Raw genomic sequence first — 72,089 nt, forward strand, 5'->3', positions numbered from 1 at the left:
GCTGAGGTCGTGTTTTGGGAGCTGGAACGGATTAATGGCATTTCGATTACTTTCAATGCGGAAAATTGCTTTGAGATACGAAAAGGTTACGAAACATATTAAACTCGTATGTCGAGGTACCACTGTACTTAATTATATAATCGTTAGCAAGCAGATAGTAATAAATAATTTTAAAACTGTGCTGCTATCAATACAAATTATGTTGACTAGTATAATTGATTTAGAATTATGCGAATACATATAATATAAGATGATGTATGTTACTACAGATACGTGTTAATATAATACATATACAAGTCTGTGCATATATATGAAATCATAATTCTTTTTATACCAGTTAACAGTTAGAATTACTGAACAACCATGAAAGGTTCCTCAAGAATGAAATATGGTGTAACAATGAACACTTAGTTTAGAAATTCGATTCTATTATATATTGTTGTAAAAGTCATTGTAAGAGTGAAAATTCTTCATTCTGCCTTAATGCGATTTTTTGCGTTTAATGCGTTGTTTGGTGATTTTATGATCCCGAATTATATTGATGTGATATATTAATACTGCATTTCTAGATATACGTTTTTTGAGAAACGAGTCAAAGCGATTGATGTTTTGTAAAAATTTGGATTTATCCTTATTTTATTGACGTGCACCAGCACTGAATTGAGAATGGCTTGTGCTATGCTTCGATGGATGAAGAAGCGTTTGTAAGTAATGAATATTATGAACGTTTGAACATATTTAAATGAATAGTATTAAAAGTATATATTTACTTATATCATATACTAATAGTTTATGGTAAATTTTTCATTATAAATCTCATCACAGTTTCGTTTCTCATTCTATTGCATTTCTATAGCGGTACATAAATTTTGTGGTTTACATATTGTAGATTGCATCAGTTTTGCAGCGCAATTTATTCCTCGGTATGTTACTTGTAGTGTTATTAGAAATTCCATTATTTTTGTATTTTTTCTGCAATTGGTAGTATCTGATTAGGAAATTTATGTTTTATTTCAAGATATATATGAAGTTGGTTATATCAAGTGTTAAATAAACGTTGTTATTCGGGCAATAGCGTTAGCTTTATCGAGATACATAAATGCAATTCTTATTTCTTAAATACTCAAGATATAAAGACACACTCGAATAGGAGATTCACTCACTTTACGTTTTTTAAGGGTTATATATATATACATTAAGGGCGTGTTCAAAACAACCATTGACGAGTAGTCTTGGCGTAATTCGTATTCATACCAAGATTATCCATTTCTCAAGGCAATAATTTTTGTTATTTTTCCTAAACCGTTTACGAAAATATAATTTTCCGAATCCTGAACTCTTATGCATGGAAAGGCAGATTTTAAGATATTTGTTTTGCAATTTGATGCAAAATTCGTATTTTTAAAACACTGATGTATATGTTCTTTTTTTAAAATTCTGCCAGTATATAACATTATATAACATTTTTGTGTTATCACCATTTATAGTTGTCGCTTGCTGTACAGCCTGCTGAATACATTTTACTTTCTAGGTATCTAGAATTACATCGTGTTGTTTCGGTACGAACAGGGGCGAAGTATTCATCACTTAGATACATTTTAAGATAATTAATTAATTTTTTCTGATTTTGATATCTATAATATATAGACAGGATTACTGATAAGAAATGTAAGAAAATAGTAAATGAAGAAGTAAATAGAAAAATTTCTTTCAGGTATTGTGAGATGTCAATATAAACTTCATACATTTTACTAGGGGGCTGTTGACAAAGCAAAATCTTTACTATATATGTCTACGAGCTCTACGTATACAGTGTGTTGCTCAAAGTAAACTTCCTGCATTGTGAAGAGTACTACGTGTATGTCGTGATGCGTTCATGCGAAGCTTGTTCCCTCGTATGAGCTCTGCCTCTTCGAACCGAAATTGACCGTAATCTGCAGCGTCTTGAGTTGTTTATGCAGCTTCTTGAGCTGTTCTGGTATTTCCTGTCGAATCTGACGATGACGCGGACAGTCTTGCATCCTTCGTTTACTTGCGACTTCTTCCCGTCATCGCGCATATTCTTTTGACGTTCCGCTTGCCTAATGGGCCTCCGTTTCGCTTCTGCTTACCTTTCCGGAGCACGCAGTGATTCTTGGTTTTCTGAATGTCTTTTGCGTCTGCTACTAGTTTCTGATACAGTTTGAGCAAGCGAAGTTTCTTGAGTTGTTGCTTGTCTGCTGGAACTCCTATTCGTTTCTTCTTCAGTTTCTTGAATGCGTAACCTTTCTTGTCACTATGCTTGCCTGCTGAGTTTCTAGTTGTATCTTCATTCATTTTTGAAGCATGCAAGTTTTCTTGTACTTGCCTGCTGAGTCTCCTAGTGCTTTTTACTTCATTTTTTCTGTAGCTCGCTGTAACATTTGTGCTGTCTTCTTGCGTTCAGACATTTTCGTAAATTGAAAAAAAAATTATGTAACTGTAGTAAAGTAACATTGCATCTAAAACGTTAAATACTTACAGAAGTTTAAACTTCTACTCAGAAAGGAACTGTACAATAAAAGAAATTAAATTTTTATAAATAAATTTAGAATAGCATAATATGCATAAAACATTTCATTATGAAGAAAATGTATTCATTCTTTCCAAGCAAAAAGTGATTCTTAAATAAATGTTTCTTGCCAAGTCAGGAAACAAAGACCTTTGACACTTCAGGTAATACATTTGAGGTCATGATTTAAATTTATTTTAATATAACAAATTTTCAAAATCTCAATAAAAGAATTAACGTAGCGATAGCATATCGTATCACGTATCTAAAGGTGAAACATAAAAGTTGCCAAAAGCAGCTATTCATTTAAAATGCTTACATTAACGAAAGATTTTCGACGTACAATGACGTTATATGGAATCACGTGCTTTCTTCAACTCAGAATATAACCGTAAATAATAATAACCATAAGTTTCACGTTTGTCAATGCTATTTATTTCATATTTTTTTAACTTAAAAATTTCTCTTAAACAAACTCTACGATATGAAAGTGAGAAGGGCCAACATTTTTCCAAATAAAGCATTTTGATTTCCAGCGCGCTAGACATCGGCCACTTGGAAAAATGAATGCGAAAAATTAGCGTTTTAAGAAATTTTATATAATATCTCGAGTGATAGTCGTAGGAAGATAACAATAGTCGAAACGTTTTACCATGGATTTTTGAAATTTGAGGGTACCTCCTTCCAAACTCAAATTCCCCCACCGGTTCCGAAGGATATGATGTTACGAAAAAAAAAAAAAACAAAGAGGCAAAAACCCGCATATATTTATATTGTTGATTACTCTTTACAATATTCAATTTCCTTTAAAAACATTAAGCTTCATTTAAATAAAAAGAAATTAAATTCAGACATTTTCCCTAGCTTTCAAGCTTTTATTGTATTTTTAAATATTCTTTTTGTCAGTGTTGCGCAAGTTTTCCGCGGCGTCATTAGGAGCCGTAGGTCGAAGACATTTAAGAATCATTGCTGTAAATAATGATCATATGATAAATTGCAATACATATTCGATTCTTTTGATTAGAATTTGAGTGCAATTCTTTATACATCAGCTACTATGCCCCTTTATGTAATGACAAAGATTATTTTCAATGATTATCCGATGAGAATGATTCTTTACAATGATTATTCGATGACAATGATTATTTGCAACGAATATTAAAAGCTGATGACTATGATTACTTAAATAGAATATGCGATGACAACGATTTTTTCCAAAAACGCTTCGATCACGTCACTATTGTAGTATATCGCTATACTCCTGGGGTTGGGAATTGTACTACGGCCCTGTAATTAAGCGTTTTAAATGACGTCAAAAAAGCCACTGAGCCAGATATTTTATTAGTAACTGCTGCGTATTGGGATCGAAACCGTTATTTAAATCTTCTGAATAAAATTTGGGATAATTCCTTCTACGTCAGAAAATAAAGCAATTTGTAACACGAATTTCAACAAAATTACATGCATCGAATAACAGGATTACTTAAACGGAAAGAACAGTACAACAAATCGCTCTTTGCAGCTCGGCTTTTGTCCGACACTTGTTTTTCAGCTATCGTATCTACCCATTTGAAGATACCATGTGAAGAATCCTTTTTTAGTGTGCAAATTAATTAAATGTATGTTATGTATATATATGGAGATATTTTTTCGAATTAGGAAAGCACCAACGTCTTTTAACGGAAACAACCGAGACATTAAATTCAGTCCAATTTAATTTTTCATCTAAATCATTTCTTAATTGCAAAAGTTCATATTAATTTTCGTTGCAAAGGAGACTAGGTGTTGCTGCAAACAAATGAAATACCAAACATCATAAATTTATTGAAGTCAACAGCAGAAAAGTGTTAAACAATTAATAGATTACTTCAGTGAAACGTAATTGCATTTAAACGTATTAAATTGTTTTCAGCAGATGTAATAATCAGGAAGATCCGAAGAGATATTGTGCGTTTAATATTTCTTTTTTTTTCGCTAAATTTTTATACATTTCAGTTAACGTGTAAATCTATGTTTTGAACACATGGCCCGTTAAGTGAAGAAGTCTGTGGCAAGGCAATTTTTAATCCTGTGCGGAAATTGTCCAAACGATTGATCATTCATCGGCTCAGCATACGCAGCCATAAGGTTGAGAGCGCAATCATTGCTTAGTTGCGCTCGACTGGAAATTTGATCAGCCTGGTCAACGGAAGCCACGGTTTAAAAAATTTACATGTTCTTAAATACTTGCTTATTAACTCTTGTAATATGATTAGATACTTATAGTCACAGTTCTATCACTTTCAATAATATATTTCATAAATTGTTCAAGTGCAGACACACACTTCATATTGTAGAAAAAAAATTCTCTGGAATTTTTGATGCAAATCCTAGTTTTCTTTTTCTAAGAATGGAAAGTAATGGAGAGTGCCATTTATAAAGCTTAGGTTTTGCTAGATTTGCAGGTTTTTCGCGCTCGCATTTTACGTGCCTTCTTAAGAATCTCTGGAAATAAAATGGAAACTTTCCATGATTTGTTGCCAATCTAATTGGAGAAAAAAATGTATTCTTTATAGGGATACTTGCGGAAAGTAACTGTGGAGCAATCTTCTTGTATCTGCCTCGTCCCATCCTGTTTGTTATTTTATCAAAACGTGTTTGGAAATTTTTTTCCTGATTGCAATGTTTGATCTGAGATGATAGATGTCAATCAGACCTTCTAATATGGCATCCTGAGCTGCTGATGCCAGCAGCTTCATTTCCTATTATACCTGTATATCCTCATAATGGAATTTAGGCTAATAAGACGAATATTCATTTCCATATTTACTGTTTTTTGAAGATTTTGAATAAGTAAAGCTATTTTCTTCGTGGAACATAGCGCCTTTAAAAATCTTTGACAAAAATGTAAAAATGTAATGTAAAAATGCTCGCAAAATGTGACTTACTACTTTTGACAAAAAACGTATAAATAATCATTTATTAAATTAATGAATTCAAACATATGAACATATATATTTAATAAAATAAAAATATTTCAGCACAAATAATTATCGACGTATATTTGAAGAAGAAGAAGAAGAAGAAGCAAAAATATACTTCAGCGAACAATTACTAGAAGAATTGGATCCGCAATGTTTAAGATTGCAATACGTGTCGGAGACGTAAGTCATTTCGGAAAAAATAATAAAACAAAACATAATGTTTCAGGTCCAGTTTAATTATACGTTTAATAATTTTTTGACAAAAACGCTGGTCTGGAAAATAATACGTTTTCAGATTTATAATGCGTAATGTTTTTTCATTCCTTCATTACAAAAATAGATTATAAATGTTTAAGTTGGAAAATCACATTGTGAAGAATTCAAATTTATTGTAATACCTTTTGATTATGAGGAAACTTTATTGCATTATCTAATGAAATATCTAAACAGAAAGCTAATATACAAAATACACGTGTTTAAACGGCCAGTTTTCAAAATTTGTGAATGAGAAGTATGTGTCAAATAGTTGATATAATTAGAGTAACAAAGACAAAAAGGACTTTATGTTTATAAATAATATGCATATATATATATGTATGTAAAACAAATTAAGTAAACACTGAAATCCATCCCATACTCTATTCGGAACAAAACTGATATAAATTGTTCTCTTCACCTGTTTCTGTTAGAATATATATTTCTAGATTTACAGAGATTAATGATATTATTTAGCTCGAGTTTTGAGAATGTACTCATCCAACATAGTAAAAATTTCGAGATACTAACTTTTTATTGCAATTTTTTTTTAATATGTAATATTAAATAATTTTGAGTTAATAACAAATTAAAAAATAAAAATTAATTAATTAAAATATATGCTTATGTATATATATATATATATATATATATATATATATATATATTCGCATCACATGATTTCAGTTAAAGCTGATGACTTAACTACGTGGGAATATAAAATTTCCTGAATCAAATATTCCTCTAACTAAACCACAATATTGTAGAACTATGCACATCTTTTCTATCTCTGTCACCGCTGACACGGCGTCGTGCTACTTTCTTCCTATTCCAACAATATGAGAAATATAAATATTCTAGAAATAGGTAAATTTAGAATTTCAAATGAATTGGGGCCGCAAATGTGAATTGAAATAAATCCGAATATTTTATCTTATTCACCTGCCAAATTTGCTCTGTATTATAGATTAATATGTGCGATCAGAATTCCTAACATTCATTCACACACACAAATATACATATATCTATATATATATATATACGTTTATCGTATATATGTTACGGTGAAACACCGAAATCTGGAGAATGTCGGCCTTCACAGGTGAATGTCAACATTCACATAGTCGCTTGTTGTATGTCCGAAATATTTTCCAAATACACTTATTTCTGACTTACACCGGTAAATGTCGACATTCAACATCTACTAATGGTGAATGTTGAACACATAAGAATATTATATTTTCTTCTCCGTAATTTGGTCTCAAAAAAACGCACTTGAGACTTAAAATAAGAACTTAAAAATATAAGAACTTGAAACACACTGCACATTCAAAATGAGAAAGGAAAATAATAGAAGTTAAAAACTTACTAAATTACGTGATTCAAGTCTTATTTATTGCAACAACTTAAACTATTAGGACACTTTCAATTGCACAAGAGGGCCTTGCTTTTACAACTGCATTTATTTGTGGAACACTTCCTTTTGCAATGAGAGCGTGTACATATACTCCTCTCTTTTCGACCTACACCTGAGGATATTTGTGATTGTCGACATACACCGGTGAGGGTCCGAATGTACAAGAATGTAATGCAATATTCGATCTTTCACCGACGTATTTGGTGAATGTTGACATTCTCCGGTGAAAGTCGACATTCTCTTCAATTTCGGTCTTTCACGGTAAGATATATATATACGATTATATGTATACATATATATATAATCGTTTATTGCAATGCATGGTGGGAAACGCTTTCCTGGCGCCATTGTGACGAGACACAACACAAGAAAAATAGGGTACGAACAGTGTAAATTTATTTCTTTATTATTCTTAGCGCAGCGGAAACTAAGAAATAAGAACAAAAACAGGGGATCGTCATCAAAGAAAGTATTCGAAAGTTCCTTCGGAAAGTATCCTAAACATGGGTTTGGCAGGGGTAGTCCAGTGCATTGTTCAGCAAGATCACGAGACCTCACTTGCATTATCAGTTCCTCTCGAGGTACGTCAGCACAATAGTGCCCGAAACCCCTGTTAGAAGTCCAACAGGAACTTGTGGCACATATCGAGGCAGCTGCTGGGAAAGTCCTGGGGATGCACGGTATTTTCCAGAACATCTTATGTTCGATGTGCGAGAGATGTGATACCTGCATCAGGGTAATAAGGTCATAATTTCGAACAGGGTCGTAATTTCAGGGTCGTAATTTCGAACACCTTCTTTGAGGTCCATAAGTGTCTAATTTTGTTCCTATTTTTTTTATTTCTCTTGTGCTAAGCATAACTGGTGTCCGTTCTTTCTTGAGTTTTGTGTTGTTTGTATCGGCCAGGAAAGTGTTTTCGGCCATGTTTTGCCATTTCATTTTTCGTCGTCGTCGTCTCTCTCATATATTTGCATAATTACTTATGACTCAAGTGTTGCTACTATATGATGAAATTTACAAACACGGTGTTTAAAATGCTACATATTCCCATCCGAAAATATCTTCTTTTTTATCCTCTTGCCCTTCAAATAAGAAATATGTTTCCTTCATTGTAAAATCTCCTGGAACTTTAATTCTCCTTTTTCCGAAGACAATGGAGAAAATATTTCAGTATAGGCAGCTGTCAATATTCAAACATCAAATTGTAAAAGCCATTAAAGTGTAGCCGAAACGCTCAGAAAGGTTTAATTCGCATAAGGATTTAGGAAATACATTTTGAAAGACTTTGCAAATTTTCCTTCAATAAATTTAATGGAACAGGCAAAAGAAATTACAGGGAACAATATATATAGGAGAAAACAGGTATTTCTTTTCCTAATTTGTTTTGCTTTGTTTGATTTCTTTCTTTCTTCCTGTATAAATAATTAAAACTTTAAGAATGCAACTGAAGAATGAGAATAAAATTTTCAATTTTAAACAAATGGTGGCAAAAATCCTAGTGCTGCTCTGCTGGAAGACGAAAAAGACCAGCAATATGTTCCGAATTTGGAATAACGAGAGAAAATTTGAAACCTGTGCAGCCAGCGATGCAAAGAGATTGATCGGAGAGAAAAATGATTTAAATAAGGAAACTCGGAGCTAATTTAATAATGTGTAAGGTTACCTCTACTGGGATAATAATAAGAAAAGGTTAAAATACAAAATACGTAAGTAAATTATACAAAAATTGGAGAAATTTAAAATATCTGGCATGCGTAAGAAAAAGTAATTGATTCAAAAAATAAATGAATCTAAAGTTCTCAAACTTATACTCGTTTAAATACAGGTTTTGCTGATTCAGAAAGAACGTTACGTGTATATCTTCTAAAATGATTTTTCCATCCTTTCTTTGTAGTTGTTTCATTTTTCATTTCAGTTTCATTTTTCCTCCTATTTTACAATTTTCGCCATTGTTTCCCTCTGTTTTAAGCCACCTGTTTATTATTAGTATTATTATTATTTCAACTTATGTAAAAATTAAGTAAGGAAAAGTAAGGCACTGAAACTTTGCAAATTATTACGCTCTACGTGAGATTCACAGTGGTCGCTTATTGCATACAAATCACGCCAAATGCTTTAACTTCTCTGCTTGGCTTTAGGTCAGAAGAACAAAAGCAACAAATTCGCCTTTTGTAGAAAAACATTCTGTCAGGCAATAAATCTACGGGGAGATATTTCCCTATGAAACTGAGCCAAAAGTGTTATATAGTATCTAAATATGGAAGTGTTGTACATGTTAAACGTGATCGTCGTTGCATTACTTTCACTTTTTTACTACTGAAAAAAAGTTATACTGATTATTTTGTAGATTGGAAAACCCTCCTTGTGATCATGAAAAGGAGCAGAAACTGGAAAACGAGAAAGAACTAGAAAAGAAGCGAGAACCGGAAAAGATGCAAGAGCTGGTTAAGAATCAAGAACTGAATAAAAAGGAAGAACAGGAAAAGAAGGAGGAACTGGAAAAGAAGCAAGTACTGAAAAAGAAGAAAAATCTGGAATTGACACAAAAACTAGAAAAGAAGCAAGAACTGAAAAAGAAGCAAAAGCTGGAAAAGCTACAAAAACTAGAAAAGAAGCAAGAACCAGAAAAGATACAAGAATTGGAAAAGAAGCAAGAAATGAAAAAGAAGCAAGAGCAGGAAAAAAAGCAAAAACTGGAAAAGAAGCAAGAAATGAAAATGAAACAAGAGCAGAAAAAGAAGCAAGAACTGGAAAAGAAGGATGAACTGAAAAACAAACAAAAACTGGAAAAGCAACAGAAACTAGAAAAGAAGCAAGAACCTAAAAAGAAGCAAACACTGGAATGGATTCAAAAACTGGAAAAGAAAGAAGAACTGAAAAAGAAGAAAAAACGGGAAGAGATACAGAAACAAGAAAAGAAAGAAGAACTGAAAATGGAGAAACAACTGAAAGAGACACAAAAACTAGTAAACAAAGAAGAACTGAAAAGGCAGAAGAAACTGGAAAAAATGCAAAAACTAGAAAACAAAGAAGAACTGAAAAAGAAGAAGAAACTGGAAAAAATGCAAAAACTGGAAAAGAAGCAAGACCTGGAAAAGATGCCAGAACTGGAAAATATAGACGAGTCAGAAAAGACGCAATACCTGGAAAAGAAGCAAAAAACGGAAAAGAATCCTAATCTGAAAAACAAGCTGGAACCGGAAAAGAACTGAAAAGAACTGTCAAACCCGAAAAGGAAACCGGATGAACTGCGAAAAGAGCAAGAACTCGATAACGACTGTAGAACGATTGATTTAATGACCAAACGAAGCAAGACCCGGAAAAGAAAAATAGAACAAATAAATCATATACCTGATTCATTTTACCAAAATTTATTATCAAGAACATTTTTATTATCAAGAACTTTATGGTATTCTTAGTATATGGACAGCATTTGATAATATTTTGCTCGGTAAGTGTAACTACTGATATATTATTACCTAGTAATTAGTCATGCTAACTTTAAGATACCAGTATTATTTTAGCAACAACTAAGTACACTCTTTCGTAGTTCAGATCTATGTTTTCAGTGTCTTTCATGGCTGCGAGGTCTTCCGGTTTTACCTGGAAAGTCCCAGTTTATTGACTTTTTTAACACATAGCTTTACACATGACAGTATTTTTCAACAATAAATTTAGGTTGTGCTACTGGCTTTAAATTGTGCAAATAAATATTACACGCCTTATATTTCATAATTGGACTCATGAAATTAATTTATACAAATTTCATTCATACACCCACTAGTGATATTCTAAATAATCATTCTTTTTAAAATTTGTTTGACCCTGAGCTTGCCTCCACTCTGTTTTCCGGCGTAACTACGTCCCTTCCTTTAACCGTCCTTGGCCCCTCGCGGATAAAATGCTCTGGAAACGTCTTTCGCTAAGGGAAGGAACATCACAATACCTAGCTGAGTGTCCTGAATCGAGCCATTTAATCATTTTTAAATTTTAGAGTATTTTACAGAATATTTTGTTACGCATAGTAAAATTTAGCACTGATTATAATAAAAAGCTCATTTCGACAAATATTTGGAAACGTAGTAAATAAGGTATAAAAATTTCAGATACCTGTGAGCAGTAGTTCTTGAGAACAGGTACTACATCGAGTATAAATAAATCACGTTCGGAGAAAAACGCGTGTTTATGTAAAAATTCTCAATTATCAAAGCATTCAATGACAAATTAAAGCTAGATTTTGTACAGTTCTAATTTTCATAGAGATTAAGAATGGTGTTTCAACAACCCTTCAACTATTCTATTCTTTAAAGTCTTTTCTCTTTTTTTCTATTCTGGTAAAACTTGATATATAAATTTAATTCTTTGTATTTTAATTTTTAATTTTATATCTCTTGTCGCATTTTTCTTTAATGATTAACATTTTGCATTTTGCTTAATATTATTATATTGAAATTATGCAAAATGAACAAACATTAAATAATGAGATGCTCAATTAAAAACAAATACAGATTTAATGATAAAAGGGAAATTTTTAATGTCATTACAAACAAGATTTCAAGAGGTTCAAGAGGCCGTTGCCTAAAAAAAAGAAAACAATTCGTCGTTTCCGGAAGAAATGAAACTTTAAAAAATATATTCGTTGTCACAAAAACAAAACTTTTTGAAACATTATGTTATTCAAACTCTTACGTCACTTCCGAGTGTCACGTTATCTAAGATGGCATAGGTTTTGGCTACGTACCCAAGCCTCTGGAATCTCCTGAGGGCTGTTGGTTACTACACCTGTACCAACGATAGTGAACTTCCGGTGATATCCTTCTGTCTGTGCCTGAATGAAACTGGCTCTTTTTGACGGCACACTAGCGAAACACTAAAAAATCATGATTTAAACGACGATGATTTAAATAATTTAACTGGTTTTTTAAGGACGACGATTTAGATTAACTGCTGATGATTTTTTATTTAGGTGATCGTGAGTGTATGGTTTAGTGATAAAGAGTATGAATAGTTGAGTAGCATGATAATAAAACTTTAGGTGATTGGGCTTTGTATCTAGGTGAAGTTCTTTTATTTTGACGACGACTTCAATGATGATGTTGAAGATGATACATAGGATGGTTTAGAATGACTGATGTGATTTGGGTGATGATGGTTTATCTTATTCTGACGATGATCATGGTGACGCGATATACATGATGGTTAAAATGACGATGTGTATTAAGTGATAATAAATATTTAGAGGAATTTGATGGTGACAAAGTTTTGATTGATGACGATTTTATACATGATGTGAGAGTGATTTATATAATAATTTAGAGGAGTTAGGCACTCAAGACGATGATTAAATGAGGATGAAGAAGATGATGATTTGGTTGATATTGCTTTCTATTTAGATGATCTGGAGGATTATGATTTATCTATCTCGACGATGATAATGGTGATGATGACATATACGACGGTTTAAACTGAAGGTATGATTTCGATGATGATGATTATTTAAATAATGATTTTGAATTATCTGGTGATAATTTTATAATTTCTTTCTTGGTTATTCAGTAACAATTTTGATGGTGATTTAGACGGTTGAGGTGATGAAGACGATGATCAAATGAGAATCATATTTTGATTGTGGTGATTTAGATGATACTGCTTTTTATTTAGTTGATTTGAGCTATGATGATTTATCTTAATTTGGCGATATTTTCAATGACGATGGTGATGATAATATATATATGATGGTTTAACATGAAGATGTGTTTTGGGTAGTTATGCTTAGTTAGATGTCTTAGATTAACAGATGAAGTTGATTGGATTTAGAAGGAAATTTATATAGATGATGATTTCAATGAGTTAGATATTGATTTAGATGAAGGTTAATTCATTTGATAATGATTATTTAAACAATAAGAGGGTCGTCCGAAAAATTACTTTGCCGCAAACCATAAAAAACAAAGCCTTATTACCTGGAAAGACCTATTGCAAAAGTTACAGCTATATTTCTGCTACTTCTCAGCATAAGAAACATCGGAACTATACCAATTGTCATAGCGTCGGTTACCTATTTCCATTAGAGTGTCATAGAAGTCTGTCGCCTGGGAAGAAAGGCAGCCCGTCACATTTGTCTGCAACATTTCACCTGTAGGAAAGTGTGCCCAGACAAGAACGTCTTCAGGTGCAATAACAGGTGGAAGTACTTAACAGCAAGATCGGAGCCATAGAATGGATGGTCAGACATCTCCCAGCGAAACGTCTGCAACATATATTTTGTGGAATTCCCCGTATGCGTCCGATGTTGTCGTAGGACACCACAACACCAGCACTGAGCATCCCAAACCATTTGTTCGGAATGGCTCTTCAGATGTTCTCTAGTAAAGCGCAATAAAGATCAGCTTTCACCGGAGCACCACTCGCCAATACGTCAATGAGCAGAATGCCTTTACTATCACAGAATACCGTGGACATCAATTTCCGTGCATAGACTGAGGATCGTCCGGCGCGTGGATCCCTGTGACGCCAATCAATCGTGAGTTGCTGGTTTCTGTGGTGAAGTGAGGTACCCACATCTCATCACCTGTAACGATTCTGTTAAATTGCGTTCAATAAACTGATTTATGTATCTGCTGCCTCTAGTTCTTTGTGTTTAAGTTTTGAGTATTCGAAATGGAACTGAAATGCAAAATATGAATTAGAGTAATATATGTACTATTTTACGCAAAATTGCGTGTACTTTTAATGATAAATTATAGATTAGTTGGCAGCTTTCACTAAAATGAAAAGTACGTAATAATGTATTCATTATTAAAGCGATGTTTGCATGTTTTGTACATGATAGTATTTAAAAAACGTTCAGTTTCCATGAACTAACAAGATGTAAGCAACAGGATTTCGCAATGGTATCCTTTAACAGGAAACAACATAACGTATCGGATACATACGTAGAACAGAAATCGACATACACATATATTCCCAAGTAACCTGGAAATCAAAGAGTTATTATCTGTAACAAACAGATATTCCATATCAATAATTTTTGCAAAACTGTAGCAAATAATTCAGTAAATTTTGCAAGCCATGATAATAAGAAAAATATCTCTCATTAAAAATCAAGATTGCTGTATTATTAGTTTCGGAAAATGGTATGGCAACGAATTCAATAAAAATGAATACTTTTGCATGGGATACTCTCTCCAAGCTGATACACACAGAACTGTTAAACAGTTTATAGCAGCCAACAAAAGCGTCTTTTCGTCACTAGAGATTGAATCTATCTATTGCATTTGATGCGAAACAATCAATAAAGCACGTGTCGTATACACTGTCTTAGTGTGCAGAAATCAATGGTGCGCAAGTAATTAATTGCAATTTTTTGATAATAAACAGTAAACATAATTTTGAAAATCCATAGCGTCATCGAATCGAACATTGTTTTCATGACAGATGCATTTCATATAGAAATTTCCCGAAGTAATTGGCAGTGCAATCGTTATACTCTGTATTCATTTCTGTAAAAGTTGGTAAAGTGTTAGAGGTATACTCTTATAGTTAGTCATCAGTGATAAATGCTGTTGTCTGTTTGACTCATAGTCACCCATTTTTTCCCATTTTAGATCTCGCTTGCGACCGGTCTGGACATTATTATGTTATGCGCCCTTGTGACAAATATATCATTGGGCAGGATACACCGCAAGATTAGAGAGATTTCCCGGCAATTACATGTATGAAAGGACGCATAGCAATGGACGAGAATATCGTGCATTTGTTCAGAAATAGAGCCGAAGTATTTGCGAGATTTTCTGCATGACTAAGTCCCAGTGTATTACTTTTATATGATTCTCTACAAGACTGACATAATAATTGACTCGGACTGTTAAAAGATTTTTGCTTTATGGTTTTGTTTTTAAACTTAATTTTTTAAACAACAAATATTTAATCTATGTGTACATTTACTTAATGACGGAGGTTCTCACAGACCTCAATCATCTTCCCACAAACTCTTGTAAAAGTAAAATATTATTATGAAAATTAAATATTCTAACAACTATTGCAGTGCCAAGTCATATAAATAACTAATTCTATTTATGCTAGTATTTGTATGTTAGTATATTTACTATTTAATATTAAATTTCAAAGTATTAAATTACTTTCATTAATTTACATTTACTAAAAACATTCTGAAAAAGAACTTCTCCAAGACTAGCGGCCGTCAAAGGCTGATTCAGAAACGAGCGCGATCATGGGCGCCTTTATCGCATTTTCCCGAACGGTTAGGTGACTAATGTTCTTTACATTATGAAAGTTCCTGCAGGCAAGACTGGCTTTTTCTGGAGGAAGTACGTGAGTGGGATGACTTATAAAAGAAAGAACCCAAATTAAGTTGCAGACAATGACATATTTTCGGTTTCGGTTACTTAAATTTGAATATGTATGTATGACGATTTGACTACGCAACAAACCGGATATTCGGAGATATAACGGAATGATGTTTCGCGAATGAGATCGCTTATGAAAGCTAGCGCCTCATCTTCAATTCAGATAACTTGATTTTCTAAGTATAATGTGATGTTCCTCTCTTTTAGCTAACAGCTAAATGCGTAGGAACCTCGTGAACAGCTAAGCGAATAATCTCTTTAGTTCATGAAAAGAGACGTAAACTCAAGAAGGGTTAATTACCCTTTATTATTCAAAATATGGGTGTACAGTCAGCTCTTTTCTCAGAGTGTACAACAAAGCCTCTACTTGGGCTCAAACTCAAAGTAATCAGAAATAAAACTTAACTAAAAACACATAGCCGAAACTATTAAAATTCTGATTAATTGGCCCCGAAATGCTTAATAAGCTGGCGAAGTACTAAAGAGCCTGCAATACGGCCAAGCTTAGTAACAGCTTAGAGAGAGACGTAGCCAAAGAGCGAACGCTTGCAAGTCAAACTCTGGGGCTTTGTAACGAAGTGAGTGGAATTTTGACTTAAATAACTCTCTTACTCATTTGCATTAAACGCGATTCTAAAAACACATTCTGGCAGGAAATTGTAAGCTAAAATTAGAAAGGACAGGAAAGTATCTTTAACTAAAATTAACTGTTATAAACTTAGGATAAACCTTACGATAACAATTAGGAAGAGTGACAAGATAAAAGGCTTCTATAGCATACAAAAACTGGATTTTCAATTAAATGTCACATAAAACCCTTATATTAGTGCAGTGATTCTCACATTGCGCTATGAAGACAGAGTTATTTGGAAAATTAATATTTCCCTCCAGCTTCGCTTAGGTCTCTATCATACTTGCTTTGGTCCTACAATTTCACGCCCTTGTTTTGATTCTTCGCTGCTAACGCTGCTTTTGCATCAGGAATCTATGCAGCTCTGATTGGACCATGTCCATATCGGGTTGATGTGGCTTTATTTTAAATTCTATCTGCATCTACTTTTAATATAAATCTTTAAAATATGTTGAACTAGAGGATAATGTAAGAAAAAAAATAACAGTTGTTATTGGGGAAAAAAATTCCAAATTCTCTGCAAAGCAATTGGAGATATCAGTAGAATTCCTGAGGTTTCGCGAATTTAACTTCTTAGCGGTTAGCGAGTGAATTAACAAATTTCAGATAAACTGATTTTTTAATTTCCGTTACACATGGTGCGTAATGATTCATTTTTTAATATATTTATAAGTTATATTAATTAAATGTGCGGGGATAATATATTTCAAAGTCTTTCTACTCCAGTCTGAGCCTTAAATGTGACCAAACATTACCTTAACAATGAATCAGAGCTATTAAATATTATTTAACTTTGATCAACCTATGCTTTAATTTTGGATAACAAAAACTGTGTTGAATAATTAAACGAATTCCATACTTTTATACATACTTAGACATTAGTCTATGTCCATTTTGCGCGACCCATTTCTGTTTCAAAGAACTGGATGCTAAGTAGAACGTTTACTTTGATTGCCTGCACGTGAAATCCGTTAGAAAACGGATCTGCTCGTTTGTTGACGAATAAAAGCTAAGCATTGTTTTAACAAATTAAAGATGTAAATCTTGCCGCGTACATAAAAACCTCTTCGAAGCATAACGTGACCGATTTAAGTCCTTGAGCTTTTTTAATAACAAAAAACACTGGTTTACTTCCAGCTCAAACCTTGAATTGGAAACTTTAAAATAATTTTGAGTTTCGGAAGCGGATAAAAGAATTTCACATTTAAGGAAGTTAGTTTGCGACAACTATTTATAAGTTTCACTAACACTTACATTTTGATGTAGGCAAGTCATATAAAATTAAACTCAATGTGGCGTAAATCAAAAGTACTAATTTAGCTGAGTTAGTGAAGTGTCCGCCACGCGTAATAGCAGACCGCACATTGAGTTGAACAGTGTTAAGCGAATTTCGCTTACTGCGCATGCTTGATAGTATACCTTTGGCAATATATTGGCGACAATATTATAGAAATATTGGCGACTAAAAGCAACCCTCCGCTAGCTTATTCGTGATCTCCATGGCTGTCGAGTGTGGTCGAGTGATGTTGTGGAACTTTGTTTATTAGTTATTTTAACGTTCATACCGATTGCACTGGCTTATTTTTCTAATATGTGTATCATTTTAATTTGTCTAACGGTGCATTTAATAATTGTTAACATATATTGTGCTTAATAATTCGTTACTTAGATGTAATTTGTTTACATGTTATAATTCAGTAACGTAAACTGGATTTTCCCGCTTAGTTTGTTAACGTATTTTCGCGGTTTTATTTTCTTATTTTTAAGAATTAAATAAACAGCATTAAGGAATTGTAAAATTTCTTCAATGTTATTTACAAACACTTGCTATATTCTTTACGTATGTACGTGTTTCTTTACGTATGTACGAATGGAACGTATGGTAAATTCTGAATTGTTTTTATTCCTTAAAAGTATAATGAATAAATTTTCAACGAATATATCCTAAATTTCAGTCTTTTTCCGAGCGAAAATTCGTACAGTTCCAAAGGAATGTGCAGAATTTCATAAATACAACATCTTACATTTTTAATGCAAACACTGCTTCACATTATTTCGTAATAATTATTTACATCTCCCCCATCTATGCCTGTATCAATTTTTTCATCGGGTTAATTATAAATAATTCCTGGTAGAATTAGAAATATATTATTAGAAAAGGTTTTCCCTGTATCATCTGCAAGGAACAGAAATTTAAAGCGATGAATTATTGAAATGAATTTTAGTCAGTATTTGAAGTTATTTAGAATTCCACTGCAGTGGAATGTTATTTAGATTTCTGCTGCATTAAAAATTATTTAAAAGCTGCGTAGAAATATTATTTTGAAATGTAAAAATTTTAAGTAGCAAAATTAAAAGTATTTTAAGGTAGATATTGTCATTAATGATAGATTAATTAACTTGTCAAGAGAAATAAGCCAAGACTTCAGTACATAAACAATATATTTTTTATTCTGGGGGTGAACATTGTTATTAATGGTGATATAATCAAATAAATAACAAAGAATTTGCAAGTGAAACGTATTTTACCATTTCTTTGAATTTAGATATTTTTCCGAATATTCCAAGCGTTTAAAAAAATATATTTTACATATTTTGTAACTGTGAATGTATTCGTACTTTTTGAAGTTCTGAACATCTGCAGAAACACATATTTTGGTCTATGATTTAGCTGGCTTAGTAAGTTAAGAAATAAATTTTTCTTTAATATTAACAAATGGTTTTATAATAATAAGAAATTGGTACATTTGTCATTCCCCCCTCCCAAAATTCTTTAAGACTGGGAAATACGTACATAAATTTGATTCCCTCCCCAGTATATGTGACGAGTATGTTCCATTAGACTTTGTGATTATTTTGTAACAGCTCTACTTATTGCCAAAATTGGGTCTTTATGCATATATATATAATGCATACAACAATGCATGCAAAGTTATGATAGCTGTTAATATATCATAATTGACTAAACATTGCGAATACTGTTTCTCTTTCAAGATTTGTACTTTCAAATGTTTTCATAACAACTTCTGTATTTATTCAGAAAAATATCTACTGATGAAATACTACACACAGAAATATTTTTAAAATAGTGTTTAAGAATGCTGTTGATTTTTCAGAGACACAGTAACAATTTAACTGGTTATAACCTTAACAGAGCAGAGATGTCAAACAGAAAAAGAAATGTTATAATGCCAAATAAAATATTTGATCATAAAACAAATGTATAAAACAAACATATTTAACTGATTTTCGAACTTGAAGATTGATTATCAAGTATGAGTTAATGTTTAATAAAGGAATCTCATGAAAATAACCTAAATTTGAAGTACAATGAACATAGTAGATTTTATTTTACCAAAATAGCTTAGTACATTACTTTTGTCAATGTATTCTTTATGTTTATTTATGGGAAATTAACAGAATGTAACCTATGTTATGAATATAAAGGTAATTTTTATTTCTATCTCTCGCTAATTAAATATAAAACGTTTACAAAATTTTGAATATTTGGTGCAAAATTCGATTTTTCATTATTAAGATTAAATGCCCTTTCCACCGATTACTTTTCTTGATTTAATAAATCTCCTTTTGATCTTTCTTACACCTTATACGAGTTTCATCCACTTTGGCAATATATACTGTGTGAGAACTCTGGAAAACTTAAGCGACTTCTCGTTATGTTTTGGAAATTACAACAGAGGTTCAGAATAGGTGTTGAAAACCCTTTTATAGACTCAGACAAATTAACAGAGGGCACAGCTTGTTCATACAGAATCAGCCAGATTTCTGGCGTAGATCAAAATTAACGAAATGAATTTAACTAAGTATATTTTAGTTAATCCGAAGGCTACACAGAAAGAAACTGCACAAATTGTCTCAGACCTAATATTGTAGTATGATATTCAAGTAGATTCTACCACCTAAACCCTCTTCCTTTCAATACTACTGCTTTCTACCTCATTCAAAAACACTCAAAATTAACATTCTGGCAGGAAAATTGATAGGAAGAAAGAAAAGCTAATCATCATAAAATAGCTGGTTAATAAAAATAAATGAAAACTCTACAACCTCAATTCACTATTTTAATTTAGCCATTTTCATTTTTATGCAGCCTTTATATCGAAGTATACATTTGTTTTGGTACCAATAAACTTAATTCTTTCATTTTTTTACCCGATTACATAACATCACATGCAACAGCTGTAAATATGAAAAATACATGCATATATCCAGCACCATGTTAATTTCTTTTGAATATATGGTGTCTGTCATCTACAAAAGAAAACTGTAAATTCAAAATATAAGATGTGAACATAGGTCTTCTGTTGGATAAGAATAGTTGGATAGAGCAAGAATGAAAACATATACATGAATTTACAATAACATAAGCTTCAAAATAAACAGAATACAAGAATACTCACAAAAATTTACAATAATATGAAACAATTAAGTGTTATGAGTAATAATATTACTCAGATTTTTTTTATGGTTAAATCTTCATTTTCATTGCTCTTTTAATATCTTGTGTTGGTGGTAGGACTGCACGCATTTTTTAAGCGATAATATCTGTGGCACTTCATCAAACCCTAAATTGTTGAAACAAACATTACCAAATGCTAACTTGTAATGACATTAATACATGCATCATAACAAATACACAATGAATATTAAGAAAATGTTAATGTACCAATATTTCTTGTTTCAGTAGTATCAGTTCTTGAAATATCATAAAAGTGGAATTAGACATTTTTGATTAAACATTCAATTATACATCCATCAATTTCAGTGTTATAATGTGGCACCAGGGTAACTATGCGAGACACACTAATCCCCTCGAAGATTTCGGATTTACAAAATAATTTTGGCAGTAACTTGTAAAGGCTAAAAAAATATTATCAAAAAGATACAATTCTTAAGTAATTACGTATATTTTGCAGAAATACTTCGGAGCTGTTTGAGCTGGTATTCGTGAGAATCCTTGAGTAAATTTTTGAATGCAGAATAGTTTAACTGAGAAAAAACAGAATGCAGCCAAATTATATCCCTAAGTATTCTTTCATTTCACTTTCTAATGCATACATAATAACATTAATTAAGAATTTAATAAAAACATTAAAAATAATTACATGAAGCAAGATCTCTAAAATTTCAAAATCGCATATAATTAAAATCTAGTTTAATATCTGCAATACATTTTTAACTCATCATATTTTCATAAATTTAACTTTACAATCTAAGACTAATTACAATAAAGCATACTCTATGACAAAAGAATATGAACTTCCAGATAATGTGTATCTTTTAGTCTGAGATTAAAAACTATGCTAGGAAACATTCTGGAAAACCCCGTTTGATACGTTTTAAACTATTTTACTTTCCTAGATAGTCTCATCAAAATTATTAAATATTCATCAATCTTTTGTTCGTCAGTTTCTGTTACCTACCAGTGAGGTAGAATGTATTCCCCAAGACACAAAGAATATGTGTTACATACATGTAAAATATAGAAAATACAGTGGCTTTGCTCTGGGCGAGCATGCAACCTATAATTAACTTACTGCAGTTTCGGGATCTTACCTAGACCAGTACATTCGAGAAGATTCTGGCACGTTATATAACTGCTAGTACACATACTGAATACGTGCCATTTTTCGTCAGACTGCTTTCTTCTACCGCTGCTACAAGACCTTGCAGCTGCTCCTCCCATTTTGTTCTTTCCTTTGTTAAATCAGATATGACGTAAAGTCTAAATTTAATCTTACTTAGTTTAAATCAATATTGAATATATAATTTTGAGAATTTCATCTAAAGGCAAAATGATCTGCTGGGAGAATTGAATAAAGATGTGAGATCTTAAAAGCTAAATCCTTCTTTCAATAGTAAACCAGGCAGAAAAATTGTCCGAAACAAGTTGTTCATGTGAAACAAATGCTGTGTGATAAGAGTCTCAGACATCATTACTTACATCTAACAAACATTTCGCTTCCAGAAACAAGGGTCAAAATTTTTCAGCTGCCATTTACTGTGCCAATGCCTGAAATTAAAATCATTTTATAAAAAATTTTTAAAGGATGATTCAAGTATTTGTTTACAATCAGATGGCGGTACATCTACCACATACCGTATTTATCTTCTTTTCAAATCGCGCCAACATAATAATTACGCCAAATTTGTTTCTGGGCATGCGCAGTATGCGACATTCGTTTAACACTGTTCAATTCAATGTGCGGTCTGCCATTACGCGCCCGGGGCACTGACTCGGATCAAGCGACAGTACGTTAGTACGTTGCAGTCAGGTACCCGCGCGTGAAGCGCTACCCTATAATATCTGACTAAACGATTTTCGATCATATACAGTTCCTAATTTGGAGCAGGTATGAACATGCGTGAAGATGGCATAAACTGGTGAGATCCCAAGAGACTGGCGCGGTGGCTAACACGCCCTACCGGGCGAGGGCAAGTGCGGAGTAAGAAAAAGAGAGCCTTTTGCAACCAAGTCCAGAGAGTACAGTGTGACACACATAGTTTACAACACACAAAAATATAAGCATAGTGAGAAATTGAGTACATACAGGCAGAAATGAAAAAAATAGTATAATGTATTAAACATGGTGGTAATTTGTGAATTTAAATATTTACAATTACAAATCAGAAATATTGTACATAAAGAAAGCATTAGTTGGAAACAACAGGTTATATAAGATGTCTCAGAACGGCCCGAAGCCGGATCTAGAGGGGGCACAGACTCCGGCTTGCTCCCCTCTAGATCCGGGACTGCTTCTGAGAACCGTTTGCAAAGACTTCGTGACAATAAAATTTGCAAAGACCAATGAAATTTGTTGTCAGCATTTCTTCTCCCTCTTTCTTTCTGTGAGTTCTTCAAATCCAGGAAAGGGTAATGCGTGCATTTGGTGCATGTGAGAAAAAATTCAAATGTGAAATGTTCTAGAAATTCCTTGCCAAACATAAACATTTACAGTGGTGTTTTGGCTTGATAAGCAGTACATTTGGGTTTCAATTCACTCTTTTCGGTAGATCTTTATCTACCCACTCCACAATTTTCTCAAACTGACACTTAAAATAAAATGTCTAAAATTACTAATTATGAATAAAAAAAGGCAGTATAAGAAAATATAAGCAATATTATATAATGTTTACTATGAGAAACTGTACTAACTTCGAAAAACGAAATGGCTAACGAAATGGTTGCTACTTCCATTTTTCAAATAGCAATGCTTTACTTAGTGATGCTATACAGCCATCTATGATCGACAGTTGAAAGTTCTAATAATATATAATGAATAAACACAGGAATGGAATCTGTTAAGGCATTTACAGAAGAATAAAGAAATATAAATTTTTTTCTACTAGAGTGGACATGATGCAAAAAAGGGTTAAGTGAATTAAATTCTTTTTGCGCTCTTATTACATTTTTCTAAATTTTTCGATTCCTAAATTTTTCTATTCCTCTTTTCTTATAACACACAAGCAATTTTTTAAATACGAGTGAGCCCTGAGCGCTAATTTCGGTAAGGTCACAATAGACGGTAATTTGAATGTGTTCAAATCCAGGCAAATGAGGTAATTGCAGGGGAGCTTTCGTGGTTTCCCCTCATGTGAACGAAATACGAATTCTTTTCCTGTAAATGTCCTTTACGAGACGCGACTTTTTTAGTCATATAATCTTCAAGTGCTGTGAACAATTCTAATCTAAATTTTTATGATATAAAATTTCATACAAATTTATTCTACCTGCCGCTTTTGTGTACGTTATATGTATGAATACAAACCTGCGATAATTATTGAGAATACTATTGATGCAATTGATGTTATAATTAATACTGAAAATAATGTTTAAGCTAAAAATCAGTTTGAACCCTTTTTTATAATAAGGTAACATGCGCCAAAGATTTTGGATTATGGTAAAGCACACAGGGGTTACTTACCTGAAAAAAGAGTTTTTTTAGGGAAACAGGCTGGTAATTCACCATACACTTATGGAAAACCTCGAAACCTCCCATGCAGCCGCAAGGATTTAACATGCTCAACTATCTTACCTCTCGACCGTTACTGAGCTTTCTCAGCTTACGAAATATGTATTTTAAGTTGATTATTTACATAACAGAAGAACAAAATAAAATGACAGATTATAAATAGTGCATTTTACTAGTGCATGTTGATTTTTCCACTAAATCTTATGTGATATATCCAACTTCGAATCTAAAATTTTCTGAAGTACACAAAAACCTTGTCTAAAACTAAAAGGTTTATTTAACTGGAACTTCAACACTGATGAAAACTTAACATCATAAACGAAAACTTAACATCTTGGGCGGAAAACATTCAAAGTGCTTTTAAGTAACAGCTATGCCGGCACGGTGAAGAACACTTTCCCTTAAAAGACAGAATCCATCTAGCCCTTTCGGCATATATCTCCATTCGCTGGATTCAGACATCCGCTCCTACGTGTTTTGGACTTAAACGGCCAGACTGGAACTGGAATAGGACTGGAACAAGACGGGAACCGGAATAGGACTGGATCCGCAACAAGACAGGCACCGGAACAGGACGGGAGCCGGAATCTCTCATCCCCTGGCTTCTACCCCGGGCAGGTCTAATCTGGCTCGAATTAAAATGAACTGCCGTGCCACTAAGGAAAGCACCTCCTTTTATTGCCGGCGGTTGCCGTTACTACAGGCGATTATGCAAATATTTAACATCCTTCCACCTAAGGGGAAAAAAAAAAAAAAAAGTGAACTTTCACATCAAAGTAAAACAATGCCAAAGAGCCTTAATATGCCAGTCTGTCCGTACAGTTCTACCAGATCGTGTTACAGGCCTGACAGATTTATCATCTATGTTGAGTTTAAGTTCAGACAACGAATCTTGTTTTTCATTCTGCAGCTTCACGGTTACATCATTTTGCGCTACCTCTAAAGGATACAGAGTTCGAACTGCTCTAAGCAAAATTCCATTTCGGGTCTTTACTCTTGCAAGCCGATTTATTCCATTAGGTCCTGGAAGTAGTTCTATGACACGACCAAGTTGCCAAAAAAGTCTTTTGTCACTACTACCGATCAAAACAATATCATCTAATTTAATAGTAACTTTCCTTTCAGCTCTTTTATGCGAAACCTTGAGAATTCCCAAATATTCTTTACGAAATCTATTTTTAAATGCTTCTCTTACAGTTTGAATATACTGAAATCTTCTTTGTAAATTACTTGATTTAATACCGTATTTTATATCCCGCAAACTACTAGTTCTAATTTCTTTTAAAAAGTCAGCAGGAGTTAAAACTTTAAATTCAGGATCGGAAGGAATTACTGTCAACGGTCGGTCATTAAGAATCGCTTCACAGTCACACAGTATCGTGTACATTTCTTCATAATTTAAACAAGCATGTTTAAGAACTTTTTTAAGGACTTGCTTCATCATTCCGATCAGACGTTCCCACCAACCACCCCACCATGGAGCACCAGGGGGAATAAATTTCCATGTTATCCGCTCATTGGCTGCCTGCCTATTAATTTGTTCAAAATCTATTAATTTGAATGCATTTGAAGCTCCTACAAAATTAGTTCCATTATCACTGTACACAGTTGTGGGTTTACCTCTTCGCGACACGAACCGATGAAAAGCCTGAAGAAACACTTCTGTAGATAGAGAAGTCAGCAACTCCAAATGGACCGCTCTATAAACGGCGCATGTAAAAACACAAATCCATGCCTTTTCTTTGTTTCTCAACAATAAAGGACCAGAAAGGTCTATACCCGTGATTTGAAATACTGCTGAATCATTTACTCGCTCTATTGGCGGTGGGGCTGATATGTGGTCAACAGGTACAGCAGAATATCTCTTGCAAGTAATGCATTTACTCAAAACAGAACGCACAGTTCTTCTGCTAGATAAGAACCAAAACCTTTCCCTTAAGGTATTCAGTATATACTGTACACCTGCATGTCCTTTCTTTTTATGTTCTTCCATAATTAAATTCCTAACTAATGGATGTTCTCCTGGTAATATTATAGGTGTTCTAAACTCTAACGTGTCATCTCTTCGAGACGCACCAGTTTTAATTCTTACGATTCCCGCATCATAAAATGGACTAAGAGTTCGTAAGCGTGCGTCTTCTATATCCTGAAACGATTCCGATTGAATCAAGCGAATAACAACCTTTTCTGCAAAATCAATTTCATCAACAGTGAGTTCACCTTTCCTTTTTTTCTTATTTCTGCAATTAAAGAAAAATCGTTGAATCCAACCAACAACTCTAACTGTTTTTCGATAGCTAGAAAATCGCTCACTCAAACTAAACCTTTCAGTAGACACTAGAGATGAAACCACTGCCTTTTTTTTCTCGCTGGCTATTTCCGCTTCATCAGTTATAAATTCGGCACTCGGCCAATTTTCTTGGGATTTTAAAAGCCAGTTCGGACCCTCCCACCATTTTGACCGGGAGAGTTGGCGAACTGAACACCCTCTACTTGGAAGATCTGCAGGGTAAGGTGACCAGGTATATGCCTCCAATCCTCCACACATGTCAAAAGACTTATTTCCTGTACTCTATTTTCTACAAATGTCCCCCATGGTTCTTCCCTTTTTACCCATACGAGGTCCCATACGCATTCCTTACAACACTTCTCCCAAACCGAGAAAATAAAATTAAATCTGACACCTGAAGTTCAGGTTTTCACCAATACAAGTAAGTCTGTCCTTTATTTAAATTTGTATTTACTTGTGTAGAAATAATTTCTGTAAAATATAATTCTTTATCTGAATTTGTGAATATTTATTGTTTTTATTTTACTGAAGAAAATGTATAAAAAATAAATCTTAACAATGCATACTGTTTCATTTGAAAATCTCTTAAAATTATGTGTAAAATACACCGTTAATTTGGGTTAGTAGAATTTTCTATGAAATTAAAGTTTAATTACAGATAATAAAGTAAACTACATACATACATAGGTATGTATACAAGATGAATCTGAACAAGGGAGTGAAACTTTATGGGGTGATAGAATGCAGCTATATGAGCAATATTTGTCATAGGATGTATGGTCGGAATGCAAACGGTGAGAAGTTAAAAGGTATTTTTCATTGAAACATTTAAAGAATCAACAACAAGAATGAGAGGAAGTACTTCAGAAAACATTTTATTAGCAGGAATGTAGTTAATGCACATGTTCAAAAAAATTGCTCAAAAGTCTTTTCGCGAGTTGCAATGTAGGTATAATATGAAACTGACGCACATTTGTGAAGACATCAGGCATTTTCCAAGTATCGCTGGCAACAACTGCAAATTCGATGACTAGATCCAAATTCGTTTTCAACAGAGCATTCACAGATTAGGCTTTTCATGTGGTCCCACAGGAAAACATCCAAACACGAGAGATCCGGTGATCTTGGTGGCCAAGCTATGGGACCACCTCGACCAATCCCTTGTCCTGGAAATTTCATGGTTTGTATAACCAGCCATCATTTTGGCAATCTATGGTAGAAAATGCCGTTGGGTGTGGGGACCGACTCTTTTCATACCAATTACAATGCCACCTAGCAGCTCGCCATTTGCGTTCTGCCCAGACATTGCTTGCATAGCTGCATTCTGTCACAGTGCAAAATTTTGCTCCCTTGTCCAGATTCACCTTGTATATACACATGTATATGCAGTACAAAGTTTCAAATCCAGACATCCAGTGTTAATATTACCAACACTTCTTTTTTAATGCTGTATGCTTGCACATTTAATACTTTTTCGTAACAAAATATGAAGAATCCTAACTCTTAATTTCACTTAATGACTGATGCCAACCTGGTGAATCATTTTTGCTTTCATCCCTCCATGACTTTTAACACACTGCAGCTTAAAAAATGACTCAGGATGTCTAAGCATTTTTTTTTAATGTTAGTCATTGAATACAGAGTATTGGAACCATTTATATATGTTGACATGCTTGGCAATGATTACAGACATTTAGCTAACTCTGCTTCAAAGTATTGAGTGTATTGACAGGGGGAAATTCAACAGATATTTCTTTCCACATGCAAAAAATAGATTTTGTAAATACTGACACGTATAGGCCAAAAATTACATTTAGTACTTTTTGAATTCAGAATAACTGATTTATTATTCAGATTAGTCCAGGGCCATTGCCTAGAGCTGTTAATTCATCAGGTGATAGATACAAGACAAAATTTAGTGGAACAACATGTCTTTAGTCGTCAATCTCATGATACGTCTTCAATAGTGTGTAGTGAACTCTAGCTAAACTTTCTGATGATAGCCAAGAATTTGAAGGTGTTCAGATATTGCAAACAAAAAGTGAAATTTTCCAATTAAGGGAATTTTTCAAGAATTGGGGAGGCATGGTAATATATAAAGATGATTATAAGCAGAAGGTTTATATTGTGATAATTATGTCCCAATCATCAATCAACTAACAGATGGCAAAATCTGTAGTATGGTTCTAAATCCAGAAAGTATTCCTATCATTTGTGAAGAAAGTGACAGAGAGGTTGTTGAGGGTGAAAAAATTCCAAGTGACAATTTAGTGGGAATTCTCAACATGGCAATTACAGAACTCGAAGAAAAGCAAACTAATAAATATTGAGTTTTTTTTTAAATACTCGAAAGATCTGCTTTATCTCATAAATAAATGTTTTTAATTTTGAAATTTCTATATGTCATCGTACTAGTGTTAAATTTATGAACTAATATCTTTAAAAATTCCAAATCCAGAATCGACTAAATCCTGACGATTTCGGATCTGGGACTTTGTGCCATTTGTGTGAGATAACAAAATAGTAGATTTAATTGCAATAGTCCTATATTATTAATTTAATTATTTCCCCTTTTTGTCCTAAAAATAGTAACTGCTTATAATAAACTTTCTTAAACTGCATCACACTAAAGTAATCCATGTCATAAGATTTTACATATCACTGCTGATGCAAATTCTGATATAAATGCTTTAGCCAATCAACATGAAAGAAAACAAAACCATTTTGGGAATCGTAACTTTTTTTGCTTCTCAAAACTTTCTTTTTGAATGCATTACATTCCTGCTCTTTCTTGATTCCAGCTAAGACATCACCTCTCACCTTTCTATTTCAGCCATCAAATTTGTCGTAAGATACAGAAAAGTTACAAATGTGATTAAGAATGGGCACATATATTGCACCTAAATAACTTTTTTTTTTTTTTTTAGTTATGGTAAAAGCTTTGAAGAACAAGTTATTTAAAAGAGGAATGAAAGTAGAAGTGAAACATATATGCAAGTAAGTTTAAATTATATAATATAAAATAAATTATTTTTTAAATTTATTTTCTGAATTCATATATGGAGTAAGAGTTATTTATCTACCACTTAGTGTTTTTATTTATATTTTTAGAAAGGATCTGCACATGTATATTTCTGGAGAAAGATTAAGTAAAAAACGTAAAAGGAAATAAAGAGTTGTAAGTATTTCTTCTTCTTCTTTTTTTTTTTTTTTTTTTTTCCAAAATATAATATGCACATTCTATAAAAAATCTGATATATTTTTATGTAAATATGTTGCGGAGTTCATAAAAATTTCGATAGTACTTAAGTGAAGCTTTAGCATTTAAATACAAGTTTTGTGTGAGCTTAATAAATTTTAATTTAATACTTTTGCAAAGTTAAATTTTTTCTAAATATTGGGCAAAAATTTGATGGTGGTATCATATGCCATCTTGAACTTGATAAACATTACTTGATAGCATTGAGGTAACAGAGAAACTTGTTAAATGTTATGAAGCTCTAAGCATCAAAATATGTAACACATTTATTTTAATACTGTTTTGTATTGATAAGTGTGAAAATATTTTGTACTATTTTTCTTCTAAATTAAAGTGTTTTTAGTATTTAGTCCTATATAACTAAAATTCATATATATATCTGTGTAAAGTTAGATTATAGTTTACACACTTTTTGTCAGTCCTAACCAGCACATTCATTACTTTCGGGTATTACTGTTATAAGAAACTTCAATGCAAACATTAATATTCATAATAATGATCTAATAATTATAAATAATGCTAAATAATAGATAATACTTACCTAATAATAGTAGTAATTTTTTACAGACACAACTTGTGCAGTGTTTGGAATGAGTGATACTGTAAGAAAAATAATAAGACTGCAATTTTATTTAGTAGAATAAAAATACCTAATCCTTTATGCAATGACATGAAATAGAAAACTTATTCCGTAAACTTTTGTACGATTGTTTAAGCAAATATTCGCAAATATGTTCAGTAGTTTCATGACAGTATGCATAGAAGTTTTCACCAGTATAACAACATCAGCTCTCTATGTGTATTAAAACTTACTCTTCATTTATTGATATATTTTTATTACTTTGAATATCTTACTAAGTTGTTAAATTTGTTTTACATATTAACTTATCAAGCAGCATTTAATTGGGAATTTTACTTACCATCTGTGAACTCATTTCTGCTTAGAAGTTTTTGTTTCACTCTCTAAAATGTTGTATATAGTCAGATTTCATAGATTCAATTTATTTCACATTACAAGTTCTCTTTTGCGTCATCTTTTGGAAACTGGCAAGCAATAACATAGAGTTTACTAACATAACTGGTTTTACAAATTGGCACAGAGCAATGATTAATCATTTATTTGTAACATAATATATTGATAAAATTAACATATAACAAGAAAGTACTTACATCTCATAATTAATTATAAAAATGGTTAAATCAAAACAATGAGTAGAAAAGATGACTCATTCTCGGGTCATATGAGAGTAGGCATAGCCTTCACGTCAAGAAGCTAATGATCCTGTCCATAAACATGTGACTCTTCACCAACTTTTATAGTATTTCGAAAGTCAGGGTTGCACATGGCATCATGATTTGTACAAGTTTTTGCTTCTACTGTAACATTAGCAGACATGAAATCTACTCATGTTCATCACTTCTGGCTTTTCTCACTTAAGATATTCAAGCCTTTAAATTATCTGTTGCCACTTACTACCATTTAGTGTTTCTCAGTTTCACAAATGAAAATTATATTTTGGAACTATGAATGATTCACTGATTTCTGTGGGGGGAAATAAATTAAGTGCCTTACTTAAGTTGTATTTTATGTTTCTTATAATGTTAGAAACTTACTGAATTAATTTATATGTTTTTTAGTTGGATGATTCTTCTTATTCTCCCTTCATGGTTCAACAACAGTGAGCAGCTAGTCTAAAGAATATGAACTTCATTGTGAATAATAATGAGCATACTGTGGATGCTTATTTAAAAAAAAAATAGTTTTCACAAGATTAACAGCGAATTTAAAATTCCATATTATAAATTTGTATAATTGTTTCATACTGTAATTTTTAGCAGAGTATTAAAGTATTTTAGAACTTCAGTTTATCTGTTTCAAATATTTTAATTTTTTTAACGTAGATTACTTTATGTTATGAGAGGTATTCATATAGGAAGAGTATATTTTTTTATTGTAGGCTGACTGCAAATAACTTTAAAAGAAATTTTATTTTAAATTAGGAAAGCTGTACATATTTTTTATAACATCATGATATGCAAGCATCTTATTTGCATATTTTCTGTGGCACTTTGTAGTAAACAGCATGGTGAAACAGCAGCTTTGTAGCATGATTTAATATTTGTCACTTTGAGTCAGTGTTCAAAAACCTTTTGCAGTTTGTCCCAATCAGTACGTTGTGGCCCTAGTCAAATGCTTTGTGGTTATGAGTGTAGTCTTATCAGATGTGAACTTAAATTATTTTCTTCTTCATATTGTACAAAAGTACTATAATACAAGTTCTTCATGTCATATGCAAAGTGTATCCTCTCATATTCGTGTCCTATATATTCCAGGAAAAGTTCCCCTCTGAGGGAAAATTTCACAGAGAATGAAATCAAACTTTTATTTATCTGTTAAGTGCTTAGTTTTATTTTTTTAATATAAAAAGGTACATTTATTCAAGTTTTGGTATTTATCAACATTTTCTATACTTTTTTTGTTTAATTTATAAAATACATTAAAAAATAATCCAAATGTAGATAAGTGACTATGTATTTTCGAGTTTGAGAAAGGGGAAATTTAATTTAGTAGTAGTAAAAGGGGTGCATGGAGCAAAAAGGCTGAGAACCACCCCTGAATACCAACCACATTTACTTAAAAATAAGACCTCTTTGAATGTAAGAACTTTCTAACATTTTATAATGGATGTCAAGAAATAAAAAAGTGAATGAATAATTATTTTCTCTTGCAGTAATTTCAAGAAAAATAACCTTAAATGATCGTCCTTCAATCAGAATTTCCTTAAAATAACTGTACTTTTAGGCTGTGGGCGAAGTTAAGCAATAGTTGTGACACATTGCTATCTAATATTTAGTTTCAGGTACAATGGGATGGTGGATGCAAGGCTAAAATGAAATTATTTAAAATAATGAACAAATTAAATTATGAGACACAAATTATGCCAGCAGTCGCACATTATTTTCATGTTTTTTCACATTAGCTCATCTTCTAGGAGCTTTCAAAGAAGTAGGCGCTCAATCCCGGAATGAATTCTATTGTTTGCTGGAAGAGTCCAAGATTTATATGTATGGTACGTGAAAGTAGGGATTAGCTAAGAGAAAGGAAAAGGGATTTTGAGTATAGAGAATTTCAGTCGTTCTGGGATTGAGCGCCTACTATGAACGGGCTCCTTTGTGAGGGTAGCTAACATTTCGTTAGTAAGTGTATTATTTATTATTCTTATTGATTGTCTGCCCCCCCCCTTTTTTTAAACGGTTACAATTTTCTACAATACCTTAAATAAGTAAAATCTTTACAGTTACATATTGTAACTTCATGTATTACTCTGTTACTTTACCGTAATAAGAGTTCTAATAAATATTAAATTTCGTTGGAATAAACAAAATTATGTAATTTCGCCAAAACGTTATGCCTTTAAGCAAATTTTAAATAAGCATACAATTTTACATTGCAAACACGTATTTCTCTACGAAATAATTTTTTTTGTTTCATAAATTGATAAAAATTAATCTGTCCATAAACAAAATGTTCAATAAAACATGGAGCATAAAAATAAGCAGTGAAATTCCTTCCACGGTTTGGGAATAAGTCAGCGAGCGTATCCCTTTTTTCCCTAGTATCCACTGAAAGCCATTCCACAATCTAATTATTATTTCCATTCGAAACCATTCCGGAACCTTTGCTTTCTATTCCTCTCACCTGCGTATATTGAAATTGCCCAGCTAACAATAGCAGGCGTTCCGAGATTGACGGTGTAGTCTTTTAAGAAGTCAATTTTCCATAGATACAACTTTTACTTGTTTGACAGCTGCACTACCATGTTGTGGAGATTCATGCTGTGCAAGGAAGCAGCAGCACAGGTTGGAATACAAATGAAGCAATTCAAGGAGATAATAAATTTTTAATTTTGTAATAGTTAAAAATTTTGGATGTTCATAAATTTCTAGAGTTATATACGGAAAACGATGTTAATTATACTTTTGAAGAAGTCATCTTTTATGAAAAAGGAGATTTAAGATCTATGATGAAAAATTAGGTACTGAAGTTCCCCAAAATTACATTCCTTTTTAAAATTCAGACAGCAAGCTATGTATTAAAGGAAAAGAAGATGAAATTAATTCTTAATGCTTAAGCCAAAATTCAGAGTTTTAAAGTAAATTGTGCGTATAATCCTCTATGTGGTTCATATTGTTAATATTTAAACTCTCTGCTTTTTTCACATGGAACCCTCACTTTGTTTAGGTATTGGTTTTGAAAAATAAGACTCGTAAATTAATTTCATTAATTTTTCCATTCTAAATCAGCATATTTAATTTTTCTGTATAATATTTATCATTCATCCTATTTGTTATTATTTATCTATGTTAATCCTATTTTAATATTTATCATTTAATCTTAATTTTCTAAATATTTCTTTTCTCCCATTTGATATAATATGCTGGCTTAAATTATTGTTAACATCAATATTAATAGTAAAAAATTAAAAACTATAAATATAATAACAACAGATTAGCATTATAATATTAAATTAATTTGTAGTAATTATTTAAATCCTTTTTTTAAAATTTCTTTTTATATCAAATATCTTACTAAATATTTACTGCGTATGAAAACAACACATTTTGAAACTGTCATATTTATTCAAGGTTTTGCAGTTTCTAAATATGCATTAACATAACGATTTCAAAATGAGTAACAGAGTAATGTTTTTAGCTGAGTTTGTTCTGGATAAGTCAGTAAGTATCAAGCAGTTCATTCTTAATTTTTTTCTCAGTTAATTTGAGGATTAAAACCAATACCAAATTTTATAACCAATTATCAAAATTATTGTAGATAAATTGACTGACTAAATGCAAAATTACATTAAAATTATTAAAAAATTAGGCATAAATCATTAAAATGTCCAATTTCATTCTTTTGGTTTCATAATATATACTTTTAATATCTAAAGCAAAATAAAAAAACACTTATCTTGAGAATCAAATTGATATCTAGGTGTGATTGGGTGTCAAATTTATGCGGGATGCTGAGACATAACCAATTCAAATGTTGCCCCCTATGCGAAAATAATTCCCACTAAAGATCCCATAAAGGGGCAGAATTAATGTGAAAGGGTTACATCATGAATTTTGAAAAGATTCGATATTTTCTTGATCAATGATCATGTGGTGTGACAACACCAGAAAGGAACCACTCGCGAAAGGTCATTCACATCGCATTCTGGGGAGGGAAGGGAGCGGGGAACTCGTTAGGGGAGTTAGATTTATAGAGCCAGAGCCAGAACTACCTTTGAGGAGAAACATGAGATAAATAAATTAATAGCTTTAATTTTTATGATATAATAGTAATAAATTAAAGAAATTCTCTTAAAGTGATTGAGTTCAAATAAAATATCTGTGCACAAGAACCCTTTTAGCAGGGAAGAAAGAGGTGCTTACTCTTAAGTTATAACCACGTATGGTTGAAAGAAATAATAATTGCTCGATTACAGGACAAAGAGAGTGACCCTGAGCGAAGCTGAAAGAACAGCAAATTCGCACAGGTGGGGAGTTCATTGAAAAAGTTGCGTTATAGCTTCGAAGTGCCTCGTCTTCATAGCAACGCCTCTTAGGAAATGGTAAAGCGTTATGTCCTTTCCAGAGTGGCTCTGAATCTTTTTCTAGATGATGCAACTCCTGGATGATAAATAGGCAATGAATGGAATTATAGATCGAAGGAATTTTTTGAAAAAAATAACTGAAAGTCACTATATATAGCGATTTAAAGGAAGAATTTTGGCTGCATTTATAATATCTTTCGTAACAAATCAAGAAGCTTTGTAGATTTGCCGAAGCATAATATTTTGAAAAATTTTTGGTGTCAAGATGTACTAAATGTTCATTCCAATTATTTGAATAAACAGCTATGTCATCGACGTAGGCTCGAGCAAAATCTTTGTATTTAGCAAGGGCCTGGTTCATGACTCTCTGAAATGTTGCAGCGGCGTTGCGTAGCCCGAAAGGCGTGACTTTAAATTGATACTGAGCTCGATGTGTCTTGAAACATGCTAATTCTTGACTCTCTCTTTCTAATGGTATGGCCCAATAGCCTTTGAGTAAATCAATGCTGGATATCACTTTGGCTTTTCCAATGTAGAATAAGAGCTCTTTAGGATTTTCCATAGGGAAGTCATCTGGTTTCGTTACTGCATTAAGGGATCTAAAGTCAACGCAAAGGCGAATATTACTGTCTTTCTTCATAACGCATACAATAGGGTACGAAATTTCAGCGTTGGTTTCTTCAATCAATCCCATTGATAACATTTCTTCGATTTGTTTATCTACTTGAGGCTTCAATGCTTCTGGAATTTGATAAACATATGGCTTCTTCCTTTCATTGTCACTTAATCTTATTTTATGTTCTCCTACTTTGGCAATTTGTACCTTATTTATAAATAAGTTTTCATATTTTCTTAACAAGTTCATCATTTCATTCCTTTTATCATCATCTAAATGGCTTAAATCTACTTCGCTAAGATGAAAATGATCGGACTTGTCACTCACACTGGGTGTGGGATGGACTTCTCCTAGTTCTTCTTCGTTCTCAAATATTACACCTACTGCCTGTACTTTTGGATTAAATTTTCGAATTTTATTTACATGTACTCTTCTTATTGTACCATCTGTCAGTCTGACTCTGTAAGAATCTGGATTACAACGAGATACTATTTCTGCAGGTCCTATCCATCTGGCATATAATTTATTACTGGAATCTGGAATCAGCAGGTACACTTGATCTCCAGGGTGGAATTCTTTATATATAGCCCTTCGATTAGCATATCTTACATATGCACCTTGTTTCAATTCTGCAGTTATAGATGCTTGCTCTGCTGCTGTTTCTAAATTCATCTTTAGCTCCTGTAGATAATCAACAGCACTTTTACCCAATTTTATTGGTAATGGAATTTCTCCTGACCATGACGATTTTAATACTGACAACGGACCTCTGGCCTCTCTTCCATACATTAATTTAAATGGGGATACTCCCGTAGTACAATTTGGAATTTCGCGGTAAGCGAATAACAGGTATGGTATATGTTTGTCCCAATTTTTAGAGTCGTTTCTAATGATATGATGAAGCATACGTTTTAGAACTTGGTTATACCGTTCAACTAATCCCGAACTTTGTGGATGTCCTGGTGCTGCAAATCTGGGACTTGCTCCTAATCTGGCATGGAATTCTTGTGTTAATTCTGCAACAAAATTGGTACCTTGATCGCTAGCTATTACCCGAGGTATGCCCGTTCTCATAAAGAATTCTAATAATGCGTCGCATGTTGATTTTGCTCTAATAGTTCTCAAAGGGACAGCATCTGGCCACCTAGAATGTTGGTCGACTAAACATAGTACATATTTGTGTTTACGTGCTGATGGAGGTTCAATTAGACCGATTATATCTACATTCACTGTGTCAAATGGAAATTCAGGCCTCTGGACTGGAACTATGGGTATACGATCGTTAGTTCTTTCTCTACGTTATAATTGACATTCCTTACAAGTTTTACAATATTCTTCAATATCTCGTGACATGTTTGGCCAATAAAATGAATAACAAATCCTTTCTTTTGTTTTTCTCATCCCTAAATGATTTGCAAAAATAGATTCGTGAGCTAATTTTAAAATTTGTTCCCTTCTAACTTTAGGTAATACCAATTGACTAACTTGTTCTCCGGAAATTCTTTCAGTATGATCAATCAAGTCATCCATTAAAAAATATTTATTTTTATTTCTTTGCGCGTTTTTATAGATACTGCGTAATGTCTCACATTCCCTTTGCTGTTGTTTAAAAATACTGGCATCTGAATGTTGACCCACCCCATTTTCGTTTTCGCCCTGAATGCAACTTATGACTAAATCTTGCTCTCCTCCTGTCATAAATAAATCAGCGCGGCTTTCGCCTTCGAATTGTTTTGACTCATGACTCCTCGTTTCCGGTATCTGCGATGGAGACACTGTGTCGCAATCACGATTCGCGCTAAGCAGATGAGATTCAGAGGTCAATAAATCATAAACATTTGGAGTAATTACGCAGGGAATATGAAGTTTTTCTGTTAAAGCTACTAATACTTCGACAGGTTTCAATAAATTAGGATTATCAGTATTTTTGATGGATAGAGGGATTCTAGCCACTTTAGCTGATATGGTTTCTCCGAATGCAGAAATTAGGTCAATATTACAGTTGTTCTCAATAGAGAAATTTGATATGTGTTTCGGATTTATAACAGAAATTTCAGCACCTGAATCAATTATGGCTTGGATTTCGTTACCTGCAACGCAAATATTTACTTTTTGCAATGGTTGCGTAATACTTTCATTTGACAAGCATGAAGATCCGATTTTTGCTATTACTTTATCACTAGTATTTTTCTCTGGTGTTTCTTTTTTTAGAGGAGGGTTTTGTGTTACCGATTTGTTTCTTTGTGGACAAGATTTAGCGAGATGCGTTAATTTTCCACATATGTAACAGTCTTTGGGTGGATATTTATTTTTATTTATGTTGCTTCTCATATGAGGCGGAATATATTTCGATTCTCTTGAAGAGTGGGACGATTTAGCTATGTTTTCATTAGTGTTAAAAGTGGTTTCGTTTAACGATTTGCCTTTGTTTACAAAATACAAGTCAACTTCTTTAGCTAAATCCTTAGGTTTTAACCAATTTTCTCCGGTTTTAATATTAATGTAAGTTGCCGTTTCTTTGTCTAACGTTTGGAAAAGTTTGTCAGAAATCATTAGTTGACAAAGTGCATCAAAATTATTAACTTCACGTAACTGACAGTAATACTGGAAATTTGCAGACAGTCTAGAAGCGAACTGAACATGTGACTCTTTAGGATCGCGTCATGCTCTTCGGAAATTCATTAAACATTCATAAGCAGTTGGCTGATATTCTTTTAATACTAGTTTTTTAATGGTTTCATAACATTTTAGTTCTTCATCATTAGTGTAAAATAATATATTAGTTGCCTTATCCCCTAAAATGTTAATCAAAATTTCGGATTTGAGCTCCTGTGGTACATTTTTATTTATGAATGCTCTCTCTAATGTTTGAAAAAACAAATTGAAATTTTCCGATCTTCCCGGAACAGGAATAATTAACGTTTTAACACTCTTTATCAAATTTTCTAAATAATTTCCCGAACTTGTAATCATGTCTTTATCTGCGCGAGATCCATCTTTAACTGTATTCTGACTTCTAACTTTTTCTAATTCTAATTCTTTCTCTAGCTGCGCTAATTTTAATTTTTCAAGTTCAACCTTTTGAGCATCTAAGGCTAACTGTGTATCCCTAGCTTTTATTTCATTTTCTTCTCTAATTTTTCTTTCCTCAACTATTGAGTTTAATAATCCAATTACAAATTCTGGATCATCTTTAAATATTTTACTGTCCTCAATTTTACCTTTTAGTTGAACCACTGTTAAACCAACAGTTTGTGTATTTTCAATTTCACCAAGAAGGTTTACTAAGTCTTCTTCTTAGTATTCTTATACATTTTAATTTATATGTGTCTTACACGATATATATATCTTCAATACATCTATACTTTGAGTAAATAAAATCAAAAGCTTCCTACCTGCTTCTCTTGAAGTTTCTCTACCGTCATCTATAGCTCTGGTTCTCGAAAGAGAGCGTGTGATATCATCCCTTCTTCATCCACCGCCTCATAGAGAAATAACTCCACCTTCTTGTACTTTTAAACATTTATTTTACAAACACAAACTAATACTAAACTACACTACTAATAACTGAAATATATAAAATAATAAAAGTGAATTTCGGTTTCATTAATGGCTCCCACGAGCCTTCCGTATGACCTCTTTGTCGGTCTCCCTCTTGGAAACTAAACTTTTGGCGCCTCTCCAGACTGAGAGTTAGCGCCCTCTATACATCTTGTTGGTTGGCGTCACCCATACATCACACATACTATTCTACTTATGATATGCAAAGCAATGAAAAATATACCATCCACTCTATATGTCAGGGTTGGCCAAACTTCATGTCAGTAAGAGCCGCACGTTTGAATTCAACAATGTTCGAAAATCGCATCTAGATTTTCTAAAAGTCTCAGGTTCATATTTACATCATTATAGACGTAGTGGAGGAGGTTTTACTTAGAAAGAAATCCCTAATAACTCTGTAGAAAGAGTCTAAACTAATTAATTACTTCTTTTTTGACACTTTGACGCAGGCAATTTGTACGGCTCGCGCATATAATATATATGTATGAAATATAGTTTACCATATTTCATACATACATTTTATATGCACGAGCCGCACAAATTGCCTGCCAGAGCCATATCAGGCTCGCGAGCCGCACTTTGGCCACCCCTGCTATATACGTATAATGAACAGTTGGTACTCTATATATAATGAACTATTTTAATTTGTGCATCATAACTTAAGTTTAAATAACATTTTCAATTATACTGCTTCTACTGAATACACTGGATATTCCTTAATGACGAAATATTCTTACTGCCAAAAAAGTGACAGTTTTACTTCCAGTCACAGGTGTGCAAATGTAAGCAGAAAGTCTTGTCAAGGGGTTTAAACGTTTGTGTATTTGTCCATTTCATAAGTTAAAATGTTTTATGCAAGTATTGGCAGAAATATTGCTAAATAATCAGACAAAATAACAGAAACTAAACACCTTTATGCATTTAACGAAACATGGAATGCAATACTTAGAAATGTTTAATATTTAATGTATTCCTAAAATTACTCTGAAGCAAACGAAGAAACATATATCGGCTGTTCATTGTCCAAGAGGAATTTGTAGTAATATCACATTATTTATACTAAATATCACTTTTGTATTGTTTCAAAATAAATATAAATTATTATTTTAAAATCAAACTTGTATTAGAGAGAAAAAGATGTTCTTTTAATATATCATATAATTATAACGCATAGCTAACTAAACATTATAGTGACTTGTAAATTTCGTTATTCGTTCCTGGAATTTTTTATAATTAAAATAATAAACCAAAGCTGGCAAATAGGCGTAGGCTAATAAAATTCCTATTGTGGAGTAAAATATTTTGTGTAAGAAAACAATGAATAGATTAACTCTTTATTTATAGTTATGATTTAAGTTGTTTCTTCAGAAACAGTATGCACAGAATATATTTTCCCTCTTAGTTTTTTAAGCGGTAAAACTAGTAAAAAAGTAAGTGAAAACATATAACTAGTAAATAAGGTATATTAAACATTTTAAATATAGAATTAAATCTCAGAATGTAAATAAATTTGAATGTTCCGAAAATTGTCGCAATCTACATATATTTAATTTATAACATACCTCATCTAAAATTTCCACGCGATAAGGACTAAACGTTGGAGAAGAATGCACAAAATCTGGCACGGGATCCACATCATTAACAGCAAAGTGGTTAAATTCTTCAGCAACATTAGACACCCCTGAATACTCATTAGTGCTCGGACATGTCTGAGTAGCCATGAAGCTTTCCGTGAATGAAGTGAGATTGGAAAGAGAAAGACACGAAATTTTTTCACTCAAAGTTTCGTCAATGTCAGTTCTTTCAGACAAACGAGGACTTTCTGAGATATCTGCGTTTGACTCAGAAGACATCACCTGTTCTAACAATAATATATAAATTAACAACAAATAATAAACAATAAAATTTATATCATATTCATGTTCATTTATTTATTCAATTTAATATCTGATTAAATGCAATGCTTGATTCAATAAAAAAAACTCAGCTGCTATACTTATCAACTGTATCATGAATATAGAATCTATGCAATTAGCTCAAAGAATTTATGAAATGGCCTTATCATCTTCAGTATGCCGGAATTATATTGCTGTATTTTTTTCACGTGATTTTCATCCTTTTATTAAATGATTTTTTCCCTTTACGTTTAAATTTAATTCCTTTTAAGTTAATATTTATTCATTACATTTTAATTATATTAATATATTAAATACATTTTAATGTTTCTGTTTATAGCTGGGTATCTTCTTTCCTTAAGATACAATGCTATATGGTAGGATTTAAATTTATAATTTGAACGTTTTAGTTAATTCGTTTTATAACTTTCATGAAAAGTAAGAAATCAATTGTTACTATTTTTATTAATTGTAAAGGTGTTAAATAAAGCAATGCTTTTCTTTATATATTAATTATTATTCATTTTTTTAAGTTAAGATAAACTGTTCTGTTGTTAAAAATTTTTTGCATAAACTTATAAATTTCTGAGCAGTATAGTGATAAAATTAAGTAAAATATTTACACAATTGAACATGTGGAAAGATGTATCCAAAAACTTATATTTCTGTAATTCAACTTAATTAAAGGCAGTTTCGAGATTAATAAATATGAAATGCGCATAAACTGAAATCAATGAATTCACATAAATCTGTTTTATTTTATTAAGATTTATTTTCTAACCTAAGCAAATCCGTGAAATATGCAGAAACATCATTTTTTAAAGGCTTTAATGTTATGCGCATGCATTTAGATTTCGAACTATTTCTTAATAATTTGCTGTACATAGTAAATTATGGATATCTTTTTTACTTTAAAACAAAAATTCAACAATAGCGAGGGATTTCATTATAAATTTAACATATTTTTACTGGAAAATAAATGCACGGAACAGGTTAGAAACACGTACATGTCACTGCCGTAATGCAATGTTTTGAAGTCACAAACATGGACGCCGCTTGTTCGGCGAAGTTTCATTCCCCGCTTGTGGAGGAAACCGCGAACCCTCCCTCCTTCTATTCTAACCTCCTTGCCATTAACCTATAATTTCGACGTCGAGCGAATAAAGATCGCCTATGTGATCGTGACCTTGGAGCTCTGAATGTCACTTTGTGTCCGAGCGCATTTTGGAATTGTTATAAAACTTAATTTTCATATAAATATTGTTACGAATTTGGTATTTAAAAAGCTAATGTTAGTTCAATTATAAATTAAATGGTTTTATTTCTATCGCAGTGCAGCGTGTGACGAATATTAAAAGAAAGCTAAGCAAGAAAACTGAAAATACAAGAGCGCGTGCATTAAATAAATAAATATCTCTTTTTTATTTCGAGAAAGTACTGGAAAATTCTAGCGCGTGATTTTAAAATCTTATAAAAGGAGGGAAACATCTCAGTTCGTAGTAACCTGGATCTTCAAAGCACTGATCTTATATTTGTCATTTTCGTAATCTTCTTATTGTTATATCAGAGACTTTGTAATATTGTGGACTTATGGACATGATCCGTGTACCTGGATCTTCAAAGCTCTGATTATTTATTGCTAGTGTAAAATGTTTTTCACCATTTGCCACTTCGCTCAAATACCGCCGTCCCTATATGTACATAGTGTATAGTTACAGTAACTCATGTGCCTCAGTGTTGTACAAGAACTTTAGTGTTTAATTTCTCAGACCAAGACTTCACTGAATTGTGATATCTACTATTTCAAGATGCATTGGGCTGTGGACAGTTCGCGGGAGGGTGACTCCCACGTGACTACCACTGTCCAATCTGTGTTTTACAGAAAGGATGAATTTGAATATTTTGTTTAGCTAATCTGTTGCACTTAGTTGTGTCATTTGTCTTCATTTAGATCGCGATATTAGTTTAATTATTCCAATCTAGATAACCTGTTTCAAAACTTGATAATTATTAATATTTCCAATATTTCTCATTGTACGCGTAAGCTGGTGACCACCCACGTGACAGGCTCCTGCCAATCATCTCCCTTACTCCACCTACATTTCCCAAAATTTGACAAGTTTCGCCTAGTTGGCGCGGCGTAAATCGCCTTAATTAAAAACTTAAGTACCAACGCCTTAGGGCAATTTACCAACAGAGACGGTTAAAGTAGCGGTTGGCTACTAATTGCCGCCTAGCCATTGACTCGATTTCGATTTCAGTTCGTAGTAGTTGCTTAGTTTATTGTTGTTTAGAAAACTGCTCTTGTTGATTGTAGCGAATTCGCGGATTAGCGTTCTTTAGCTGTTTTGAATTACGTTCTATTGGACATTTGAGTAGTTAAAAGATAACTACTGTGAGATATTGTAATACTGCATGATAATTTGAGAAAATTTAAGCATTTTTGTTGTGATAATAATAAATTTTTGTTCATTTTTCCTCGGACTTGTGCATTCATTTCATAACGAACCCATACGCACGCAACAATATCTCAATTCTTGCTTGTGTTACTTCAATAATTTTTCTTTTAACATACACAGAAAATCGAAGCACTTAATATTAAAAGGAAAATTCAGAAAAAGGTAAAATGAAATATTTGTAATGATGATTATATTCCTGTAGCGAAATTACTCTGTACAGTAAAGCACTAAAGAACTTAATAATTTAAATATCAAAGTCTTACAGACTTTTTCAGCAGATTGCGCGAAACCTTTCTAAATTATAAACGCAATATTAGTGGAGCCCTTTTTACTTTCGTAAAATAAAATAATAAATAATATTTATTACAGCAATGCTAAAACTAGAAAATCTGTTCAGTACGTTTTCGCAGCATTCTACCGTAATTTATGCGCATTTAATGCTTAAAACTCTCCGTTCCAGATATCATATATGATACGGGTGGGCCGTCAGTGACACTTCGCTCCCGTGTTACATTTGATCCCGTGGCCTGACGGAGGGAAACTGAACCGTGTCATATATAATACGCTGGGAGCTAAAAGCTTTAAAAAACTGATAAATAATTCCGTGTAACTTTTTCCAACTAGATCCAGCAATAAGAGCATTGTCTCATAGAAACAAGCCGACAAGAAAATAATATAAAATATGGCAAAAGAGCGTCACCAAAAAATATTTATATTAACACCTAAAGTGATTATTTAGTCATTAAATAATTATTAGTAGTATATTTATATATATACTCTTTGATTCATTTGTGTAGAACTGATTCAGTTTTGCCGCCACCGTAAATTTATGAAATAATTTGTTCTGAAAATTTAAGTACAATTTTATTCGGTCAGATATGACAATTTATTTCACAGATATTTAGTTTATAAATCATAGCTCCCAACATCCGGCTATTTTTGTGAAGTGAAGTCAAAAATAACGAAGAATAAGCACAAAGTTCTTTTTTGCTAGGAAATCTGCAGCTGAAAATGTCTATGGCTCGGCAAAGCTTTAAAGATGAGAGTCTAAATCAAGTGTTCCCAAACTGTGCTTCAGCCGTACTCTTAAGCTTCGTCTACGTTTCGCAAGCTCTAAACAGCCGCCCGAGGAGAAGAAAATAAATAAAAACTGATTAAATTAAAACAAAATATGAAAGGTTTCGGATTTTAAATTACGTCCAAAGGGGCTTTTTTTAACGTTTTGTGTGTTACCTTTATTTGTTATATATTATGTTCTTCGCACTTAAACCACATGAAATTCAGTTCGAAAGCAAATAATGTTGTCGCGAAATAATTTTAAAAGAGCCTATCTTTAGAATTTCCAATAAACACTTCCGCGCGCTGGAGATAAAAAGGTTTTTCCCTTCCGTACTGTGTTGCCATTGCTCCCTTTTAAATCGTTCAATTTGTTAATCAAAAATCCGTTGAAGTTTTACGAATAAGGAAATCGATAGTAAAACAAATTCCGAATTAGCGCTTTTAGATGCCCATATTCGCAGTAGGATTACGTCATTCAAAACTGGATGGCTCTGGGTACCGTTGTTTTATCACAAAGCGAGAAACAAAAATATATTTATGCAGATTCTGCATTATTTAATTTCTTCAAATATAATTTGATGGCAACGATTTGAAAAGGGATACAACCTTTTAAAGTTTTAAACGCAAAAGCGCAAAACGAAAACAACAGTCCTTCAGAGACAAATCCCCTTTGGACTAATAAAGGAAGGTAAAGTGAAGATAAAATTAAAAAAAAAGGAAACTTGACGTGACATTCTAAACGGGTAATCCTTAGACTCAGTTTTACATCTCCTCTAGAAGAGGTCACGTCGTCAGCTAAGAAATTCACTGGCATTACTTAGAAACAATGTGCCTATAATGCGAAGCGTTGTTTGTTAGAGGAATACGAGAATAAACGTTTTGGATTTCAAAAGTTTTGATTTATAGTTGTTAAAACTTGCAGTTTCGAAATATTCTTCTTAAGTATCAAGCATGAAAGGCTCTTTCAGTTCAATTTCTGATCAGAATAGGCATTTTTGTTTGCATTATGACAATGAATAAATATTGCATAACTAGCATTTAAAGGGCGACCAAAGCCATGTCCCACAAGGTTTAGGACTCAAAAGAGCTTTCTGTGCAGATCTAGTGATTTTGTGGTAGGGGAAGTAGCGTTAGAGAACCCTGGACTCGTTCCTCCAGAGATTTCTCCTTCAGTATTAGAATAGGGACTTCAGAAGAGTTAGTCGATGCATTCTATTATTTAAGCTAAGGTTATCAGCACTTCCTCACGTGTATAAGATGAAAAAATTGGCATCGGATACATCTTTCTATTCCACAAAAAATGCCTCTTACGTAAGTTACAAGGAATGTTTTTAAACATTTTTCATTTTATTTCTTGAAAAAGAGGGGAGTTAGGAAGAATATATGTTAACTTACAAATAATGTTGAGATAACGTGTGTAAAAACAGAGTAGTATTAGAGAAAATAATAAAAGACATTGTAAGGATTATGTTAATTATATTAACAGTTAAATTTTAAGTTAAAGTTCCTTTCCTGTCAAATTCTTAACTTCAACTTACTACTTCCGGCCAGAACGTAGTTTTGGAATTTGCTGAATATTTAATGAGAGGGAGCGGTATTTAAACCACGAAGTTACTTACTGAGAGAGAGAGAGAGAAACAGAGTTTCTGAACAACGCGCGTCTGCCTTTTTGGCCGCTCTCTCTCTCAAAGCTGTTTTACGCTCGGCCGTACTCAGGCCCTTGTTAAGCTTCGTAGTAAAATAGGTTAAGGGGCCAACTCTCATTGAACCTTGATAGCTTTGGCTATACTTAGTTAGTTAATCTTAGTTTTAGTTTGATTCTTAGTCTTTTAAGTTCAAGTCCAAAGTGCGGACTTTATTTGTTCACTTCCAGGCGGAGTTTTGTTAAATCTTATAGAAATAATAAAGGGTTATTTACCCTTCTCTCTCTTGTTGTTTCCTGTCTTCGAAGTCTAGCGATTATTCGCTTATCAGTTTCTAGGTTCCTCACTTCCAACGTTAACTTAGAATTTCAAGCGAGGGACCTTACAACATGATAAACAAATAGCGAGTCATACAATATTGCATGTGTCAATGAAATGTAAGAAACACAACATATTGTAAGAAACGTTCTTCAACTAATAGGAGCTGATGAAAGAAGCTACCAGCAGTTTTACGAAGTTGTAAATATAATTAAAATCTATTGATGAACAATACCAAACAAATTTGGATAGAAAATTATTTGTAAAAGATAAAACTTTATCAAGAGATAGACTATAAAATGTTTTTATAAAAAAGTTAAAAAATTAATTACATAATTAAATTTTATCACAAAAGCTTAGTTATTACATAAGAATGAATTATTTGAGAAGCTATTAGCTATTATTGTACTGGAAAATTTTAAAATCACCTTCTACTAAATCATCGCCGCAGCTGCTTAATGGACTGAAATATTAGTGATTTTAATAACATTCTTCAGAATAACATAATTAATAATAATAACACAACTTCGGAAAACATTAGTGATTTTAATAAGCGGTGAGTGCTATATCTCTTGGAACTGTAGTAGCTGGATGCCATCAAGAAGCATATTTTTGGAACGCAGATTTATTCATAAGGATGTCAAACTCAAGGCCCGCGGGCCGCATTGGGCCCACAACAAATATTTTTGCGGCCCGGGCAATATATCGGCAAATAATAATATATAATAATAAAATAACATATCGACGAAGAAAAAAATGAAATGCTTACTGCTAAGTAATTAACGATAATTTATTCAGTATTGTTAGATTACTCACAGCGAGCTGACACACACACTACTTAAATTATAAATGCGTGTGAGTAGCTTGCGTTCAGCTACCTTCGGCTTTTGGGGGACACGTGCACTCAGAACTTGTACGCATCCCCCGATAGCCGAATATGGCCGAACTCATGGTCTCATTTTTCTAATCATAGTTTTGTACGATACATTGGTGCACGCATGTGCATGCACTCTGCTTTATTACTAATTATTACTTAATTCATATTGTTAGGGATTTCATAGTTATTTATTTATTTAGTTTTTTTTTTATTTAGAATTGTAATTAGATTTGCTTCATGTTGCCTTAGCAACGCAGCTGAAAAGACAGCTGCGTTGGGAGGTTAAAAATAGAACAGCGCGTGCATTTAATACCTAATAAATAAATATCTCGTAATTGCTGTTGCCATCCACAAAAATCCAAATATTTATAGATGTTTCCAGTATATTCGAGAAATTAATTATAAAGCTTATAAAAGCCGAGAACAAACAACTCATCTCAGTAGTAGCTGTAGTTCTAACGAACTGTTTGTTTACTTAATGCTGTGATTGATTTCTAGCGATTTCGCTGTGAGATAGAATTAGTTTCTCTGTTTTGAATTGATTTTTGCTAAACGTTTGACATTTTGTGATATTGTTAGAATATTTTTGAAGAAATATTTCAGCATTTTATTTATCTCTTGTGGAAAGAATAAATTTTTGTTAACTTTTTAACGTTAACCGTGTTTATTCCAGCCCTTTGTATTCAATATGTCTATATCAAAACCAAGTGGTAGTAAAATTAAACGAAAAATCGCTGACGAACATAGAATATTCCAAGTAAAATGAGCATTAGAATATTTTGCTGTGAAATAAAAGATAAAATAATCTGCTTGATATGTAATAATACTATTAATGTACCAAAGTTATATAATATTAAACGTCATTACGAACAACACAAATCGAAATATAACAATTACGAAGGATTAATGAGAGAAGAAAAGTTGAAAGAGCTCAAGTTACGAGTGAAAAAGCAACACAGTCCATGTTTAGTAAAGTATTGCAAGAAAGTGAAGCGGCGGTACATGCAAGCTACGTCTTGTCCGAGTTGATAGCTAAACATTCGAAGCCTTTAATTGACGGTGATTTCATCAAGGAATGCCTAATGAAAGCTGGAGAAATTGTTTGTCCTGGAAATGCGAAGGCTTTTCAATCAATTTCATTGTCTCGAAATACAGTTGCGGAAAGAGTTACTGATTTAGCCGCGAATTTAAGTGATCAGATCAAAGCAAAATCATCTAGTTTCGAAAGTTTCTCCATTGCCTGTGACGAGAGCACGGACATTAGTGGCAAAGCTCAATTAGCAGTGTTTCTTCGTTCTTGTGACAAGAATTTTAACATTTTTGAGGAATTACTGGAACTAATACCGATGCCTGGTACTACCACAGGAGAAGATATATTTACTTGTGTTTTTGAACTTCTGCAGAAATACAATCTACCTTTGGCAAAATTAAATTCTGTAGCTACAGATGGCGCTCCATCAATGACCGGGAAAAACAATGGCTTCGTAGCATTACTAAGGAATAAAACTTAGTGAAATTGACGGTTCAAACATTCATCATATGCATTGAATTATACATCAAGAAGTTCTATGCACGAAAGTAATAAATATGGAGAATATTTTGTCATATATAAAAAAAGTTATAAATTTTATAAGATCTCGAGGTTTAAATCAGCGTCAATTCACTGCTTTCTTAAGTGAGTTAGATAGTGAATATTCGGGTTTGTCCTACTATACCGAGGTACGTTGGTTATCTTGCTTCAAGATTCTCAAACAATTCTGGGATTTGAAAGAAGAAATATGTCAGTTTTTAAAAACGAAAAATCAAGACGTAAGTTTGTTTTACGATCCAATATGGATACAAGATTTATCTTTCTTGGTTGATATAACCAAACACTTAACCGATTTAAATTTATCGTTCCAAGGAAAAGATCATATCATTACGAACATGTTTGACATAATTAAAGCATTCAAATGTCAACTAGTTCTTTGGGAAAAACAACTTAAAAATGAAGATTTGACGCACTTCCCGACGTGCAGTATGAACAAATCAAGTTTAGATGATACTTGTTCGTATCAAAAATACGCAGAAAAAATTGCAAATTTAACAACTGAATTTGAAACGAGGTTTAATGATTTTAGTTCCCTCGAAGACAAATTTTTTTTTTGTTTTCTTCGATTTTCTCAATAAGTATTGACTCAGTACCCAGCCATATGCAAATGGAGGTGATCGAGATTCAATGCAACTCAAATTTGAAAGCAAAATTCATTGAAGTGGGCGTGCCTGAATTTTACAAATATTTACCAGCCAGGTTTGAAAATACTCGAAAATTCGCATATGAAATTATTTCCATGTTTGGTAGCACTTATCGGTGCGAGCAGTTATTTTCAGTCACGAAAGGTAATAAGTCTCCTATTAGAAACCGTATTAATGATGCTCACCTTGGGTCAGCGTTGAAAGTTATCACTGCAAACAAAATTTCTCCCGAAATAGGAAAGATAATAGCAGAGAAGAGATGTCAAGTATCAGGGCGTAAACATTAAATTTTTCTTGTTCTTTTCTATATAAATATATATATATGTTTATTAGTGTATTATTCGAAATAAAGCTACGTTTCTATGAATATTGATTTTTTTTTTTTTTTTGCGGCCCACCTAAAGTTAAACCTTGTTTGTTTGGCCCAAGTGTACCTATGAGTTTGACATCCCTGTTCTAATGCATCTGATATTTCATCAAAATACATTTAAATAACAAAATTCTGCATCTGACAATAAAATGTGTAAGGATACTTTATTGATAAAAATGAAGATCTTCCTGTTCACGCAATGATGTTTATACAGGGTGATTCAGAATTCATCATCAATATTTGGTGGGGAGGTAGGGAGTAGGAAGAGAAGGAGATTTCACATAGGAATGCATGTGCACATATGCCATGTAGTAGGGCAAAATGACCCCAGTTCAATGATGGAAAAAACACATAAAAAGGAAGCAGTAAGGGAAAAAACATTTATTATCTTACATGTAACATTTATTTGCATCGGTTTGACAGAATTACAAGATGTGCTCGAACTGCTGACCATGTGCTAGAATGCATGACTCACAACGGCGTTGCATGGACAACAGGACCTTCTGGAATATGCCTGGCATTTACATGCATATCTGCAAGTTCATTCCACATATACCGGTTCATATTACTTCTGCGAAGTCATTTAGTCGAATGACGACTGGCTGTACACATTAAACAGCTGTGCTTATGTATGGAAGTTGCGTACACACAGCGCCCTCTACAGCTCTCTATGCGTTCGTCTGCGCCCATACTTTCCTATGTGAAATCTCCCTCTTTTTCTATTCCCTACTTTTTCACCAAATATTGATGATGAATTCTGAATCACCGTGTATATGGAGCTTACTGGTTTCGATGGGGCATTTTTAGAAAGATTGCTATCATATATGGGAATGGTGAATTTATTTTCATTTGTTTCTCAACAATGTAAATAGTACTATCATTAATATCACTTTCATTAATAATACTGCTCGATTTTGTTTGATATTAGATATCAATGATTAGAAATAAATGAATGCTCGTTTTAAATAACTGACATTGCTTTCCAGTTGTAAAAGTCCACAATATTCTTTGATTTATAAACATCACGAGTAGACGGTTGTAGATGGAAAACTCCACCTCTACATTCGGGTTAAAATTCTGCGAGAACGGGTACCAGTTAATGTCTCCTCTCGTTTTGCTGACAATTTATTTTCATCTTCGAGTTACAACTACTTCTATTTCTAATTTTTACTTTAAAGATTAGAGCGAGTACAATACATATTTTATATACAAAAAACGTGAAACTCACAAGGGCAGGACCTGATGATTATTGGTAAAAGAATTTCAAATCTGCAAGCCGGTGACAAAACGTAGATCCATGTTCGACGACCGTTGACGCCGAGTCATCAGATAAAGCGCATTTCTGCAACGTAGGTATCGGGTGTTTTAACTGAACAGACATCCTAAGACTGCAATAGTACATTAGAGTACAAGTGAAAAAATTGACAGTTTCACTCACGCATGTGTCGAATTTGCGCAATACTTAAGGGGTCCCACAAAATGTTTGTAAATATTACTGGTCCTGGGGGTCTCGAAAAATCTAAGTGATAAAAAGAGGTCGCGACTGAAAAAGGTTTAAGAAACCCTGGTTTAAATAATGTAGAATCTATATGTATGTAAGTGTGCATATATATTCTTTGCAATGTGAAAAGAGTGTGGCATATAACCACCAAACTTTCAACCCACTTTTGCTCTCCACCCGAACATGTGCCCCTGGAAGCTCGAATTTTGAATAATGATATTTTTTTTTCATTTATTTTATACTTTGCTACGATTTAAAGGCTCAAAAGCTCAGTGATCTAAATTTTTCTCCTCTCTCAAGAAAAGATAAATTATTTATGTTTCATACCTAATCAGAAAACTCCGTGATTTTAAAGAAGTTTGTTGCCATTGTTTATGATTTAAATTCAATCAAGAAACTGAGGATTTCAAGGTTTGTGTTGCACTGCCCGAATGAAAATATTTTCATCTTCCATTCAGCAATATGTCGTCGTTTAGCAAAAGGAAAGTAAATGTAATTTATTTTTCAAATTTATAATGTCTATTTATTTTATTTTCAAATTTATAATCCGAGTTTAAAAGCAAAAAACGAGGATTCCTTTCAATTATTATGACTGCTAGATAAATGGACTTCTCAAATTACATTAGTCGGAGACAATTAAATCATTGTACATATTCTTCTGTATATAAATGCTTTATGGGACTATTTGCATAAGCGAGTAGTATAAATTTATTTTCTGTTTTGAAATGTGTTCCTATCTTCAATGAAGATTTCATTTTTGTTAATTATATTCTGTTAATTACAATATATGCAAGTGTCTTCCTGAACTATAGTGGGATAAAACCTTGCTTAGCCTTTTCAGTTATTCGAGAACCCCCACTTTGTATGAAAGTTCATAATGTTAGATATTCCAGCCAGTCACAAAAATAGTAATATGGAACATTGTTATACTATGTACTTACTGTTCGTCTATAGACTTTAAGCAACGATGTGAATGTTCAATAACTGTTCCCCAGAAACAATCCAATTCTACTTCCTAAGTTCATAGAGGTTATTCTGTGCCTCAAATCTGATTCAAATCAGATTCCTATAATCCGCTGTTTTAACATAAAACTTGGTTCGATATTAAAACAAAAGTCTAAATGGTATTGCTAAAAAATGTTGCGGTAAAACGCACACAGAAAAATAAGTTATCTACAACACCAAAACAAAAATCTAAATACACATGAAACCCACCACTTTGCCTCTATGAGACAACGCAGTTTTTTTTAATAATGTTGGCAGGAAAACCTTCCACCGATTTTGTCGTAAACATTGAAATTTTTACACCATTTATAATAAGAATAAACTGGTAAACAATATTAGAATAATAATATATTCCTAATTGGTTTATATGATTATGTCAAAGCATTCGAAGGCTATCTAAAGTGTGTGTGTGTTTTTGGTGTATTTAATTATGGCAAAGCACACTAGGGCTATCTGCCAAAGAGGAGGGATGCCTTTCGTGGAGGACTTTCTAAGGGAAACTGGCTCGTATACACGTTACACATGGGGAAAACCACTAAAACACCCATGCAGCCAGCCCGTTCGCGGGATTCGAACCTCGGACCGAACTACCAGTGTTCAGCGACTTTACCGCTCGGCGCTATCTAAAGGGAGAGAGAACTTTGAAAGAATCTGGCTCGTCTGCATGTTATAAGTAAAAATGGGGGAAAAGACGAAAACGTCCATGCAAAGCAGCCCATTTGCGTGACTCGACCTTTGGATCGAATTACCAGCATTCCGCGACTTTACCGCTCAGCCATTAGTGAGTCATTTTTGCAATGAGTATAAGAGTTGTTTCTGTTCTTGTAAGATTTATTTGATTTTAAAATTTACAGTTTTTCGAACTGGAGCCTCTTAAAAAAATTCTGTCATATCGTTAACTAAGAGTTTATGAGAAAATTACAATAATTTGAAAAATTTTGCATTGCCCAAACCGTGTATTCTTTCTTCACATTCATTAAAAATTCGTTAAAAATCGCATTTTTTCTCTAAAGTTAGTGCTTACTTTTAAAACATGGTAATAATCAGAATTTTATAAGAAAGTGAAGAATTCGTACATTTTTCCTGATAACCCAATATTCAGTTTTGATATTTTATATTTATCTTTACAGTTTAATTTATGTGATTCCAAAATCTACGGATAAAAATTCTGATAAGAAAAATAGATTTTCACTTTGTTTATCCACTTCCGACAAGCACACTTTTCATGTTTTACCCTTTTTTGTTATGATGAAAACCGATAATACCATTTAATGCAAATTTTTAATTTATTCTCTAGGAAAGACACAAGCATAGCTGAAGTAAGCTCCTTGCTCCCATTCAGGACATTAGATGTTCCCTAAACAGATTAGAAGATCAAGCAGTGTTGAGAGTGGCTCCCGAAGAAGATGAACCATGGCCGAGTTTCAAGAAGAAGTTGATGTACCCATAGCATCGGCCCAAAATGCCAGCTGCCACCCTAGAAGGATTCGGTTACATCGTCCAGACTATGTGGGCGGAGAGGAAGCCAGCGCCAAACTTTGATACAAATTCACCGGCGAATAATGTTTTGCAGAAATTAGAGGACCACTTTATGCTGTATCCAGTCCATGAGTTCCAGAAAGTGACCTGAGCTTTGAGGGTTCGAGCGCTTAACTAGGTTGAAGTGCATCGGGAAAAATCTCTTAGGCCAACCGGGAAGTCCCACCCATACTTACGAAAACTTCAAAGCTGCTTTAATAAAGGCCTTCCCAGTAGTAAGAAATCGAGCGAAATTGGAGGCGGAACTCTTCAGCATATGCCAGCAAAGAATTGAGGACTTCTCAAGTTTTATTTTAAGAAAAATACAAGTGTTTAAACTCCTGTATGGAAGTTAGCCGGATCCTAAAATAATCCATGTGATTTTGCTTAGGTTACTTCCCCAGGTACAAGACTTTATCGAATTAAGGAATTCTATGACGTTAGAAAAGTTATTCGAGTTCGCAATCCAGTTTGAAAGCACAAGAACGGCGGACAACGAAAGAAGATGCCAGTACGAGCAACGAAGCCAATTTGGTGCGCCAAGGCCACAGCGGAGACAAGATCACGTATACGGAAGCAATTCGAATCAGTGGTCAAAGAAACTTGAATATCCAACAAGAACCGGCGAACGTCGACAGTTCAGTAATAAGCCAGACAAATGTATCAAAGTCAACGGAAAAAGAAGGAAGGCACGGAAAAGCAGAAAGAAGATTTAAACTAAAAACGGATTTCTGCTGACGGGAGGGTGCGGAAATCCCAAGACCAAGAAAATACCTTTACCATCAAGCTCAATACAGTCATTGTGAAACATTTAGTTCTTCCGAAACGTTAGTGAACAATATCTCAGCCACCGCCTTCCTCAGTGTAGCTTCGTGGCAGAAGACCTTTTTAAAAAATTATTTTCGTACATATAGAATCTACAGTTCAGAGGATACGACGGTGATAGCCGCCAAGGGGGAAAGATGCAAATGTATAGTATTAATGGCTCCGTGGTTTAATAAGGCACCATTTAACAACACAAAACAAACATTTATTAAAAATAACGTTCAAAACATAATAAAAAATTCAGAGCAGTACGTGGCTCCTACAGCATAGCAAAATCTAATACAGTAAGACTCCGCTGAACGCTGTTTCGTTTAGCGCTGTTTCAGTTTAGCGCTCTTTTATTTCAACCCGGGGATTCCACGAAATCGCTCGCAGCATACGGGGATTCCCCGAAATATTATGCAGCGATAGGTTTCAAATACATATCCGAAAGAGTGTACTTGTATTTCTTGTTTGGTGCGGTATTGTACAGACATATTTTGAAGGGGTAAATGTGGAAGATGTCGAAGAAATAATTCAAGAAGCAGCGGCTAGTCTTTCTAATGATGAGCTCAAGGAATTAACTGAACAAGAAGAAAACAAAAATGTTGACAGCAGTGATTCAGAAGAAGAGCAAAAAGAACTTTCGATGGCGTTTGTAAAAAGGAGTCTGTCTATCGTAACTGAAATAATGGATCAATTCATTGAAAATGATCCGAATTTTGACAGGAGCTCAAAAGTAAGGCGTGGTGTTACAGATGCTCTATCCGTTTATGAAAAACTTTTAAGAGAACAACGCAAAAGAAAAAGGCAAACAACATTAGATGCTTTTGTCACAAAAAGGCAGAACACTGAAAACGCGGAAGGCTAACTAAATATGACTGACTTAGAATTTTATTTGTTTTTTTTAAGAATATTCGTTTTGTTATTTATATTTTGTTTTTATTTTTGCAAGAAATAATAATGTGGTATTAATTTGGGCTTTAAGAAATAAATGTTTGGTTTTATTTTTATTAAAAAAACATACTTTTTAAATTTAATACCTAACCAATTTCCTAGCCATCTTCCCCTAACCCCAATATTTACATGTAAAGATAGCCTCGTTTAGCGCTGTTTCGTATTACGCTCTACTTTAATGGAACGTATCCCCCGCGTTAAGCGGGGTCTTACTGTACCTTCCTCTTCTGAGGCTAACATGCAACTCTCCTAAAATACAGTAACCCTCCTTGGAGAAAGGCTACACGCGTCAAGTGCACTTTGTTAATGGCCAAACAGTCGCTAGATACCCCCGTCGTAAGATTGCTGTTTATGCTGTTTACAAATCAATCATCAATCTGGAAACTAAAATCTAGCAACTGTCTGCGATCAATGAGAAAAGGGAAAAAAATCTACATTTACATTTAAATATTCTACACTAATAGTCAAATCTCAACTACTATAGATATTTTCAATGCAATACCTATAATTACACATCAATTTACTATATAAACATGTATAAACATAGGTAACACATTTTTCATAACTTCACCCACTGGTTCCAAATATTATTATTACAATTTCTTAATTTTTATCCCAAAGAAAACAAACTGATATTCTTTATAAACATGTTAAATAACGTATTATTCCAATAATGAAAGTAAAGTTTAGCTTCTTACTTTTACATATTAAAGTTATCAATAAAATATCGTCAAAATTTCTCTATTCGTATTGCTTACATAAGTATATAATTTTATTCCTTTCATTTACATGGAATAAAAAATATTTTACTACAGAGTAAAACTTTTTCCTCTAAAACAGATTGAAGTAAAGTTCTCTTTAATTAATAATGCTGCAACATGATTTATCTCCTTGGGAGAAAAATATCTAAATTTACTACTTACCTCGAATATTTGTTATTCAATAAATTTTTCTTTCTATTTCAAGTCACATAAATATCTTATTTGCACAAAATTGTAAAACTATTAGCAAAAAACAAAGAAAATCTATCTAATCATTAATTATATAAAATGTTGGGGAATATGAACAGTAAATAAAGTTCACGGGTGGGGGTGTCTGGATAATGCATGGGCGTTGGACAGTTATCTTCCAGGGCAATGTTCTATTTCTAGATCGTATTTCTGCAGCGCTATGGCCTATCTTTGGAATTTGGATGATTGCGGAGCATTTCGCACTATAAATGCTAGTGGATTGTGATCGGTCACAATTTTCACCGATGAACCGAATATCTATGGTTCAAATGTTTTCGATGCCCATATTATAGTATAAGCTTCAAGATTTATAGTCGGCCAGCTTTTTTGAGGTTTTGATAGTTTCTTGCTCATGTAGCACACGGGAAATTGGTTCTCTCCCCTTTGCTGTGGTAAACATGCTCCTATTCCGATTTGGGATACGTCAGAATGAAACGCAAACGGATCCTGCTGTTTTGGGGCGATCAGCTCCGTTGACATCGCTAATCGTTCCTTCAGTTGTTGAAACGCTTAATCGTGAATTTCTTTCCATTCGAATATTTCCGGTTGTTTATTTTAGTGAGTTCCGTGAGTGAGTAGGAGATCTCTGCATACCCTGGGATATAATCGCGATAATAATTACATAATCCTAACAGACTTTTAAGATTTCTCTTCGTTTACGGCGTTTCTAGTTTCTTAATTGCCTCTATTTTATCGGGATCTGGTTGATGTTTCTTGATCTAGTAATGTGTCCTAAATATTTAATTTGTGGTTTTGAAAATGAACACTTCTTCGAATTGATAGTAAATCCAAGTGACTCTAGTTTGGTGAGAACTTTATCCGAATCTTGTAGATGTCGAAATCGGTGTGAAATATAGCTATGTTAAGATACAATAACACGCCGAACAAATACTAATTCAGAAGTCAAACAACAAAAATCAGCGCCACATTTACAAAATTTTCACAGGACTAGTTTCGATGGTTTTAACGAACCACCATCTTCAGCTGCAAAACCGCAAATGAACCAGATAGGAAATAATGATTAGATAAGATAAGAAAGCCTGGACAAGAATAAGCAAGTGGCGCCATCTGTTGGTGAAACCAGAACTAAAATATAATTTCTTTAAAGGCCGAAGGCAAATTTGGATTGGAATTAGGATCGTTAACTAGAACAGAAAGATTTTTATGAATGTGAAATGCCTCTAGAAAATCCAGTTCTCCAATGGAAGATGTTTTTTGAATAATTTTGGCAGCAGAAAAACTGAAAGTGTGGTTTTCGGACCAACAATGTTGAGCAATAGAAGACTTCTGTGTTTCCTTTTTTCTAACATATGCCTCATGTTCCTTGACGCGAAATTTTAAGGATCTCTTAGTTTGGCCAATGTAAATTAAACCACACTGGCAAGGAATCCTATAAATACCCCAGGAATTCATATCCGGAATGGGGTCCTTGAGTATGGAACTCGGAATTTTATCGATGGGAGAATAAACAACCCGAAAGTTAAATTTCTGCAAAATATGTGCAACTGTATAGCTAATTGATGGAAAGAAGGGAATGACAACAGAATTTTTATAATCTCCTAAAACAAGAGTGTGCCTTTTAGTGTGTTAAGATGAGAATTTTTTAACTGCTTGAATAATAATGTTGGGTGAAAAGCCCCTGTCAATAGCTATTGCTTTTAAATAATTTAGTTCTTCATCAAGGGATAGTTTGGAGGAGCAAACTTGAAGAGCACGGAAAACATAGGAATAAAATGAAGCTAACTTTTGTTTAGTCGGATGACATGATTTAAAGTGTGGTGGAAGGCAAACCGATGAAGGTTTACGGTAAACTGTAGTACTGAAGTTGGATGTGTTACGTGTGACCAGAATGTCGAGAAACGGAAGAGAATTGCAAGTCTCAAGTTCAAAAGTGAACTGAATAGCAGGATCAATAGAATTCATTGTTGAAAGAACTTTATTTAAATCATCTTTATTACCTTCAAAGAGTAAAAGTATCGTCTACGTAGCGGAACCATACCGCTACGTAGATAGTATGTCAAAAATAAAAACTGCGATCAAATCTTCGAAAATCATTTCAGGCAACTTAAAACATTCACTTATCCCATCTGTTGCCAATTGTGCCAGATTATATGCTCTTCCCAAAATTCATAAAAGTGGTATTCCTTTCCGCCCTATTGTATCAAACTTAGGATCCATTAGCTAATATCCTCGTATCCATTAGCTAAATATTTAGTTTCTAGATTTTCAACTCTATTAGACAATAACATTTACACCATAAAAAATTCAATAGAGTTTGTAAAAAAAGTTAAAAACATTTCTCCTAGTAATTTACTCATGGTTTCTTTTGATGTAAAATCATTATTCACCAATGTCCCAGTGGAAGGTGCATTAAGATGTCTAGAAACCAGACTTCGCGAATTTCATTTCTCTTGCATCGAAATTGATGAGCTAATTTCTCTCACTCAACTCTGTTTGAAACAAACACATTTTGTTTTCCAAAATAAATATTACAAGCAAACTGAGGGATTAGCCATGGGAAGCCCCCTCAGTCCCATCCTGGCTGATATCTACATGCATTATTATGAATCAAAATTGTTTGAAACTTTAAACTTCCCGGCATGGTTCCGCTACGTAGACGATACTTTTACTCTGTTTGAAGGTAATAAAGATGATTTAAATAAAGTTCTTTCAACAATGAATTCTATTGATCCTGCTATTCAGTTCACTTTTGAACTTGAGACTTGCAATTCTCTTCCGTTTCTCGACATTCTGGTCACACGTAACACATCCAACTTCAGTACTACGGTTTACCGTAAACCTTCATCGGTTTGCCTTCCACCACACTTTAAATCATGTCATCCGACTAAACAAAAGTTAGCTTCATTTTATTCCTATGTTTTCCGTGCTCTTCAAGTTTGCTCCTCCAAACTAGCCCTTGATGAAGAACTAAATAATTTAAAGCAATAGCTATTGACAGGGGCTTTCCACCCAACATTATTAATCAAGCAGTTAAAAAATTCTCATTTCAACACACTAAAAGGCACACTCTTGTTTTAGGAGATTATAAAAATTCTGTTGTCATTCCCTTCTTTCCATCAATTAGCTATACAGTTGCACATATTTTGCAGAAATTTAACTTTCGGGTTGTTTATTCTCCCATCAATAAAATTCCGAGTTCCATACTCAAGGACCCCATTCCGGATATGAATTCCTGGGGTATTTATAGGATTCCTTGCCAGTGTGGTTTAATTTACATTGGCCAAACTAAGAGAGCCTTAAAATTTCGCGTCAAGGAACATGAGGCATATGTTAGAAAAAACGGAACACAGAAGTCTTCTATTGCTCAACATTGTTGGTCCGAAAACCACACTTTCAGTTTTTCTGCTGCCAAAATTATTCAAAAAACATCTTCCATCGGAGAACTGGATTTTCTAGAGGCATTTCACATTCATAAAAATCTTTCTATTCTAGTTAACGATCCTAATTCCAATCCAAATTTGCCTTCGGCCTTTAAAGAAATTATGTTTTAGTTCTGGTTTCACCAACAGGTGGCGCCACTTGCTTATTCCTGTCCAGGCTTTCTTATCTTATCTAATCATTATTTCCTATCTGGTTCATTTGCGGTTTTGCAGCTGAAGATGGTGGTTCGGTAAAACCATCGAAACTAGTCCTGTGAAAATTTTGTAAATGTAGCTCTGATTTTTGTTGTTTGACTTCTGAAATAGCTATGTTGTCAATATAGGCTCTTGAAAATTGATGAAATTTTTCAGCGCGTTATTCATTACTCTCTGAAAAGTTGTTGCTGCGTTCCATAGTCCAAAAGGTAGCACTTTAAACTGATATTAACCTCGATGAGTTTTGAATTACTTTGTTCCTCCATGGAAATTGCCCAGTATCCTTTCAGTAAATCCAAAGTTGTTATGACGTTGTCTCTTACTATACTGTACATTAAATCCATGGCGTTTTGCATAGGAATGTCATCTGGCTTCGTCACTGCATTCAATGTTCGATAATCTAAACACAATTTAATATTTCCGTCTTTTTTGCTTACTACAGGATGAGCTATTTCGGCACTACTTTCTTCTATTAGTCCCGATTTCAATAACTGTTCTACCTCTTCATCAACCTTGGTTTTCAATGCTTCAGGACTCCTATAAATGTAAGGTTTCTTCTTCTCCATATTGGGTATTAATCTAATTTTATGAGCTTCAAATTTAGCTATCTTCAGCTTTTTGGTGAATAGTGCTCGGTCTTTATCGATAAGAGCAATTAGTTTTCTTCTTTGCTGCGGATTTAAATTTTCTAAATTCAGATTCGCATCTATTTTAAAATCTTCCAGGGGAGTTGAGAGATCTTTTCCTGGCAAAGTTATAATTTATCCAAATTCTTCTTCATTCTCAAATATCACTCCAACTGCATTGACGCTATCTTGGAATTTTTGAATTTTATTTGCATGACCATGTTTGATCTTTCCATGAGATAGTTTTGCTTTATAGGAATGAGGTAGAAAATGATTCACGATTTCTCCTGGTCCAGTCCAACGTGCATAGAGTTTCTTATTGGAATCTGGGAAGAGTAAATAAACTTGTTCCCTGATTTTGAATTTTTTTAGCATTGATCTCCGATTAAAATACTCGGCATATTTTTGTTGATTCTCGTTTGCAATTAAATTGGCTTGTTCAGCTGCCTGTTCTATCCTTATTTTTAAATGCGGTAAATAATCCACTGCCGACTCACTTAGATTAGGTGGTATAGGTATCTTTCCTGACCTTGAAGACTTCATTACTGCTAAAGGACAACTTGGTTGTCTTCCATACATCAGCTGAAATAATGAGACTCCCGTTGTGCAGTTTGGTATTTCCCGGTAAGCAAAGAGCAAGTTTGGGGTGTGCTTACCCAGTTCGAAGGATCAGTCCTGGTGACATGATGTAACATTTGCTTGAGGGATTTGTTCCATCTTTCTACTAATCCATTTGAAGTACTTTAAGCAGGTGTAGAGAATCTAGGGTGACAACCTAGTCTTTTCTGGAATTCTTTAGTTAATTTTGAAACAATGTTACTTCCGTTGTCACTAGCTATTGTAGGTAGGTTACGGAGGACTGGAACGCCGTTTTCATGAAAATCTCCAAAGGTGCGTCGCAAGTGGCTTTTGCTGTCAAGCTTCTCAGTGGAATGGCTTCTGGCCATTGGGAATGCTGATCTACCAGACATAACACGTATTTATGTTTCCCAGCAGAAGGAGGTTCAATAGGTCCAATAACGTCGATGTTAACTGCTTCGAAAGATAACTCTGGCCTTTTGACAGGTGTGATGGGGATCTTGTCCGATCACTTTTCTGAACTCTTCAACTGACAATTTTTGCATGTCTTACAAAATGTTCCGACATCTTGTTCTAATACAGACAAAAAAAATTAATATCGTATTCTCTCCTTTGTTTTCCTTATTCCAAGATGTGCACCACAAGTAGAACTGTGTGCTAATTCCTACACTTGTGCTCTTCTACTAAGCGGAAGCATTACCCGGATAAAAGTCTGTTATAATATTTTTTCTTAATGATGTAAATGATGATCAGTAAATAAACAATTTTCTTTTTTTTTCCTTACAGCTAGCATCCATGATTTTCTTAGCGAGGGACATTTTGCTTGCTCTTCGCGCAGGTGTTTCAGCAGACGAAAAGTCGGTGTTTACGTAAGCGCTCGCCTTCTCCTCTAAAAGCATTGGCGGACTCCACGCTGACGCTTGATTGTGCATTGGCGAATAAACTTTGTACGTTTACGCCTCCGTAATTATTTCTTTCTGTGCTTGATTCTTCTGCCGCAGGATTAATCAACAGCTCGTGTATTTCTGGAGCTATAAGGGGGCTCACCAGCGGCCGAGCGGTAAAGTCTCTGAACACTGGTAGTTCGGTCCGAGATTCGAATCCCGCGAACGGGCTGGCTGCATGGGCGTTTTCGTGGTTTTCCCCATGTGTAACGTGTATACGAACCAGTTTCCCTTAGAATGTCCTCCACGAAGGCATCCCTCCTCTTAGGCAGATAGCCCTCGAGGCTTTGCCATAATTACACACACACTGGAGTTATAAGGGCAGGCACATTTAGCTTCACAGTCACTGCAATTAATGTATCCACAAAATTAAATATATTGCTTCCACGAGCCTTATAATAAATAGGAACACGGCAAACTTCTGTTTCAATCGGATGTCCGAATGCAAGTGTTAGAAATATTTTACTTCCTTCTCTGTCTTCTAAATCTGGAATGTACGATTGTTATCTGCGGTCCAGAGTCTACGATAGCTTCGATGTTCTCCGAGTTAATAGAAACATCTACTTTTCGCAATGGTTGAACGATGCGTTCTGCGAATTCGAATCGTAGATGAGATGAGTCTACTTTAGCTACGATGGCTTCTTCTTTTGATGTTCTGTTTGAATTTTTTTGAGTTTTGGGATCATCCTTTCCCTTCTTATTTACTGCAATTTCGTTCTTCCTTCTTTTGTCTGGGCAATCTCTTGCGATGTGTTGATAGCTTCCACAAATATAACATTCTATTCTTCTTGCGTGAGATCCTTCTTGTTTTGAATATTCTCTTCTCATGTGTGGCGGAATATATTTATCTTGTGTACATATTGTATCCAGGAATCTTCGTGATCGTTTAATTTCATTTCAGATTTTGTCAAAAGATTTTCCTTTGACAGTGAAATAGATGTCACATTCTTTAGCTAATTCTTGCGGCTTCAACCATTTATTTCCTTGGCGTATTGCGATGTGTGCAGCTGTTTCTCTATCTAAAACTCGAAATAATTTATCCGAAATAATTAATTCCTTGAGTGTTTCGAAATTCTTTACTTCTCTTGACTTGCAGTAATAATCCCATGTAGCTGTTAGTTGTGAAGCGAACTGGATATGCGTTTCGCCGTAATAACGTTTAGTTCTTCTGAAGTTTTCTAAACAGGCTTGAGGAGTAAGTTGGTATTCCTTCAGAAGAAGAGTTTTCACTTTGTCGTAATTTTGCAGATCTTCATCCTTTATTTTTAACAAGGATAGTTGAAGCTTTTTCTCCAATTAATTTCAATAGTATTTCCAATTTGTCAATTCTTTTGGAACTTTCTTGTGCTTAAATACTCTTTCGATAGGATCGAAAAGTATCTTCCATGCTTCTGCTCTCTTCGGTTGGTATAGTCAGTGTTTCTACTCCTTTGATCAGATTGTCGATAAAAATTTCGGTTTCTCGTCCTCTGTTTCGCATTGAAGGTGCCGGACTTCTACTTACTTCACTTTGAGTTGCACGAATCTTCGCTAATTCTATTTCGCGTTCTCTTTATGTTCTTAATCTCTCTTCTTCCATATCTATTCTTTCCATTTCTTCTTTTCTTTTTCTGTTCTCCACTGTAGTAGTCAAAAGTTCTTTCACGAAATCAGCATCTTCGATGTATTTTCTGCGATTCTGGAGTTAGTGTTTCCGTTTTACGAGCTTCAAATCTGGAGATGCTTCTTCGCCAATTTCCAATAGAACTGTTGCTAAATCTTATCTGCTTTCTTTGCGTCTTTGAACATTTTCACTTATTTCCTTTAGAATCAAGCTTTTGGAACTTGCGATTAAATAATTCTCATGTTTTTACTCACATTTGGAAATACGAACTTCTTTCGTGTATTAGGCTTAATGTTACGCCACTTCCGTTTTCAACGCTCTAAGCTTCTAACCTCTTATGATCGCTAAGAGAGCGTGTTGTAATGGCTTCGTGGTTTAATGAGGAACCATTTAACAACACAAAACAAACATTTATTAAAAATAACGTTCAAAGCACATTAGTAAACGCAGAGCAGTACTCGCATAGCAAAATCTAGTACCTTCCTCTTCTGAGGCTAACATGCAACTCTTTTAAAATACAGTAACCCTCCTTGAAGAAAAGACTACACGTGCGAAGCGCTCCTTGTTGATCACCAGACAGTCGCTACATACTACAACAGCTAAAGTGCCATTGAATATCCGGATAGTGATAGTGATAGTGACGGAGGACGTGGCCACCACCCCTTTATTATTAAGTTAATTAGCATATACGGCCACGTCCGCCCATATCCAGTGTAAAGCCAGGGTAGCGGATTTGCAAGCTTTAGCTAAATAGGATTTTTCAGGCATTTTTTCCAGAATAACCCGGACTAGTTGCTCGTCTGATCAGATCATGATTTCAGCAAATTTTACTGGATATTGTTGTGTTGCATCCGAATCAGCAGATGCACTTTGTCCTTTCAATCGTAGATTATGTAAAGAATGTCTTTGTTTAAATATCACAAACCAACCATGACTTGCGGAAAACAATACCTTTTTTTTTCATCTGACGAAGTCGACGGTGACTGATTCTTAAATGCTCTATAAATCTTATTTGTAATATCATTAGTATCAATTGGAATCCGTTTTTTATTTTGGTCTTCTATCCATATCACTAATGCCTTTTCCATATTTTGCATTAAATCATCTCTTACATCTTCAAATCTTTTGGCATGATAAAACCTTAAAAAGTTTACGGAAATTATAAAAATGCCACAAAAAATATAAAACTTTCCAGTAAACATTCAAATATGTAATTATGTAAGCTTTTCTGGCAAAATACTGATACTGCACTGTTCACATGAACAAAATAGCTTTACTGTTGTGAAATACATATATATATATACCACGGAGATTCCCCTTTTACAACCCGGAGAATCCCCATCCTTGTTGTTGCCACCAATGTTACCAAAAGAATGAGATTCAAAAATGACTTTCAAATATATGTATTTGCGTATACAATACAGACGTATATGCATTTTTAACAAGTTTTTGGCTTCCGTTCATTTTTAAATCATGTAAAACCGAAATCGTATAAAACGAGCACCGTGTAAATCGAGGGATAGGTATATAGGACTGCTATAACATGTAGATATGCACCTCCCATTTTGGTTGCAATAGGCCGCACCAAAATTATATAAATATATGTATACGTATATATATATATATATATATAAATTCTGTTACTTGGCTCAGTGAACTCAGTTTCTTTATTCAAACATGTTGAACATAGGCAAATAAATATCTTTTTATTATTTGTTTTAGAAGAAAGAGAATAGATAGTTTTACTTGTTCAGAAAATTTCAAAACTTTATAACCGACGTATTTCTAGATGTTGAAGTCTTAAAATCATTCAGGTCAAATAGTTCAAAAAGATCTAACGATTTTTGAAAATTCGCCGAAATATCAGAAATTAAAAACTTTATACTAATTTAATTTAGAATGTTTTTTTTTTCTTTCTATACAATGGTGTAACAAGTAAATTTCTGATATTCTTAATTTGACTGGTAGACAAAAGTATGTGCGAAAATCGTTTCAATGCTTACTTAAAAAAAATAACCGTGTTATTAATGTAAAATTAAACCATGTGTGTTCCATTTTTGAACTCGATAGTTTATCCAAAATTAGATTAAAAGTGCATGGGAAGGTACAAATCACAGCGAAACGTATTATGAGTGACTTAACTAAAACCTTCAAGAACTAGAAATATCAATTAAATAACGATAATTATGACATAAATAACGAAGAAATCCGCCCTGAGAGAGAAAAATGTCATATTTTTTGTGGAGAAACATATTCCTAGAAAATATATCTCCGTGAAAAATATTCCTGGGAAACATACTTCGAGATAATTTTACGAGAAATTATTTACTGTAGAGAAGCAAGAGGATTACATTTACATTACGCTTTTCTGTAGCACTCAAATGAAATCTATTAAAATTAGGGTTGTTACTATTTTAAATAAATAAACGTTTTGTAAGAAAAATTGAATAGAGCTAATAGTTTTTAAAACAATATTAACGTATATATATATTTCTCGCATTACACCTAAATTGATACCTAGAAGCCTAACAAATCTTAAATTTCGAATTTTTTTTATTATATACTGCCTAATTTTTAAACTTTAACGAATTTTTGATTGATAATTTCAACGATTTTTAACCAAATGTTATCGCCCTTATTGAAGATAAATAATGATACATTTGCATTTGTGTTTCTAAATTTCTCGCATAGTGTAAAAACAGCGATACTTATAGCCATCAAATTTTGAATAACGTAGTCCTCCATCCTAATATGAGCAACTAAAAGCCCAAGTCTTAAATTTCAAATTTGTTTTATTATATACTTCATATTTTTCAAACTTTAACGAATTTTTGATTGATAATGTCAACGATTTTTAAAGACAGCAGTGGCACCACACCGTACGAAATAAAATATTATTTTTATCTTGAGCGGACGAGACTGTATATCAGAAGTTCTAAAGATACGATGTTTTTAAATATTTTTATTCGAAAGTGTCGTTCTCCCAAATGCTCTCGGAACGTGTATGTCTGTGTAAAGGAAAAATGTGCTCTTTGAGCGTAATATAAAATCTTAAAGCTTTCAAATATTTTTTTATTTTTATTAAATATGAATTACTTTGCATTACATAATAAACAATATAGCCTTGTTAAAGTAGTTATGCTTGATTAAGGACGACTTTTCTTTATAAAGGTAGTTTTCTTTACTGCTAATTACTGATGTTTACTTACATTCTATAAAATACTAGTAACTTCCAAAAGTAATCAATTATGTTAAGGGAATCGCCATTAGAGGATTCTTTACACTCAATTATTTCCAAAATTCACTACATTTCTCTTTTAAATGTAAAATATGAATAGCTGGCATATGCCTTTTCCTTTCATAAATTTTTCCATCATTGATATTTCTGCACTAACACTTTATAATTTTAATCGAAGTGGAAAAGCAGGCAGTGTGTTATTTCCTGAAGCGTGCTTTCGTTTAGTTGCTAAATTCCTTATTTTTTAATTTGGCTAAGCTGAATTGAGTTGCGTTCTTTTTGTTATTGATGTGCTCATCGAGACGCGTTCTTTTTGTCATTGTCCTGGTTGGTACTGCAGGAGTTTAAAACATATAAATCAATTCATAACTAAACTTATTTAGTTGAAAGAGAAACTGCCGAAGATAAAATTAAAGTTAGGCTAAAAGCCAAATTTAGATTGATGTAGAATTTGAATAAAATTCTATCGATTTCGGAGGCGATCTAACTCAAAAATTGTTCTGTTAGTGAAAAGCATAAATTTTAGCGTTTATTAATGTTTCTATATTTTTGTATGTATAATAATTATTTATTTGTATGTATAATAATTATGTATTTTGTATGTATAATAATTATTTATTTATTTATTCAACTTTTTATTTGGTTCTTAAGTGTCATATAGATAGTGTTAAATTTCATTTCAAAGCTAAAATTGCAGCCAGATTCACATTTTGCTTTGAAATGATAACCTTCTTACTTTCATTATATCCGCAATGAGCAATTCGTCATCATCATCATATCGTATGTGGCTATAGTCTCCGAGCGCAGGGCGCTGTTTTACTATTTTCCTAGTTGTAACTGTATCGGAGGATAGAATTAGTCAATATTACAGTACACGTCTGGTGAGAAGTTTGTGTGAATTGCAGCCGTCATCAATCGGCGATGCTTTGGTGGTTGGGCCACGTACGTAGTCAGAGGGTTAGTGAGGATGTGAGCTCAGAGGCGTAGCTAGGGTGGGGCAAGGGCGGACATCCGTCCCCGGGCGCAGCATCCAGGGGGCGGCAAATTGATGATATACATTTCAGAATGAAATGTTTTCCATTCTTGGAACACAGAAAGGGGCGCAAAATCTTTAGGTGTCCCCGGGCGCTGAAAACCTTAGCTACACCTCTGTGTGAGCTGCATATTTATGTTTGTCAAGGCGAAATGGAGAACAGCGAAGATTCGAGATTTCCGTGTTGTGGTGGAACTGTAGAGATCGGAAAAAATTTGTGGCAAGTTTGTGTATATACTTGTTAATGGTGTCAATATTAAGGTCATAGTGAATTGGAGATGAAGCATGGTGCGTTTATCAGTTCGCGCAGTAATTTGCTCTGTAAACCTTGGATCGTTTTTAGGTGTGTTTTAGCTGCATCTCCCCATATATGGCACGCATTAGGAGGGTAGGGCGTAGAATCACCTTGTACAAGACGATTTTGTTTGGGATGGAACCGACCTAAAAGCGGTCGCTTTGAGACATTCATAGCTTTAAATTTGTCAGCAGTCGCACAAAAGTGTTTTCTGAATATTAATTTGCTATCTAATGTGAAGCCAAGATATTTAACATCAGTGACCTACTCTGTATTACCATCGAACAGTTGGGAAGGGTTTGAGCTCCCTTCTCGAAATATAATAGGATTTGATTTTTATGTGTTTATTGCTATTCTCCAGAGAAATAACCAATGTTACAATGTCATAAGATAGTTTTGTAGTTGGAGGCGGATACGTTTCATGTGCACTGCTCGAGTTAATATGGCGGTATCATCGGCAAATAGGCCAGGGTGATTGTGGGGGTCTTTGGGGATATCATCAGGGTAAATATCGTAGCGTAGCGGGGAAAGTACCGAACCTTGGTGAACGCCCGTGGTAATGGGACGGATAGAGTAGTGAGTGTTGCGAATTTTGATTGTGAATGATCTGTTATTGAGAAAGGATGCCATTAATCTGATGATATGATCCGGGAAGTTTAATTTAATGAATTTATAAATGAGTCTTCTGTGCTATATTCGATCAAATTCTAGACATCTAAGAAGATCGCGCCTGTCGGGAGTTTCGTTTTATAACCTTCTGTAATGTAGTTTACGACTCTGAGGTAACTGATGCACTGTACTATGAGAGTGTCGGAATCCGAATTGTTCGGGCGGAGTGTAGAGATTGAATGACATTTTGTTTGAATGAAATGAAAGATAATTTTTTCTGTGATTTTTGAAAGGATATTGAGTAAGCTAATGGATCTATAATTTTCTGGAAAGGTATTGTTTTGCTTGGGTTTGGGAAAAACTATTATAGTGGCTCTCTTTTAGGCAGTAGGGAAGTAAGAGAGTTTGATTATGGAGTTGATTGTTTTACGAAGCAAGTTATTGCGTTGACACGGAGATGTTTTCGAACTTTATTGGGAATTCGATCCTGTCCTGAAGCTTCTTTATTTTTGAGTGCGCTAATATGTTGAGAGACGAGGGGTAGAGTTATCAAGAATGTCAAATTACGAGGGGCGGGGAGTTGAGAAAATTGTCTACTATGTTGATTGTTATTATAGGGGCTAGATTTGTGGTGAATGTGCCCTGGATAACGACTGGAAGAGTATTTGCTTTGTCTGAGTAGGCTACACCTGAGGGGCCGCGGAAGGGAGGCATTTGTTTGTAGGGATTCTAAGTTTGCACGAAATGTCATATAATGAGTTATCCTCAGTCGCCAGAGTGTTTAAGAAATTTGTTCATTTGTTATTCCTGAAACTTTTGATTTCCTTTTTAATGTTGTTTTGTATGTAATTTAATCTACGTTTAATTTGTGGATCTCTTGTATTTTGCCAGGCTTTTCTCAATCTGTTTTTAATTATGATTTGGTCTTTAATGTAAAGTGGGAGGGGAAGGAAGCGATTTTTTATTTGAAATGTATTGGTAGCGTCATTAACTGCAGCATTGATATTATTTGTGAACTCATTTCTTTATCAATATCTGGAGTGAATACTGGGGTTTCCTGGGACTGAGGTGAAAATGATATTAGTGAATTTAGACCAGTTGGTGGAGTGATCATGCGTGACAGTGAAGGGGATGTAGAATTTATAAAGAATTTAATGAGGACCGGATTGTGATCCAAGGAAAGTGAGGAGATATCATACTTTAATGGCAAATTATGAGTTACGAAAAATTTAATAATTTCAGATCTATTTCGTGAAAAATGAGTGGTCCATCTGGAGCTATTATGATATAGTGGTTTTGATTAATTACGTCAAAGAGCGTGTTGCCGTTTCTGTTACCATGGCCGGGGTTCTAGCTGGGGTGTTTGCCATTATAGTCACCTCCCGCAATTAAGGTGTGGTGTTATGTGAGCAGATCTTTGAGCTCTGAGCCGTTTAATTATAAATTGCTGAGTCTGAGCCGTTTAATTATAAATTAACGACTATGGTGTGAGGTATTTAAAGATTAGAAATCGCGATTGAGGTGTTATCAGTAGTGATGATAACATTTCTATTTTCAAAACTGTTAGAGAGAAATGGCTTGCTAAAGTGCGTGATGCTACTTTTGACGTACGAGATTATCCCGCTACGTCCTATAAACCTGTCACGCCTGTAAGCAAAGTAATTTGGAAAGAGAAACGCCTTTGCCAGTTTGAGGTGAGTCTCTTGAACCAATATGACATGTGTTTCCAGTTCCATGATTAGATCGCTTAATTCATCTTTCTTGTCAAACAATCCGTTTGCATTTCACGTTAGGATACTGTAGAATCTGTTATTTATCACTGCATGGAGATTAAATATAAATGCTAATTTTTTCTATAATTTTTGCAATTGCTTCTATTTTATCCAAAAGGAAGGTTTTTGCTTTAAATTTCTTATTCCCTGTGTAATTACATTTCATACGGTTTTTAGGTATTTGAGGCTGAATAGATCTTCAGAATTTGGATTTGAGCCATCAGGCTTGGCAGTATTTTGGAGCTCTGTAAAATTTTCATTGTTATTTTGCCATGGGTTGATAACAGGTGGCTGACCTGGAGTGAATTTGTCTGTTTTCCTTTTAATCTTACGTACTTCTGGGCAGCCGGAATAAGAAGCTGAGTGGGGCTCGCCGCAGTGACAGAATCTGGCAGGCTCTTCGGGCTTTAGTTTCAATTCTCCGGAGGTGAAACGATGTGGTCCACCGCAACGTACGCACACCCATTCTCTTGTGCAGAGCAGCGAGTTACGAAAGAAACCCCGGCATCTGTAGCACTGCGGGGATACGGGTTTCCTGCTAAGCGACTCCACTTTGACTCTAATGTGGCCAATATACACTGGTGTGCCAAAATTAAGGACGAAGTCGAAAAATTAGCATATCAGCTGAACGAAGAGGCAGAGCGGACAGAAAGACCAA

At 33.6% G+C, this 72,089-nt stretch overlaps 1 long non-coding RNA gene across 1 annotated transcript; it reads left to right on the forward strand.

The window, feature by feature from the left end:
* The first annotated feature begins 26,781 nt into the window (after positions 1-26,781).
* Positions 26,782-31,566, forward strand: LOC146998948 (uncharacterized). Its single transcript, XR_015039366.1, has 4 exons — positions 26,782-26,870; positions 29,377-29,446; positions 29,561-29,627; positions 31,347-31,566. It is a non-coding gene; the product is annotated as an uncharacterized LOC146998948 (long non-coding RNA).
* Positions 31,567-72,089: the final 40,523 nt, after the last annotated feature.

Source organism: Stegodyphus dumicola, chromosome 2 (assembly GCF_044657685.1).
Source record: "Stegodyphus dumicola isolate Sdum_Otavi_A_Nest chromosome 2, ASM4465768v1".
NCBI classification, from domain to species: Eukaryota; Metazoa; Arthropoda; class Arachnida; order Araneae; family Eresidae; genus Stegodyphus; species Stegodyphus dumicola.